We start from the raw sequence: 72,089 nt of genomic DNA, 5'->3' as shown, positions 1-72,089 counted from the left end.
ATAGGCCAATGTAGCCCAATATATATTTTTCAAAGTTAATTTTCGTAAAAACCACTGGAGCATATATCTTGAGACATAGCAAAGGCACATCGGGCTACCAGTCTCTACAATTTTGCCAAGTTTCGTGGAAATCCATTCAGCCGTTCGAGCTAAAAGTGAGTCCAACCGCCCTATGGAAATGAAGGAAATGAATGGGTAATTTGTAATTAGCAAATAGCTAATCGCAAACTAGGAATGGTAAAGAATCGCTATTTATTCCTTAAAGTTCGCTATTTAGGAAATGCAAAAAACTTTGATGATACATATGGCGGTTCATCTCTAACAAGATAAGAAGCATAGGGATACATTTATGATGACTGGCGCATCACCAGGGATGTGTTAGTCATTCTGTGCCGCTGTTCCGTCACCTATGGTGTGCTGCATTTACAATGCGGCGCATCATGGGGCAAAAACAGCACAGATGCGTGATGTATCTGTGCCGTAAAGGTGGTGCATTGCTGGAGTTGTATCGCAAGTGTGATGAAGCTCCAGCAAGGGTCGGGGGTGCCCCTGTCGCAGGGTTTCTGTTCTCACACAGAACTGTGGACAGAGGATTGGAACCTCGGCGAATTAGGGTGTCCCAAAACTCACGTTAGTAATCAAAAACTCCTTAGCAAGCTAGGTACAGTGTCACATTGGATATAACAAACTCTCAATGTTTAGACAATCCAGAATATGAACTTATAGTACCTCAGGATACGTGGAACTCATGAACAGTCGGTCGTTATATATTTCTTAGAAACCAGAACATGGAGTTAAGAAGAACACATGTGTATTTGAAATGTTTATTTACTAATGCCATCTTCTCAGGCGTAGTATCTTAGATAATACAAGTACACATATTATCAGTAGCAAAATTACCAGCATAGTTACTAGTACATAAAAAGCGAATGGTGATAGTATGTTAACATGCTGTAAATGAATAAGAGTTAGCAACACTTATAAGCAGCCGCGGGCCGTGGAGGGAGTTACGGTGAGGCAGGGAGGCGGGGAGGGGGAGAAGCAGGGTGGAGAATACAAGTACACATATTATCAGTAGCAAAATTACCAGCATAGTTACTAGTACATAAAAAGCGAATGGTGACAGTATGTTAACATGCTGTAAATGAATAAGAGTTAGCAACACTTATAAGCAGCCGCGGGCCGTGGAGGGAGTTACGGTGGGGCAGGGAGGCGGGGAGGGGGAGGGGCAGGGTAGAGAGGGCTCCACCCTGCTTCTCCCCCTCACCGCCTCCCTGCCTCACCGTAACTCCCTCCACGGTCCGCGGCTGCTTATATCTCACCCTCCCTAATACACATATTATATTATTTGCTAAGAAGGTCTCTTTGTGTTGGTTTAGGGCGTGCCCATACTTTAGTGTCTTAGATTTGAAGGAATCACATCAGCATACACCAGCTCTCTCTTCATGTGAACCGCATCAACTGTTGTGTATGTGTGTTCGGCAAAGCAATATAAAACCCGCCTCATGCCCAGAATTGGCAGAAGTTGCACTTATGTTATGAGTATGAAGTCGTGGAGATCAGACCTCATAACAATTCTGTATCGTGTTGTTCTTGAAACTTTAGCACTCGCTGTACAGATATAGTTTAACAAGCAAAGCAGATAGTAGAGCAATAACATATTATTCTCATGTAAACCACGATGAACTACTAGGTGGAAAGCTAAAGCAACAACTAAGTGTTGTGTGCAGAAGTTGCAAAAAAGGAAAAATGGCGTTTAAACCGGTAATGAGCCCATGCTAACTTAACACGGTGTAAAGATATCCAGGACCTAGATGACACCTCCCCATGATCCGGAAACGAACTGAATAAGATAATAGAAGTGCCATCTCATGAGAGCAGATTGCAAGTTTATATGTATAATGCTAAAGAAAAATAAAACAGCCAAGTACTTTATCGAGTCTTAAGCCAATAGGCAAGGTAAATAATAAAAACTTGACAAATAAGTCAATGAATTGTCAATGAAATGCTAGTACTCAGCATATCAAACATGAAAAAGGTCTATGACATAACTGTGTATGCAAAATAAGCTGCAACAGCCTCCAATAGGAAGTCACCGTCTTCATCCGAAAACAGTTCAGCCATCCAATTTAAAAGCGGAAAAGAACATACGTGCTCTCCCAGCACCGGATCCTCTATCACCATCAGAGGACAGCTCGGTGGGTTTTCAAGAAAGCTCTGTTCCAAGAAAGACTGTGCTGCCGCCAGTAAATTCCAGGGACCAATTAGTCCATGCATCAATGCCACAGCCATAATCCTTTCGCCAGGACAAACCAACTCGTGAGTAATGATAGGAGTCATCAGCTGATTAAAGTCGACGTCAGGAGAAACCGGTCCGCAGAGACACAAATCAATGGCCCAATCGAAATCACAGGTCAGGCAGTAAAATACAGGCTGGACACAGGTGAAGTAGGAGAATCGAAAAGATAATCCATATGCCGTGCTTAATATCGCCAACGGCATTGTGCCATAATATTCTAGCATTCGATTGCGGAACAGTGTCAGCAGCTGCAGGGTGGGAGGTTGCATAGGAGGGACATCCATATTTAAAAATGTAAAAAAGCACAAGAGCGTCCGCTGGTAATGCAAGTAAAAATGCCAATCCACGAAGCAGAGTGGAGAAAATAGAATGAAAGAAAGCAGGGATGACTCCAAAGATTTTCTCAAATGAAGTCACGAGACCACTGGTAACAACTTTAAAAAAGTGCACCAGGGCCTTTGTGGAGGATGCGTTAAAGATAGTCCGAACCATCTTGCTGAAATTGAAAGGCAAATCTGAATTGAAAAGGGTCTGCACCTCTGTACGGGTGTTCGCTATGTGAAGCACGAAAGTTTCACGGGCCGAACTCAAGGCCACCTCTCTCTGAGACAAAAGAGCTCTTATTCTTGCCATGCCGTTGAAATCTCTCCCAAGGTTGGTATTTGTGGCCAGATTGAAAACTCCCTATGTTCATGTGTGGGAGGAAATAGAACATTTCTGCAGCAAATAACCCGTTCACTTACTGTTACGATAAAAGGAATACTTTTAATTAACTCAGAACAATCTTCATTATTGAGCATCAAATAACTACCATTTTCCAACAACTTGAACGTGGGATGATAGCAGGAACTGGCGTGCCTTGCAACACGCAAGCCATATTTGGTCGGTGTTTGTTGCATGAACCGTGTAACTGTATGTGCCTACACATTAGTGAATGATCTGGCGTCTCAGTGCATTCCTCTCCATTCAGATAAACTTCTTGATCATCTTTGAAACATCTGTATGTGTATGGAAGCGACCAGACCTCATGAAGAAAAGCACTACCTAAAGGTTCATAACGACCTATTGGTATATATTTCATACAATTTGAAAACTTATATAAAGCAAAAGGCAGCGTTATTAAACCGTGGATAAGGCACGTTGCCAAAAAACCCGCAATCCTCTGCTGATGATGTCACTGAGCATGTCATGAATGATGTAATATGTGACATCATCAGCAGTGGATTACGGGTAATAGTTACTCTAGTTTACTCCTCTATAGCTGTCTTTCTTTTAACATAAGTGTCTGTTTCCTTCCCTTATACTTACTGTTTTTGGTTCGCTTCCGGTTCGCGTACCGGCGAGCGAACTGGGAAGCGAACTAAGAGAAATAGAGGTTGGCACAGTTCCAAATATTGTACCAATTTTTTAATAACGGGGAGGTAGTTCTGAAAAGAACTTTTTTTTTATTGTTTTTGTTGTTTTATATTTTTTTATTATTTTTCAGAACATTTTTGTACTTTTTTTGAATTTTTCTGAACAGTTTTATATTTTTTGGGGTTTTTCTTGGAGGGGGCAATGAAAACGATTCATTGTAAAGGGCTCAACAGGAGCAACAAAACAAAAAAAAAGTATTTATTATTTTGGGCGTTTCGTACAAACTTGCATATGATAGTCAATAGCTCTGTTGATCAGAGTGATGCTTCTTTCTCCGTAGCAAATGAATCCATCGCAAAATACGCAGATGTGTTTTACTTCACCAAATCTCATTTGTATATTTGGCACCATCTCCCTGCCCTCTGGTCCCGTTACTTCCGGTACAACAGATCTTCTGGCCATAATAGGGAGATTATCTAGGTCGTTCCGAAACTGTGCAGCACTGTAGTTGTTAGGATGCCACCTAGTCATATGGCGATGCATTGTGTAGTTTCCGAAACTGTATTTTTTCTCGGTTCCTCTGGACAGTCTATCTTGACATATAAGGCAAGTTACGTATCTTGCATTTACTTTTTTCTGACCTTTGGGAATTTTAAAAAATTGCCAAATGAAGTTTTCTTTCCGGTGAGACGTCCTGGGTTCCTCAGGCAAAAACTGCCTCTCTTCCTGCTCTTCCTCGTCTTCCTGTTCTTCCTCTTCTTGCTGAATTATAACTTGAGCAGGTGGTCCACTCTTCCTTGGATGTGGTGGAGGTGGTGGGGAAGCAGCAGCTGAAGCTACTAAAGAAGCCATTGCTCAGTGATCACAAAGGGTCTTTCTCTCACAATGATGAAAGTCAGAGTGAGGAAAGAAGGAGGGATTTTCATCATTTGGGAAAAACAAGAGTTCTCAACCAATGAAAAGTGTTCATTTTAGATTATATGACCTAGCCTTACATCATTAGGAAACCAAAAGTGAAATGAACCAATGAAAAGTGTTATTACCAAGTCACATGACTTGCTGTGTTTACGTTAAGCGCTTTGCAGGGCCTCCCGGTTTGCTTCCAGAAACCTGCGCTTTGCGACTCGCTTCGCGTACCAGTTCGCTAACGTAGCACGTCATATGACGTATCACGCGACAACGTGAAACGTCATGCGGACGGGAGGCGTCACGATGTTGTTTTCTAACGCGGCACTTGCGGTAAAGAAACGTTTACCGGCTCGCGGTCTATTTCGCGGCATCAAGGTCAGCTAACGGGAAGCTTCCCGATTCGCGAAGCGGGAACGAAGAAAAAAAAATATTTAAAAAAAAAATTATTCATAAACATATAAAATATATTTTTGGATTTAAAGAAGAATACATTTTACAGCTACAGATATTAGCTGTTAAAAAACCAATGAAATTCACTGAAAAAACCATAGGTTATAGACCATATATAGTTAGGAATTAGCATTTACAAAACCTTGAAAATTCACTGAAAAAACCATAGGTTATAGACCATATATAGTTAGGAATTAGCATTTAGAAAACCTTATTTTACTCACACAAAACCATTGAAATTCCATATATAGTTAGTTGCACTAACTATATATCGCGCACCCGCAATCCACTGCTGATGATGTCACATATTACATCATTCATGACATGGTCAGTGACATCACTGATGACATCACTGATGACATCTCAAATGACATCACTGATGACATCACTGATGACATCTCAAATGACATCACTGATGACATCATGACACACCAATACCAGTTACTACATACGCACTCACTGATTCCTACGTCTACACACACATTCACTCATTCACCCATACAATGACTCATACATACAGTCACTTATTATTACAACACTATCATATGCACTCATACACCTATGCAGACAGTCACACACTGCCACTCATCCATGGAGTTACTCACACACCAAGTCAGTCCTGTAAAGAATCAATCACACTTCCATTTCTTCATCTATACAGTTAAACACAGAACACCATACTTCAGTGACATCACTGATGACATCACTAATGACATCTGAAATGACATCACTGATGACATCTCAAATGACATCACTGATGACATCATGACACACCAATACCAGTTACTACATACGCACTCACTGATTCGTACGTCTACACACACATTCACTCATTCACCCATACAATTACTCATACATACAGTCAGTTATTATTAGAACACTATCATATGCACTCATACACCTAGTCAGTCCTGTGAAGAATCAATCACACTTCGATTTCCTCATCTATAGTTAAACACAGAACACCATACTTTTCACACATATACTAACACATACTTACTCTCTTATACAATCACTGATACAAGTACACATTGATATGCACAGAGTCACACACCTCCCAGCCAGCCACACACACACTCAGTCTTCCATACATCCAGTCATTCTTCAATATGTAAAACGTATTTAAACTTTACAAAAACACACAGACACTAGATGATGTCATCAGTGATGTCATTTGAGATGTCATCAGTGATGTCATCAGTGATGTCACTGACCATGTCATGAATGAATTAATATGTGACATCATCAGCAGTGGATTGCGGGTGCGCGATATATAGTTAGTGCAACTAACTATATATGGAATTTCAATGGTTTTGTGTGAGTAAAATAAGGTTTTCTAAATGCTAATTCCTAACTATATATGGTCTATAACCTATGGTTTTTTCAGTGAATTTTCAAGGTTTTGTAAATGCTAATTCCTAACTATATATGGTCTATAACCTATGGTTTTTTCAGTGAATATATATATATATATATATACATATATATATATATATATATATGTAACCTACTGGCGGTCGCCAGTAGGTAGTTATACTTAGGACCTATTATCCATAGGAAACCTGCAACAACTTTGGCACCGATTGATGAATCTTCTCGAAATTTTCCAAACTTTTGTCCAGCTCAGTTCCGTTCCTTTCCTGAAAGTGATTGGTAAAGCGGGGGCTGAGAAAAAAGGGGGGTCCCAAAACGTGTTTTCCCCATGCAATTCCCCATAGGACCTTTAGCCACGGCTACAGCCCGAACGGCTGAACGGAATTACACCAAATCTGGCAGAGAGGTAGTCCTTAATTCCGACTTGTGCCTTTTGCTTATATGGTGTCAATCTGTTCAGTAGTTCCTGAGAAAAATATGGTTAAAGTAATGGATCCGCGGATTGTGCAAGGATTGGCATCATACCATAAGCGCACCGTCCCAATCAAGTGCTCAATGCTAATTGGCTGTCAAGCGGTTGTAAGCATTTGAAACCAGGAACTGTTGGCAGCCATTTTGTGCCTCGGTAGAAGCGAGGCTGAGAAAGTCAGTGGAATATGTGTTCAAAACGGAGAAAGGGGGCAGGGTAGATATAATTTTATCCTCTAGACCTGTTTAGGGGGTCCCAGAAGGACCCCCAGGGCTTACCTTTAAAAAAAAAACCGGTAGGTGCGTGTAGGGTGCATGGACTGTGTCGTAAAATGAATCAAATAAAACAGAGTTTTTTTTAATAATTAATCTCTGGGGGGTAAAATATAGGGGGCAAAATTATTAAATTTATTGTGGGGCCCAGAGGGACCTCCCAGCCTCGGGGATCGTGACCCCCCGGGGCTAAAAAGAAAAAAAAGGTGGGGGAGGGGTTGAAGGTCCTCAAAGCATCGGGGATCATCACCCCTCAGGGGTTTATGTTTTGTGGGAGGGGGGACTACGTGGCTCCCCTCCTGGGGCACTAGAGGGCCCGTTACCCCCATGGGCTACAAAAAAAATCATGACTTGGGTGGGGTGGGCTGTAAGGTCTCTAAAGCCCCGGGGACCACCACTCCCTGGGGCTTTATGTATTGTGGGAGGGCCAGCTATTGCAGTGTCCCGGGTGCCCATCCTGCCCTCTCATAGCAAGGAAATATGTTTTCTTTTTCAAAATCTAAATCAAATTGCTTTTCCACATGGGGAGCTGCATGTTAGTAGCTTGCGATGTGGAAAAGTAATGCCGGCTCCCAAATGCGTAGAGTCGTGCATCCAGGGCGTGGACACCAGGGGGCCGCACTGAGCGCTGCGCTGGGTGCTTAGCTTTTACTTTTTCAGTTAAAAACTAGCCCCTATCAGTACTTTCTAATATTCCCGGGGATCGTATCCCCCGGGTCTTATAAAAAATGTTGGGGACCGTGAGGGGAGCCACTATGTCCCCAGGGTCCCGCCGGCTTCCCGCGTTCTTCGGGAGCCGGCATTGCTTTTCCACCAGGGGATATGCTACCTTGCATGTGGAAAAGCAATCTGCTTTGGATTTTGAAAGTGAGAATAGATTTTACTGCTCTGTCTTTCAAAATGTAAACTAAGTTTGCTATGGGAGGGCGGGAGCCGTGAGAGTCCCGCCCTGTCAAAGCAAACAGCAGTGTCCCGGGGGTAGGCACCCCGGGACAATGCAAGATCTGGCCCTCGGGCGTGGCGGTCCCCAGGGCCCTCGATGGTACCAGGCGGAGGGGCACGCAGCCTGCCTCCCACAATACACAAATTCCCGGGGGTGGTGGTTCCCGGGCTTGAGGGGCGTTGTTGAGGCCCATACACTTCTAATTTTGTAGGGGGGGCCTTGGACGCGAAAGTAGTGCAAGGGGGTTGTAAATCTGGTACACAATGTTTCATTTTATTTTGCTTTCCTTTTCGTCTTGCAGAGGATCCAGGGTTAATATAACGTTTTTTGTACAGCCTGTACCTTTCAACTCTACCCCCAAACGGCTTTCTACCTGTTAGCATAGTAATAGTTCATGGAACACTTACGTGAGCACAGAGGTTAGAAGTTCACCACACTATGTTGCTAATGGAAAAAGTTACTGTGCTGGAGTTTTAAAGCATTTCCATAGGAACCGTTAGGCGTAGCTATAGACTCTGGTAAAGAGCTGGTAAAGAGTTAGCCTCAGATTTATACTTCAAATTATGAATATCATTTCTATTGGGAACCGCTACCCCCGCCACAAAAAAAGACGTATATACTTTTTTTTAATTAACTTTTATTAAAACAATAAATAACTGGAAACGTAACTTAAAGATAATAATTCAATAAATAACTAGAAACATAACTTTAACAAAACAATATAATAAACAAAATGTGATATGGACTCCAATAGAAGTACGGTAGGTAATCTGCAAAACAAAAAATAAAATTAGTGTTTAAAATTAGATCGATGTGACTAAATGTGGTCAAACATTACAAGTCAAAGTAACATTTGACGATATTTCCTTATTTTTACGTGTGCAGTGTGCCTGATACATTTTTCTTGTCTTATAGGCCTGCGGTCAAGCGGTGTCTGTATGGAAGTGCCTACTGCGTCAGATTTACACTATAGATTAACAGGTCTTTAAAATGATTTAGAGATGAGACAGAATTAGGTGAGAGATCAAGTCATTATGCAGGACAATATTCTTTAGGGCTCATTTACAAGGCTGTTGCGCCACTTTTGTGTTACTTTTCTCATGTTGAAAGTGACGCAAAAGTGGAGCAAGGGGCTTGTAAATAAGGTCTTTTAATTCTAATGCATTTAATCAGAGTGATTGTATATGTAGGCCGCTCTGCTTACCTTGTGTAAACCCTGTGACCAACAGAGTTCACAACTTGAACTTAGCTTTGGTTCTACACGTCAGAGTGGACAGCAGCGTCCATAACTTTAAGAGAGAGAGAAACGATGTGAGAGAAAGTGAGCGAGAGAAAGAGAGAAAAAACGACATTAAATGTGTGAGAGAGAGAAAGTTATAGATGGAGCAGTTAATACTGGATAAAATACTCGTAGCTCACCTTTTGCCTCCATTGTGTGTCCAAGGACGTGCTGCTTCATAGTGCACCCTCCAGTTTAGTGATCTGAAAGAAAGTGTATAGAGTTAGTAATAGCATAGTACATTCAAATGCACACGTACATTTTTGGTTTATTTTTTTGTACACTCAGGATACTATATCACAACAAGTTCCACTGTAAGGAGGTGTCTGTGAGCAGTTTTTTTCTAGTACTATATCCCATGCATTCCCACTGCATAGCGGTGAGTTCTCAATATTGGGTATCTAGACTGTTGCACCCCATTGACTCGCAGAGTCCGGAGGTGAGTGTTTTTCTTGGGAAGTCAGAGGCAGATTTAGAAGCTCCTTGCACCACTTTTCCCATGTTAAAAGTGATACAAAAGTGGTGCAAGGTGCTTGTAAATCTGTCCCTCAAACTGTTGTAACATATCTATTCTCACTGCTCGGAGGTAATTGTACATTCCTACGCAGTGAAGCTGCTGCACACTATCCACTTTCTCCTTTTACTGAGGACTTGTGGTTGTTTCGGAAACAAGCTTTTTTGCTCACCTTGTGCCATTGGCCTGATTCAAAGAGGGTGCAGTACGTGTTGAAGCAGCTTTCTCAGAAGTTGCTACGATGGCCACGCATCATCGCAGAATCCTCGTACGTTGAGTTTTAGAGGTGTTGGGGGGGGACGCCAATTTGTGTCGCTTTGTTGTATCCAGTCTACTGCACCCCATCGACTCCCTCCTAAGCGCACCCAGGCCTCACTGCTCACCTTTTTGTGGACAGGACACCTTCTACATCATGTAGTCCCGATCTGCCACTAAGAAGTCTCACATATGGTGCTGAGTATTGATATCGGTATGGCTAAAGACATACTTGTGCTCCATCATCATCATCGCAGGTTCTTTACCCGCTCAGTCCTTCTGGTACCACTAACTCAGTGACCAAAGAGGCCACGCACATAGTGGTGGGCTCACTGTTCGGTGGTTCGGGCCTACATGAGTCGTCTGAACCACCAGGATGGACCATCACAGCGCTTGCGATGGGAGCAACTCTAAAAGGGCGTAGAGCACGTGCGTGCCGTCTTTTTTATAGGTACGGTCACGTGTGTAATGACGCATGTGCTGGATGGGTGTGGTGTGGGTGTATACCAGCCAAGAGGGAGTGTGTGTGCCGTTCTGACAACTAGACCTAGAACTAAGAAATCACTACAATGGAAATCTGGGTCATGTAGCGTTGTTGTATTTTCCTGGAAGCGTAAATGCAGTGGGCTGGCCTGATGAATGCCAGTGCTGTGTGAGGGTCTGAACCATGACTCCGGAGCTATGGGCGTGGTCCCGTCATGAGCTATATGAGAAATTAAGTTATTCGGTTGTCCGTTTTGTAGTGCTGACGTCACCCGGGTCTTAAAAGCAAATGTGTCATTATATTTGTAAAGTTCCACAACTTTGCCAACATGGAAGGTACAGGGTATCACTGACTCTATATTCGTTCATAGTTGCATACATAAAAGATGGTGGACATGACGCATTTCTGCGATTATGAATGTTTATTGTACATTCAGTGGAGTGTTGTAGCTGTAGTGATACAGGGCTGTGAAAGGTTTAAGTTGTAGTTTTTGGCACATGAAGGGCAGCTAATTTATATACCTATGTGGTCATTCAGGTACACAGTACAACTTGATGCTGAAAATCAGTGCTCGAGTCTCGGAGTTGCATGCACATCCTGTTATTGTAGAGTAATGACGTAATGTACACGTGCCCGAAAATGTATTGTAAATATGATGCTCATATTAAATAGCTGGTATAGGTATGATTTTGCGCTATATAAATATACTTTAATAAAAAAAAAAAGAGGAATAGCCCACACTGACTGTCAAAGGTAAGTTGGTTGCATATGCTATTTATAGCACAATATAAAGTGGTAGGGCAGACGAGCAGCATTTTACAAACACAAAAAATAAACAGAGGCAGATAGATAGTTGAAGTGGGTACGGGCACGTGTGCTCGACTCCATTTTATTACGTTGTTGTTGGTAACCAGTAGAATACTAATCATGATGTCATATACAGCTATTTAATCATAACGGTTTATGACTTCTGTTGTACAAATGTAGGAGCATTGTATGTGAAATAATCTTCAGAACATTCTATCGTAAAGGGTTCATGAGTTGTGGCGCACTGAAGTAGGTGCGGTTTGTGTGTAGCCTGAGATGATGCGTGGTTCAGGTTCAGGCAAACCGCACTGTGAAAAATATGTTTTGACTATTGCATTTTGCCTTAAAAAGGGCACGTGGCGAATTTTTACGGTGTACTGAGTTAGTGGTATGTGTGGTGTTTATCGTCTGCTCACCCTGCGATGGTGCATGGTCTGAGCGGGCTACACTCAAACCATTCACTGTTACATACTGGACTATATGAACTTTGAGGGGGGAAACTAGCATCGATGGTTATCAATTGCTCTGTAAACCATTGTCTACTGATTGCCCCCCATAACAAATTAAACGATTGCATTTCACGTAGTGCATTCTAACTTTCTCAAAATGGGGACTTATGTCTGGTGGCGATGTTGAAGGTGATGTCCCAGAGGTACTTGGTATTGCCGGTGGTGGAGGTACTTTTTGCCGCAATTTTCTACATTCTTTGTTATCATAGTTGACAGAATGCAACAATTAAAGGAGCTTGCGCATACTAGCAGTGCAACAGCACTATTTTTTTCCCTGCTTTAAATTAATCGAGGCTGAATTTAATTCTGTCTGTAGTGTAGATGAAAAGGTAAATTCAAGTTGTGAACCCTACTGTGCAAGGTTTATATGGAAGCTAGTAGTCAAAAGTTATACACCAATGCTTTTTTTCACTTGTTTTAACAAAATCTGAATACATTCAGCATAATTGTCTCTGCATTAAATAAATCAAGGTTGAATTTCGTATGTCTATAGTGTAGATGAAAAGCTGAATTGAAGTTGTAAACCATGCTGTCCGCAGTGTACATCTTAGGGTGGAGTGCATCATCAGCAATCATAGTGGAAGTGGAAGATCGAACATGTATGCAGCGTGCATTTGGTTATTCAACAAAATCTATCAGTGATATAAAAAACAATTGAAGAAAGCATACTGAAGGAATATTGTCTCGGTTTTGATAGGTCTTATACTTATTTTGGTTTCCGCTGAGTTAGTGGTACTTGACACAACAAGGTTCTGTGGAGCCTGCAATGATGTATGGACTGGGCAGGACATACTGATAGTAATGTTTTTTGTCTTGTGAATTTTGGCTTAGTAAGGGCAAGTGGCGATTTTGTGTAGGTTTGAGGGAGGTTACTTTATTTGGTACTGCACTTTATACATAATGAATGAAGAATCAGTTAAATTCTGCCTGAATACGGCCATGTGGTGATGAATTATGGTGCACTGAGTTAGTAGTACCTTTGGGACTGAGCGTATACGTAACCTGCGATGATGCATGGTCTGGACAGGCCGCACTGGGGATATTTATTTTTACTACAGAATTTTGCGTTAATAAAGGCTTGTGGTGATTATTTATGGTGCACTGAGTTAGTGGTATGTCTGGTGTTTAGCGTGTGCTCATCCTGCGATTATGCGTGGTCTGAACGGGCTGCATTCAAAGAATTGAATGTTGCATACTGGATTGTATGTATTTTGAGGGGGAAAAAAGTGCTATCGATGGTTATGAATTCTTCAGCAACAAAATTATCAGAATCAGATGATTCTTCCAGTGGTGTAGCCATTTTTGTCTCCAAAAAAGAAATTCAGGTTTCCAATGAAAAAAAAGTGAGGTTCAAATTGTGACCTATGCTATCCACAGTGTATACTATCATTAAGTGTACCTTTGCACTTGCAGCGTGAAATTTATTATTCAAGAAAATCTATATGTGATATAAAAAAGTTGTTAAAGGAAGCATAATAAAGGGATATTGTATAGGTTTTGATAAATGTTATACTTAGTTTTGTATTGTAGTCTGCAAATAATAAATCAACAGTGTAATTAATTGTAAGCTCTAATGACCACAGTGTAGGCAGGAGGCAGCGGTTAGCAAGAGCCCACGACTGCGTGACATTGATTAGAGCTGCACAGTATTGGTAATTTAGCGATGATAAGTGGTGGAAAGAGTTTGTGGCACCTGAAGCAACAGAGTTCTGTGGAGTCTGGGATGATGCGTGGTCCAAGCAGGACGCACTGGTAGCAAAGTCTTTAAAATCAAGTTTTCTAATAAATATTGGTTGTCCATTCACAGAAGTAAGTTGAAGTATCTCCAAAAACTGATATATTTTCTTCTAAATAAGTCATCTCATTCAATACGGTCAAGTGGCGATGATTTCTGGTGCACTGAGTTAGTAGTACCTTTGGCGCTGAGCTTGTACGTACCCTGCGATGATGCGTGGTCGGGGGGAGGCACAGTGTTTGAAGTAATGTCTTTTGTCGATTGAATTCTGCATGAATTCCATTTAAAAGTGATAGTATGCCTCATTGCTGACATAAAACTGATCATTCTTCTTTGCGATGATTTAAGGTGCACTGAGTTAGTAGTATCTTTGGTGTTGAGCTTGTACGTACCCTGCGATAATGAGTGGTAAAGGGGGGGCCGCATTCTGACCAATGTCTTTTCTCTATTAAATTCTGCTTCAATACGGTCACGTGGCGATGAATTATGGTGCACTGAGTTAGTAGTACCTTTGGGCCTGTGCGTATACGTAACCTGCGATGATGCATAGTCCGGGCAGGCCACACTGGGAGCAATGTTTTTTGCCTAGTGAATTCTGATTTAACAAGGCCATGTGGAGATGACATGTGGTGCAGTAAGTTAGTGGTACCTGAAGAGCTCAGCGTCTGCTCATCCTGTGATGATTCGTGGTTCGGGCGGGTCGCACCGGTACAATGCCTTTTGGCTATTGGAATACGTCATGTGCAATCGCCATTCCACCCGAATCGTGAGCCCTCACAATGTAGATCGAAGGCAGTTGTCAGCACAGATATATACAAATGATTTTTGTGACTTATGTAAAAAAAATCTGAACACATACAGTAGAATTGTCTCTACATTACATAAATTAAGTCTGAATTCCCTACTGTTCGCAGTGTATATGGAAAGTTGAATTCAAGTTGTGAACCCTGCTGTCGGCAGAGTAAACTTTGGCAGTAGTCCACAGAAACATCGACTAATGCTTTTTTGACAAATACTTTAACAAAATCTGACGACACAGTAGAAATGTCTCTGTCTAAATCGAGAATTAATTCAATGTTGATTGTAGTGCTTCACCGCTTCTGGTATCAAGTGGTAAACTCTGTTGATTGCAGTGTACACTTGAAAGTAGTACTTAGTACAGACTTAGATGAACGTTTTTTGTGGCATCCATTAATAGAATTGACTCTTCCTTTCATAAATCAAGGCTAATTTGCATGCTGTCCGTAATTGTCTCTGCATTAAATAAATGAAGGCTGAATTTCCTACTGATCATACTTTAACAAAATCTGAGGACATACTGCAATTGTCTCTGTTTTAAATAAATCAAGACTGAATTCAATGTTTTCTGTAGTACTGGCGCTTCTGGTATCAAGTTGTCAACTCTACTGACCCCAGAATAGATTGAAGGCAGTTCTCAGCACAGATACTGAGGACAAATTTAGATCCAGAGCTGAATTCAAGTTGTGAACCCTGCTGTCCGCAGTGGAGATCGAAGGCACTAGTCGATACAGACATAAGTCTGCAGTGGTGTGGTGCTGAGTTCACAATCGACCTGTATTGAGGAAGCACGCGGTAATGGCGGCAGCCACGTGGCATGGTGCGAACCTTCACTGCGGCGCAGTCTCTTCTATTTGCAGGAGTGAACCACGCCCAAGGCGTAGACTAACTATTTATAGTCTTACGTTGACATTGTTTACGTTGGACTAGCCCACTCCCCTTCTGTTTCAGAGGAGGGGGGTAAACACAGGTACATGACCGTAATATTCCCTAGTGTCTGAGATAATATAGTTGCGTCCACTATGCAGTACACTACACATATCAATGGTATATGTACACACTGAAAAGTTTTTGATTTCTATAGTGAATTGTGTATAGTATTTCACTGGCTGTGTACATTATTGTTGATGTTCGAGTTCTTTCCCTTATACATACTTGGTTGCCACATCTCTGTAGATTGAGCTAGTGTACTGTTGAGGAGATATGTTATTTTGGAAAGGTCCATAGTACTTGTCAGAAGGCTCTAAACTCTTCGCGGAGGCAGTATTGAAGCTGGTCCCAATCGCCCGCCTCCCAGTGTCTCCGCAGTAAGCTGAGTACACCGGCAAGGGGGGAAAGGGGAAGTGGAAGAGAAAGAAGAGACACCTTGAAACAGCTGTCACCCTCTTGTTGCTTGGTCTAGCAAGATTCTTCTGCTGTCTGTCCAATGGTGAAGGTGTCTAATGCACAGAAGGGGAAAGAGTAAACACAACAGCCTACCTTATATTACTACACTCTCTCAATACAATAATTAGACTTCTCCTACCAGCTGTGTCCAAGGCCTTGCAACTCTTCTGTATTTAATGGTGAAATTCTGTCAGGTGCTTTTACTGAAAAAAAGGAGGGGCTCAATTACTATGTTTTCAAAGTGAATGACCTCTCATCTCCTAAACAGTATTATATCGAAATAACTACCTGAAAAGCCTCCTGAATTAACTGTACTTTTCTTCCTGACGAGTCATGAAGTATTGCTTCTGTTATGCAGTCTTTAGGTAGGACTCCTTCAAGCGCGCAAAAAGGTTCAAGGAAGGATACAAGGGGAAGGAAAGAAAAGGGGGAAGCGCAAGAAGGGGGGCAGGGAATGTCTTTCTTTTAAACGCTGCGTAGAAGCGTAAAGTCTTACTGTCCTTTCTTCTATCCTCGTGGAATGGTCAGTGGTACTCTGGACCCAACTGGAAGATGCTGCCGTTGTACAATTATCTGCCTCAGGATTGTAGAAGACGATATAGGTACTTCACACCTATCAGGCTACCAGCTGCTGTCTTGAAGAAACTCACTTACTGACTGGGAAACGGGAACTCTTTTCGTTCTGCAATTTCCTCTGAAACTACTTCTGAAACTATCTATTTTACTCTGGTAAATACACTCGGAACTCTAACCAAGAAATGCTCCCGTCATGAGGCATAGACGCGGAGCTCGGAATTCGTGCTGTAGACTCTTCACGAACGCCGTTGAAGTGCGCAGATTAGAACGCGCGCACTCCACAAGAGCTCTAGAATGTGCAGGCTGCTCAGGATATTCAATAGACCTTGGTGGCGGCCATCTTAGGGGGAGGGAAACCTAATACATGAACTAAGGAGACTACTTTACAAGGAGCTTAAAAATCTAACTGCTAAAGAGCTCTATAAGTGGCAAGGGTACCAAACGTTTGCCCGCTTAAGTTGTGACAATGTCGGACATGCAAAGCGCCGTTTGGAAGCACAGATTGTGGCGACTCGATGAATCCTGACAGTACCCCCTCTCAAAGACCGATTTATCGGTCCTGGCTTGGATGGGTAACGAGCATGAAATCTTTTGAGCAGAAGTGGGGCATGAAGATGAGCTACAGGTTCCCAAGATCTTTCTTCTGGGCCATACCCCTTCCAATCTACTAAGTACAGGAGTTTACCTTTCTTGTATTTAGAATCTAAGATGTCCTTGACTTCATATTCGGAATGACCTTGGATATGTAATGGTTCTGGAGGTTTATTCAATCTCATTTGAGGTTTAGTCTTTTTCAATAAGGACACATGAAAGACGGGATGAATACCTAACTTAGCTGGTAATTTCAATTTCACTATCATTGGTCCCAAAACCTTCTCTACCAGATAAGGACCCACATATCTAGGTTGAAACTTCCTGTTTCCTTTCAAATGAAGATTCTTGGTAGATAGCCAAACCTGATCTCCCACCTCATACTGTGGGGCTGACTGTCTATGTCTGTCTGCAAATCTCTTGTAAGAGGTTTTAGCTTTAATTAAATTGTGCTCTGCCGATTTATGCAGAGAGACTAAATCAGTAATCAAGTTCTTCACTGCCGGTACTTCTAAATTTTCCTGAGTGACAAAGAAATTTGGGTGACGACCGTAATGCAAATAAAACGGAGAGTAACCAGTAGAAGCACTCTTCGCATTATTACAGGCGAATTCAGCCATCCACAACCGATCAGACCATTCATGGCCCTGATCGATGAGGAACAGACGGAGATACTGTTCCAATTCTTGGTTAATCCTTTCCGTCTGACCGTCAGATTCAGGGTGATAGCTAGTGGACAATCTACTCTCTATTCCCAATCCCTTGAGGTAAGCCTGCCAAAAGTGGGAAATAAACTGAGGGCCTCGATCAGAAATCACCATCTTAGGATCTCCATGAATCTTGACAATATTCTCACTGAATGCTCGGGCCAACTGGGGAGCTGAGGGAGTTCCAGTCATGCGGATGAAATGACTCATTTTAGTGAAAATGTCCACAATAACTAGGATGGTATCAAACCCCTTACTAATTGGTAAATCTACAATGAGATCCAGGGATATGGTATGCCAAGGATGAGTAGGAGTGTGAAGTGGTTGCAAAAACCCCTGAGGAGCTTGTCTACTCGGTTTACTTCGAGCACATAACTCACAGGATTGCACATACTGTTTGACATGAGAGGACAACCCAGGCCACCAAAAATAACGCTGCACCAACTCCAAGGTCTTGGAAATTCCTTTATGTCCGGCCAATGGATGATCATGACAACCTTGTAACGCCTTCTGTTGAAGAGTTGAGGTAGGAAGATACAAAGCCTCCTTGTAGTAAGGCAATTGCTGATGAATATGTCTTCCTTCTCCAAGCTGGACCCACTGTTGAACCTCTTCCTGAGATAAACTCTTACGAACTTCATCCTGAAAATTATCTACAGAGAGAGTACAAATTATCTTCTCTTCAGGAATGATAGGTTTCAGTTCCACAGGATGTTCAGATTCTTCAGTATTCAAACGGGACAACGCATCCGCTTTTCCGTTCTTAGGGCCAGGACGGTAGGTGATCACAAAATCAAAGTCTGCGAAGTATAATGACCAACGTAACTGCCGTGGAGTTAGAGTCTTGGCTGTCTTTAAAAACTGAAGATTCTTGTGGTCAGAGAATACTGTAACTGTATGTTTGGCCCCCAGCAAGTAATGCCTCCAGTCTTCGAAGGCATCCTTTACTGCCAACAGCTCTTTTTCCGTGATGGTGTAATTCAACTCAGCCGGATTCAATTTTCGGGAACGGTACGCTACCGGATGAAGTTGTCCAGTCCTTGGATGCCTTTGGGAGAGCACTCCACCAATAGCCTGATCAGATGCATCAGCTTCCACGAAAAAAGGTTCTGCAGGGTCGGCATGCAACAAAATGGGAGCAGTAATGAATCTCTTCTTCAAATCCAGAAAGGCTTGTTCTGCTGCAGTTGACCACTCAAACTTGACCCCTTTCTTTAACAATCGAGTAATTGGAGCAATTAACTGAGAAAATCTTTGAATAAAACGCCTGTAAAAATTGGCGAAACCCAAAAATCTTTGAATTTCCTTGATGTTATGTGGCGCAGGCCAACTCTCAACAGCTTGTACCTTTCCAGGATCCATAGTGATTCCTTGAGAGGAGATGACAAAACCTAAAAACTCCACTTGTGAAACATGAAACACACATTTTTCCAATTTGACGTACAATTGATGAGCCAGTAATCGCTCCAAAACCATCCTGACATGTTTGGAATGCTCCTGTGGGTTCTTGGAGAAGATTAAAATGTCATCCAAATAAATTATGGCAATCTTGTCGATCAAATCCCCCATAATATCATTAATGAAATGCTGGAACACTGCAGGCGCATTACACAACCCAAAGGGCATCACACAATATTCAAAGAGACCGAACTTAGTTCTAAAGGCAGTCTTCCATTCATGTCCCTCTTTCATTCGAATAAGGTGGTAAGCACCCCGTAGGTCGAGCTTGGTAAAAATCTGTGCCTCTTTGATTTGATCCAAAAAACTGATATCAATGGTAGTGGGTATCTGTTCTTAATAGTTACTTGGTTCAGAGCGCGATAATCAATGCAGGTTCTCAAACTTCCCTCTTGCTTCTTCGGTATAAAGAATAGAGGAGAGGATACCGGCGACTGAGATGGCCTGATAAATCCATTGGCAAGATAGCGATCTAAGTATTCCTTTAGATGATCATTCTCAACTTCAGTCAGAGCATAAATCCGACTGCAGGGAAGGACAGCCCCAGGCTCTAAGTCTATGGTGCAGTCATATGTACGATGAGGTGGTAACAACTCAGCTTCTTGTTCACTGAAGACTGCTTCCAGATCCCGATACTCAGACGGAATTTCTCCAGTATTTATGACCCCGATGGACTGGCCTCCAAACGAGAGTAGAGATGCTTGTGACTGTTCTTTGAATTCTTCCTTTGCACCAAAACAATGTTCCAAACAAAATTTAGACTGCATGCTGACTGAGCGATTTTCCCAATCAATGGTCGGATTGTGCATTGTTAACCATGGTAATCCTAAAATCAACTGAAATTGCGGGGCGTCAATCAGGTTAAATTGCAAAATCTCCCAATGTCCATCAGCTTGAATCAATTCTAATTCTTCCGTATGACTGGTGATTGGGCCAGAAGTCAAGTTAGTACCATCCACTGCACGAACAGATTCTTGTCTTTCTTTCTTGATGGCTCGAATTCCCATTTGTTGTGCATATTTAATGTCACAAAAATTACCAGTGGCCCCGGAATCTAGCATAATAGCCACTCCACTTATCTGGTGATCTTGGAACTTCAATGTAATCTGAAGAATCACATGTGGGGTCATAGTCTGAAGAGTATTTAAAAGTAGATGAGATTCTGGAGTCGATTTTCCTTCCTTCACCACCAGAGCGACTCCGCCTACTGATGGTTCACCTCGTTTCCCTTAAATGGTACTTTTGGGCGCTTAGAGCATTCTTTCACAAAATGACCCGAACCTCCGCAATAGAGACACAACTTCTTCAACCGTCTCTGTTCCTTCTCTTCTTTACTCAACGGACCTCTTACTGCTCCAATTTGCATGGGTTCGGGGTCGTTATTATTCCCCTTCTCCGTTCTCATACGATCAAAACGAGGAATGTTAATCTTCCAATCCTTTCTTTTTTCTCCTTTTTGCTCAGAATTTTGAAAATCCAATTCCAACACCAAGTCTACCAAAGCAGCCAATTCAGTGGGCCGGTTGGGGATTTGAGCCAAAGTATTCTTAATCTCGTCTCTCAATCCTCGATAGAACAATGCCGCTCTTTTCTCTTCTGGCCAATTAGTTTCCAAAAGGAGCTTATTAAATTGAGTAAGGTAAGTAATTAAATCCTTTGAACCTTGACGCAACTCTAACAACTCGTTGTCAGTGGCCTGGGAGATCCTTCTCCTGTCAAAAATTCTAAGAAATTCACTCTTGAATTTGGCAAAATCAGAAAGTAGAGGATCATCTCCACTCACCAAAGGCATAGCCCAGTTAGCGGCATCCCCACCCAGATACGATAAAATGAAAGCTATTCGAGACTGAGCACCCGGAAAAAGCGTAGGACGACACATGAAGTGTAAAGAACACTGAGTCAAGAATAGCTGTGCCTTTTGTGGATCTCCTGTGAATCTTTCTGGGGCGGCTAATGGAATCAAAGGAGAGACAGAATGAATTACTTGTGCCACCGTCTTAGGGTCAGTACTGGGATTACTGGTACTAGGAGCAGGAGAACTCATTACTGGGTTTCCCATAGCTAATCCATCTAACTTCTGTGCTAAAGTTCTAGTCTCTTGACGAGAAGCTACTAATTCCAGTTTTAAGTTCTTATTCTCCTCCCGCACTGCTCCTATCTCTCTCTGGATTCCCTCTAGGATATTTCCCAAGGCCTTTAGATCTAACCCTTCAGCCATACTGCCCGGGCGAAGTAAAACCGTGGGCACTTCAATCTCTGTCAGAAGACTCCAAACTCTTCGCGGAGGCAGTATTGAAGCTGGTCCCAATCGCCCGCCTCCCAGTGTCTCCGCAGTAAGCTGAGTACACCAGCAAGGGGGAAAAGGGGAAGTGGAAGAGAAAGAAGAGACACCTTGAAAACAGCTGTCACCCTCTTGTTGCTTGGTCTAGCAAGATTCTTCTGCTGTCTGTCCAATGGTGAAGGTGTCTAATGCACAGAAGGGGAAAGAGTAAACACAACAGCCTACCTTATATTACTACACTCTCTCAATACAATAATTAGACTTCTCTTACCAGCTGTGTCCAAGGCCTTGCAACTCTTCTGTATTTAATGGTGAAATTCTGTCAGGTGCTTTTACTGAAAAAAAGGAGGGGCTCAATTACTATGTTTTCAAAGTGAATGACCTCTCATCTCCTAAACAGTATTATATCGAAATAACTACCTGAAAAGCCTCCTGAATTAACTGTACTTTTCTTCCTGATGAGTCATGACGTATTGCTTCTGTTATGCATTCTTTAGGTAGGACTCCTTCAAGCGCGCAAAAAGGTTCAAGGAAGGATACAAGGGGAAGGAAAGAAAAGGGGGAAGCGCAAGAAGGGGGGAAGGGAATGTCTTTCTTTTAAACGCTGCGTAGAAGCCGAAAGTCTTACTGTCCTTTCTTCTATCCTCGTGGAATGGTCAGTGGTACTCTGGACCCAACTGGAAGATGCTGCCGTTGTACAATTATCTGCCTCAGGATTGTAGAAGACTATATAGGTACTTCACACCTATCAGGCTACCAGCTGCTGTCTTGAAGAAACTCACTTACTGACTGGGAAACGGGAACTCTTTTCGTTCTGCAATTTCCTCTGAAACTACTTCTGAAACTATCTATTTTACTCTGGTAAATACACTCGGAACTCTAACCAAGAAATGCTCTGGTCATAGACGCGGAGCTCGGAATTCGTGCTGTAGACTCTTCACGAACGCCGTTGAAGCGCGCAGATTAGAACGCGCGCACTCCACAAGAGCTCTTGAACGTGCAGGCTGCTCAGGATATTCAATAGACCTTGGTGGCGGCCATCTTAGGGGGAGGGAAACCTAATACATGAACTAAGGAGACTACTTTACAAGGAGCTTAAAAATCTAACTGCTAAAGAGCTCTATAAGTGGCAAGGGTACCAAACATTTGCCCGCTTAAGTTGTGACAATGTGGGACATGCAAAGCGCCGTTTGGAAGCACAGATTGTGGCGACTCGATGAATCCTGACTGTACTGTTTTGTGCTGCCTCTGGGGTAGTAGGGGGGAGGGGGCTGTGGGGATGGTTGTGGTGATCGGGGCGCTGGGTATTTTGATTTTGTTGGATGTGGGAAGTGTATAATTAGAAACTCTATCACATATTGCTCTTTAACCCCTTCCATGCTGCCGTCGGCCATTGGCCGACGGCAACGCTACCTTGCTGGTGCTGTCGTCGGCCAATGGCCGACGGGCCCCGCCCGTTTTGGGAAGTGCCGCACTTCCGCAAAATCGGCGGCGCAGTGGAGGGATTGAACATGGGTGTGAGTTGAATGTAATTCACGCAGTACATATTCGGCGTTCTTACAGTACTTAGATGTTGATGTTAATTTGTTAGTGGTAAGTGGAACTATTGCCTGATTTTATAGGTAGTATTGCAGATTTGGTTACTTGTTGAAAATATGGGAAAGTGGTCAACATTATAACTAGGAATTGTCATTTAAAAACCTTCGAAATTCACTGAAAAAACCATAGGTTTTACAGACGTTATAGTTAGGAATTAGCATTTAAAAAATCAGGGACGTTTCGCCTATTATAGTTAGTTGAGCTAACTATAACTTGCGCGCCCGCAATGCACTGCTGATGATGTCACATATTACATCACACATGACATGGTCAGTGACATCACTAATGACATCACTGATGACATCTCAAATGACATCACTGATGACATCACTCATGACATCATCCACTGAATGTGTGTTACTGTAAAGGCTAAATATGTTTTATATATATATACACGACAAGGTGCATTTAAGAATGAATGCATTTACAAGTGCCTACAGGAATTATTTCATATGTGCGTGACTGACTGTATAAGTGAGTGATTGAACGTATCTTACTGAATGCATGGGTTAGTAACTAAACTGTGTAAAAGTCTGTATTAGTCTTTCCGTTGGTGTGTAAGGAACTACATTGGTTGCTGAATAGCTGCATGAGTGTCTATATATGTTATTGATTTGTTGTCTGAGTATCTGTATGGGTCCCCGGGTTTCTGAGTGGGTGGGCGCATGGGGGAGTGTATGAGTCTGTGCATAGATGTCTGAGTGGGTGATTCAGTGGTTGTATGGATTAAAAAGTGCATTTGGGAAGGACTGCATGGGTGAGTTAGTGTGTATAAACAACTCAGTTGGTGTGTATAACTGTATACATGAGTGAATGGGTATGTGATTGATTCTTAGCTTTACTGACTAGGTGTGTGAGTAACTCCATGGATGAGTGCATATTACAGTCTTGTATTGAAGAGTAAATGGAAGTATAAGTGACTGGATGTGTGTGTAGACCTAGAAAATAGTGAGTGTCATGTATATATGGCATTCTTGTGTGTATGGTATTCTGCATTTTAGAATGGGTGTATCGAAGTTTTTATTAGAGCATCAGTATGTGCATCAGATTATCACGTGGATGATGTCATGAGTGATGTCATCAGTGATGTAATTTGAGATGTCATCAGTGATGTCACTGACCATGTCATCAGTGATGTAATATGTGACATCATCAGCAGTGCATTGCGGGCGCACAAGTTATAGTTAGCTCAACTAACTATAATAGGCGAAACGTCCCTGAATTTTTTTAATGCTAGTTCCTAACTATAACGTCTGTAAAACCTATGGTTTTTTCAGTGAATTTCAAAGGTTTTATAAATGTTAATTTCATATTGTAATGTTTATAAAACCTATATTTTTTCTTATACTTTTTTTTACTTTAAAAATTATGTACTGCTTTATATCTTCCCCCAAAAGAATGTATACATATATATTTTTTGTTGAGAAAACTGCACTCCCATACCTGTAGCGTACCAATCCCCATCAGCACGCGAATCCGATCCACCATACTGCTAAACTCGTAAATGATGCACATTTCGTATCCGACGAGTTCGTGGCACCACGTCCAGTGTAACATCATGTATGCATGAAGTCGCCCCAGCTGCTACTTTGGTATCCAACGGGTACGCAGTACCAAGCCACTCATTACGTCATGTACGTAAGGGGTCGCGGCCGCTGCGCTTTGCGTATGAGACGAGTACACACTGCCAGGCCCTGTGTTAAATCACACACGTATAGTGTCGAGCCTGGTATGCCATTCCCTCCTTTCTTTTTGTCTCAAAAGTTTTGCCGGTGGTGGAGGTACTTTTTGCCGCAATTTTCTACATTCTTTGTTATCATAGTTGACAGAATGCAACAATTAAAGGAGCTTGCGCATACTAGCAGTGCAACAGCACTATTTTTTTCTCTGCTTTAAATTAATCGAGGCTGAATTTAATTCTGTCTGTAGTGTAGATGAAAAGGTAAATTCAAGTTGTGAACCCTACTGTGCAAGGTTTATATGGAAGCTAGTAGTCAGAACAGTTATACAACAATGCTTTTTTTCACTTGTTTTAACAAAATCTGAATTCATTCAGCATAATTGTCTCTGCATTAAATAAAGCAAGGTTGAATTTCGTATGTCTATAATGTAGATGCAAAGGTGAATTGAAGTTGTAAACCATGCTGTCCGCAGTGTACATCGTAGGGTGGAGTGCATCATCAGCAATCATAGTGGAAGTGGAAGATCGAACATGTATGCAGCGTGCATTTGATTATTCAACTAAATCTATCAGTGATATAAAAAACAATTGAAGAAAGCATACTGAAGGGATATTGTCTCGGTTTTGATAGGTGTTATACTTATTTTGGTTTCCGCTGAGTTAGTGGTACTTGAAACAACAAGGTTCTGTGGAGCCTGCAATGATGTATGGACTGGGCAGGACATACTGATAGTAATGTTTTTTGTCTTGTGAATTTTGGCTTAGTAAGGGCAAGTGGCGATTTTGTGTAGGTTTAAGGGAGGTTACTTTATTTGGTACTGCACTTTATACATAATGAATGAAGAATCAGTTAAATTCTGCCTGAATACGGCCATGTGATGATGAATTATGGTGCACTGAGTTAGTAGTACCTTTGGGACTGAGCGTATACGTAACCTGCGATGATGCATGGTCTGGACAGGCCGCCCTGGGGATAATTTATTTTTACTACAGAATTTTGCGTTAATAAAGGCTTGTGGTGATTATTTATGGTGCACTGAGTTAGTGGTATGTCTGGTGTTTAGCGTGTGCTCATCCTGCGATTATGCGTGGTCTGAACGGGCTGCATTCAAAGAATTGAATGTTGCATACTGGATTGTATGTATTTTGAGGGGGAAAAAAAGTGCTATCGATGGTTATGAATTCTTCAGCAACAAAATTATCAGAATCAGATGATTCTTCCAGTGGTGTAGCCATTTTTGTCTCCAAAAAAGAAATTCAGGTTTCCAATGAAAAAAAAGTGAGGCTCAAATTGTGACCTATGCTATCCACAGTGTATACTATCATTAAGTGTACCTTTGCACTTGCAGCGTGAAATTTATTATTCAAGAAAATCTATATGTGATATAAAAAAGTTGTTAAAGGAAGCATAATAAAGGGATATTGTATAGGTTTTGATAAATGTTATACTTAGTTTGGTATTGTAGTCTGCAAATAATAAATCAACAGTGTAATTAATTGTAAGCTCTAATGACCACAGTGTAGGCAGGAGACAGCGGTTAGCAAGAGCCCACGACTACGTGACATTGATTAGAGCTGCACAGTATTGGTAATTTAGTGTGTGTGCACGCAGCGATGATAAGTGGTGGAAAGAGTTTGTGGCACCTGAAGCAACAGAGTTCTGTGGAGTCTGCGATGATGCGTGGTCCAAGCAGGACGCACTGGTAGCAAAGTCTTTAAAATCAATTTTTCTCATAAATATTGGTTGTCCATTCACAGAAGTAAGTTGAAGTATCTCCAAAAACAGATATATTTTCTTCTAAATAAGTCATCTCATTCAATACGGTCAAGTGGCGATGATTTCTGGTGCACTGAGTTAGTAGTACCTTTGGCGCTGAGCTTGTACGTACCCTGCGATGATGCGTGGTCGGGGGGAGGCACAGTGTTTGAAGTAATGTCTTTTGTCGATTGAATTCTGCATGAATTCCATTTAAAAGTGATAGTATGCCTCATTGCTGACATAAAACTGTTCATTCTTCTTTGCGATGATTTAAGGTGCACTGAGTTAGTAGTATCTTTGGTGCTGAGCTGGTACGTACCCTGCGATAATGAGTGGTAAAGGGGGGGGCGCATTCTGACCAATGTCTTTTCTCTATTAAATTCTGCTTCAATGCGGTCACGTGGCGATGAATTATAGTGCACTGAGTTAGTAGTACCTTTTGGCCTGAGCGTATACGTAACTTGCGATGATGCGTAGTCCGGGCAGGCCACACTGGGAGCAATGTTTTTTGCCTAGTGAATTCTGATTTAACAAGGCCATGTGGAGATGACATGTGGTGCAGTAAGTTAGTGGTACCTGAAGAGCTCAGCGTCTGCTCATCCTGCGATGATTCGTGGTTCGGGCGGTTCGCACTGGTACAATGTCTTTTGGCTATTGGAATACGTCATGTGCAATCGCCATTCCACCTGAATCGTGAGCCCTCACAATGTAGATCGAAGGCAGTTGTCAGCACAGATATATGCGAATGATTTTTGTGACTTGTGTAAAAAAAATCTGAACACATACAGTAGAATTGTCTCTACATTACATAAATTAAGTCTGAATTCCCTACTGTTCGCAGTGTAGATGGAAAGTTGAATTCAAGTTGTGAACCCTGCTGTCGGCAGAGTAAACTTTGGCAGTAGTCCACAGAAACATCGACTAATGCTTTTTTGACAAATACTCTAACAAAATCTGACGACACAGTAGAAATGTCTCTGTCTAAATCGAGAATTAATTCAATGTTGATTGTAGTGCTTCACCGCTTCTGGTATCAAGTGGTAAACTCTGTTGATTGCAGTGTACACTTGAAGGTAGTACTTAGTACAGACTTAGATGAACGTTTTTTGTGGCATCCATTAATAGAATTGACTCTTCCTTTCATAAATCAAGGCTAATTTGCATGCTGTCCGTAATTGTCTCTGCATTAAATAAATGAAGGCTGAATTTCCTACTGTTCATACTTTAACAAAATCTGAGGACATACTGCAATTGTCTCTGTTTTAAATAAATCAAGACTGAATTCAATGTTTTCTGTAGTACTGGCGCTTCTGGTATCAAGTTGTCAACTCTACTGACCGCAGAATAGATTGAAGGCAGTTCTCAGCACAGATACTGAAGACAAATTTAGATCCAAAGCTGAATTCAAGTTGTGAACCCTGCTGTCCGCAGTGGAGATCGAAGGCACTAGTCGATACAGATATAAGTCTGCAGTGGTGTGGTGCTGAGTTCACAATCGGCCTGTATCGAGGAAGCACGCGGTAATGGCGGCAGCCAAGTGGCATGGTGCGAACCTTCACTGCCGCGCAGTCTCTTCTATTTACAGAAGTAAACCACGCCCAAGGCGTAGACTAACTATTTATAGTCTTATGTTGACATTGTTTACGTTGGACTAGCCCACTCCCCTTCTGTTTCAGAGGAGGGGGGTAAACACAGGTACATGACCGCAATATTCCCTAGTGTCTGAGATAATATAGTTGTGTCCACTATGCAGTACACTACACGTATCAATGGTATATGTACACACTGAAAAGTTTTTGATTTCTATAGTGAATTGTGTATAGTATTTCACTGGCTGTGTACATTATTGTTGATGTTCGAGTTCTTTCCCTTATACATACTTGGTTGCCACATCTCTGTAGATGGAGCTAGTGTACTGTTGAGGAGATATGTTATTTTGGAAAGGTCCATAGTACTGTTTTGTGCTGCCTCTGGGGTAGTAGGGGGGAGGGGGCTGTGGGGATGGTTGTGGTGATCGTGGCACTGGGTATTTTGATTTTGTTGGATGTGGGAAGTGTATAATTAGAAACTCTATCACATATTGCTCTTTAACCCCTTCCATGCTGCCGTCGGCCATTGGCCGATGGCAATGCTACCTCGCTGGTGCTGTCGTCGGCCAATGGCCGACGGGCCCCGCCGTTTTGGGAAGTGCCGCACTTCCGCAAAATCGGCGGCGCAGTGGAGGGATTGAACATGGGTGTGAGTTGAATGTAATTCACGCAGTACATATTCGGCGTTCTTACAGTACTTAGATGTTGATGTTAATTTGTTTATGGTAAGTGGAACTATTGCCTGATTTTATAGGTAGTATTGCAGATTTGGTTACTTGTTGAAAATATGGGAAAGTGGTCAACATTATAACTAGGAATTGTCATTTAAAAAACCTTCAAAATTCACTGAAAAAACCATAGGTTTTACAGACGTTATAGTTAGGAATTAGCATTTAAAAAATCAGGGACGTTTCGCCTATTATAGTTAGTTGAGCTAACTATAACTTGCGCGCCCGCAATGCACTGCTGATGATGTCACATATTACATCACTCATGACATGGTCAGTGACATCACTAATGACATCACTGATGACATCACTCATGACATCATCCACTGAATGTGTGTTACTGTAAAGGCTAAATATGTTTTATATATATATACACGACAAGGTGTATTTAAGAATGAATGCATTTACAAGTGCCTACAGGAATTATTTCATATGTGCGTGACTGACTGTATAAGTGAGTGATTGAACATGTCTTACTGAATGTATGGGTTAGTAACTAAACTGTGTAAAAGTCTGTATTAGTCTTTCCATTGGTGTGTAAGGAACTACATTGGTTGCTGAATAGCTACATGAGTGTCTATATATGTTATTGATTTGTTGTCTGAGTATCTGTATGCGTTCCCGGGTTTCTGAGTGGGTGGGCGCAAAGGGAGAGTGTATGAGTCTGTGCATAGATGTCTGAGTGGGTGATTCAGTGGTTGTATGGATTAAAAAGTGCATCTGGGAAGGACTGCATGGGTGAGTTAGTGTGTGTAAACAACTCAGTTGGTGTGTATAACTGTATACATGAGTGAATGGGTATGTGATTGATTCTTTGCTTTACTGACTAGGTGTGAGAGTAACTCCATGGATGAGTGCATATTACAGTCTTGTATTGAAGAGTAAATAGAAGTATAAGTGACTGGATGTGTGTGTAGACCTAGAAAATAGAGAGTGTCATGTAGTATATGACATTCTTGTGTGTATGGTATTCTGCATTTTAGAATGGGTGTATCGAAGTTTTTATTAGAGCATCAGTATGTGCATCAGATTATCACGTGAATGATGTCATGAGTGATGTCATCAGTGATGTAATTTGAGATGTCATCAGTGATGTCACTGACCATGTCATCAGTGATGTAATATGTGACATCATCAGCAGTGCATTGCGGGCGCACAAGTTATAGTTAGCTCAACTAACTATAATAGGCGAAACGTCCCTGATTTTTTAAATGCTAATTCCTAACTATACCGTCTGTAAAACCTATGGTTTTTTCAGTGAATTTCGAAGGTTTTATAAATGTTAATTTCATATTTTAATGTTTATAAAACCTATATTTTTTCTTATACTTTTTTTTTACTTTAAAAATTATGTACTGCTTTATATCTTCCCCCAAAAGAATGTATACATATATATTTTTTGTTGAGAAAACTCCTCTCCCATACCTGTAGCGTACCAATCGCCATCAGCACGCGAATCCGATCCACCATACTGCTAAACTCGTAAATGATGCACATTTCGTATCCGACGAGTTCGTGGCACCACGTCCAGTGTAACATCATGTACGCATGAAGTCGCCCCAGCTGCTACTTTGGTATCCAACGGGTACGCAGTACCAAGCCACTCATTACGTCATGTACGTAAGGGGTCGCGGCCGCTGCGCTTTGCGTATGAGACGAGTACACACTGCCAGGCCCTGTGTTAAATCACACACGTATAGTGTCGAGCCTGGTATGCCATTCCCTCCTTTCTTTTTGTCTCAAAAGTATATCTAAATAACTTTAAAGTGTATATAAGAGCAAGCGATAATCTAAAATATTGTAAACATTTATATATTTCTACTGTAATAAACTTATATTATGATAAATATATTTTGTCAAAATCGCGTCGAGTACGGCCTCCTTGCGCGTTCGGTACGCGATTGCCATGTGACCTTAAAACAAATCATTTGATTTGTTTATAACATTCCCCATTGTAACAGTTAGAAGACCGCACCCATTTTAGTCATTCTCTCTATAGGATTTGATGAGAGATACCTCTTCTGCTTAGAGAGCTTTTTTGAAAACTTTTTGCTGCATACACATATCTTATACCACACACAACATGCATTCATGGTCTGTACATTAGCCTGCCATGTGTGATGGCCATGCATCTCAAATATTACATCAAAAAAAATATGTGTTACACGATGCCCCTGGTTTGTGTGTGTGCACATTATTGTGCTCCCTTTCGGCCTTGGTGTTGGTGGCTCTAGGAAGTATCAGAAACCACGGGCAGAGTGCAAATCCTAGATCCCATGTGACAAACAGTAAACAGCAATGTGTAGATTTATTTTGCTGTACGCTCTGTTGTCAGGCTTTACCAGTATAGTAGTGTGTGATATGTGAGACTTTCAGATTCACGTTTGACATGCATTGCTTGACTGTAATGAGTGTTATCACTGTGTATGATGTAGCCTCACTGCTGATCCTCCCTCCATCCGACCATATTCACATGTGTACGCTTCGCGATACCAACACGTTCAATAATACCGCACACCATTGACGTGCGTGTATCCACATATCTACAACCTTGACAAAGACATGTGATGTACGCCATTCAATCTGTTTGAACAGTATCTCATTAGCGATACTTGCCACCCTCCCGACACATGCTACATTAATGTAGATTGCGCATTCTGCATCTTTAAACTACAAAAGAAACACACATAAGTACACTTCCTGGCCAGGCAGGAACTGAACAACACCCAGATCCCTGGAATAATTATTCACACCCCTAGGCTGGCCTGGCGTACGCAAGCCCAGCCCACGTTGCGTACGTATAAATAGGATAACAACGACGCCACATGTCCCACTTCTTCCACACTGCCTCAGGTGATATGGCCGCATCCACCTCGCATATCACAATGTGCAATAGAAAAAAGGGATCCATGAGTTGTACACCATCCTGGCAATCAACACTGGCTCTAAATTGTGAGCCCTACTGCCCGTCATCTTCGAAATGGATCCATGAGGTGTACACCATCCTGCAATTAACACTTCATCTGAAATGTGAGCACTGCTGCCCATAGTGTTTGCTCACACAACAATGACAGCAGGTGAGCAGTGGGGCCTGGGTGCACAGGGGCTCCAATTGAGCGCGGTGCGGCAAGAGGGGTGGGGGCATCACCCTGGCTGCGCAGGTGCGAACAAGCGATGTTGCCCCTGCGTAATGATATGATCTCTGACCTGATTCAGTCTCATCTCTGTCTCATTTTAAAGACCTGCTGGACTGTACTGTAGGCCTGAGCCAGCGGGCAGCGCAGCTCTACAGACAAATGTAAGCGCGGTGCTGCAAAAGGGGTGGGATGCATCAGCCTGAGTGCCCACGTGCGAATAAGCGATGTTGCCGTGCGTAATGATGTGATCTCTGACCTCATTCAGTCACATCTCTGCCTCATTTTAAGGCCCTGCTGGACCGTACTGTAGGCCTGAGCAAGCGGGCAGCGCTGCCCTACAGACACATGGTGTTGGCTTTTAGGGCACTATAGTGAGCTCATTACTAAGTGTACATGCACACAGCCTTCCGCCACTGCATTACACGCGCACATTATGCTTCTACCATGCACTCTGTTCCTTTATATGTGAACCTTCGTATAACATATTATTATTTAACCTTGTCCATTCTCGTCCACTGCAACTCCTCTTTGAACCACGATTGCCACTAACAGTTGGTAGAACGTACTTCAAAAACGAAGGAGGCACTCAACTGCTGTTTTCTATTAAGCTTGAAATAGACCTTCAATTACCTCCAGACGTTTCCACCATTAAATTATTTCTCCCTTTTCAGACACTGAATGAATGGTCCCAAAATTAGCGGAGCGGGAGCTCACCCCGCGATGATGCCCTCGGCATTCTGACGCCTTCCATTGTGGTATCAAGACACTGTCCCTGACCGGAGATCTGTTGTACCAACCTTACAGAGGATCCCCGGACTTGGAGCTTGCACCGGGACGTAGTAGGACACACCGATGGTGGCAGGTAAGCAGTGAAGCCTCGGTGCGCAGGACATACAATTGAGCACAGTGCGGGAGAAGGGGCTGGGGTGTAGCACCCTGGGTGCACAGGTGCAGGCAAGCGATTTTCCCATAGCTAATAATGTAATCTCTGGCCTCATTCATATGTTTCATTTTAAGGACTTGCTGGACCACACTCTTTGTCGCGGACCCCAGCGTCTTAGACAAACGGGTGACAGAAGGGTATACACTGAGGGCTGGGTACGCTCTGTCTCCTTCTCCCTCTGTTTTTTTGACTCTCCCTCCCCTTGTCCCTTCCACCCACTCCCTCCCATTCTCAGTATCGTCCTTTCATTTGAACCTTTCTTTACTTCTTCCGCATGGGACACATGCTTATATTTCATTTTTGTCTTGCAGGTTTTGAACGCTACTTCCACAGGAGTCCAACCCACGTATTTAATTTTATACTGTTGTTTGTTCTAATAAACTTACATTTCCATTTATTTGTGTTTTAATAAAGGTTATTTTTGTTTCCAATAACTATCTGAGTGTATAGGTCTTCTTTTTCTGACAACATAGTTTACTATGAAAATTGTCTGTTTATAGGAGATTGTGAGGGCAAGCACTTGTAATTTAGTGGTGCACCTACCAAACATAACTGACTATTTCATGAATGAAGCCTGGGTAATTCTACAACTGCAAGGGTTCCATGAGTGTATCACTTTATAACACCATGAGTACTGCCCGTGTGATTACAGAACCAATAAGGCACTGCCTAGGACCACCGAGGCTTCAGGGACTGCCGAGGCCTACCCTGCATATTTAAGTAAAACCCCAGAGCTTGGTGATCCCCAGACCTTGGTGATCCCCAGACTTCCGTTGGCCTTGAACCCCCCGAATAACTACAAAACAATGCCCGGGAAGGTGACGGTCCCATAGGCTGCGAAACGTCTCTGTGCCCTCCCGCGCCTAATTTACAGGTGACATTAAGATCCCCAGTCCTACAGAGACCCCACAATATAATATTAGGATTGGCCACGAAACATTACCCACCAGGTGCCTCATTTAAATGAACGGGTCACACTCCTCTTTTTTTTTGTGCTTCTCTCCCATTTTTACCATCCGGATCCGCTCTATTAAAGCGATACAAGGTTTTCCTCCTCTCGCTTCAACTAGTCAAACAAGGATTTGCTATCACAGGGTGGATGCCATGCACCCGCCCTCTAATAGCAAACACACATGTCCCGCGGATGCACACCCCGGGACATTGTATGAACTGCGCCTGGGAGGTGGCGCTCCCTAGGACCATGATGCATTGGTTACTGCATAACTACAGAATTAGTATAAACGCATACTAACACTACTTGCACATGTGTAGTACAGCGACCAGAGTGTAGTGAAGAGGCAGAGGAAGCGCAAAATCTAAAAATATAAATCCTACCAGAGGTGGGATGACATAGTTCAATGAGTCGACGACCCTGGGATGAGTAGAAACAGCTACACGAAGAAAACGGGTCTTCAGCACAACACAAGCAACTTTGAAATATTGGTGAGTGCTGCTTTCCTTTTACCTTCTCCCACTTGTCGCCAAATGTATGTAGTGAAGAGGCAGACAGCAGTGGATCTGATAAGTAGATTTATTGCAGGAAAACAAGACACCTTAAACAGCCACCAACAGGAGCACACAGCAAGGCAACCGTCTTCTACAGCGCCGTGTACAAACTCCCCAAGGTTCCCCTCATGACAGCCCTACATTCTAACATTACATACTTACAATCTAGAAGAATTACATCCTTACATTCTAGTAGAATTACATACTAACATTCTACTATGACTTACATTGGAATACTACACAGAGCACATGAGCTCATGGTTTCATCCACCAGTCTTGAGAATGGTAGGGGTGAGCAGTTCACTTCCCACTCCCTTTATTGTATAAACGCAAATTAACACTACTTCCACAGGTATGCTACACCGCCAAGAGCACATCACTTTACAGCAATGAGTTCATGATTTAGGCTCACAGTTTAATCCTCGAGTCTTCAGAACAGTAGGGGTGACTACTTCGCTTCCCACTCTCTATATACTATAAACACATACTAACACTACTTACACAGTTATACCAAAGCAGCTAGTATCCTACAGTGCCCAGATCCCATTGCTTTACAACAATCAGCTCGGTTTCATCACCGACTCTTCACATCGGTAGGCGTGTGTACTTCACTTCCCGCTTCCGGTATACTATAAACGCATGGTAGCGGTCAGTAGTTTGCTTTCCACTCCCTGTATGGTATAAATGCCTACTAACACTACTTGCACACGTATACTAGAAAGACCAGACCACATCAATTTACTGCAATGAGCTCACGGTTTAGGCTCTCGGTTTCATACCCGAGTGAAGCATCATATCAGCACCATGTCACATTGAGCAACACTGCACTTTCAGGCTGATAAGAGTGACTACTTTGCTTCGCACTCCCCCAAAGACATTACAGTGCTCCTACCCTCCTTTCCAACTTTCTTTGCCCTTTTTTCCTCTTACTTGCTTCAACGGAATCACAAAATGGCGGCCAACCACTTCACTTCCCGCTCCAAGTAAAGTATAAACGCACAATAGCGGTCAGTAGTTCGCTTCCCACTCCCTATATGGTATAAACGCCTACTAACACTACTTGCATATGTATACTACAGCTCTCAGAGCCCATCCCATTACAGCAATCACCTTGGTTTCATCCCCAAGTCTTCACACCGGTAGGCGTGAGTACTTCGCTTCCCGCTTCCGGTGTAGTATAAATGCCCGAGTGTAGCACCATATCATATCAGCACCATGTCACTCTGAGCAACACTGCACTTTCAGACCGGTAAGAGTGACGCACTCCCCCACAGAGGTTACAGTGCTCCAACCCTCCTCTTTCCCACTTTTTCTGCCCTTGCCAGGCCCCCTCTAAAAGGCAACAGTCTTTCTGCTCCCCTAGGGGAGGATGGGGGCAGTAGCCCCTGATCTGCAGAAATCCCACTTGATACCAGGAATTTGTTTTTAATTATGTAGGGGTGGGAGCTGCCCAGAATGGACATGATAATGCCCCCACCCCAAAACACAATTACCACAGTCTTTCTACCCCCCTGGAGACATATTGGTTCAATAGCCCCTTATCTGCGGGGGGGGGGGGGAACAGAAAAACCACTAGGCCTCAGGATAAAAAAAAAAAATTAGGGGTGAGGTCAGCCCAGAGTTGGCATGTCAATGCCCACACCTCCACAAAAACATGACACAGAATTTCTGCCCCCCCCCCGGGTGGAGGATGGTGGCTGTGACCTTGATCTGCAGAAAGCCCACTAGGTGCCTGCGATGATGCTGGCTTTTTTCTGCGTGGGGGTAGGGCTGCCAAGAATGGGCACACCAATGCCCCCATCCCCCCCAAAATAACCACAGTCTTTCTGCCTCCTTGGGGCATATCAGGGCAGCCCCCCCGCCATTCACCCCAGGACGGTAGAAAGCCCACAAGGCGCAGACTTGTTTTTGGCAATGTGCCTACCTGTGGAGTTTGGGCCATAGCGCAGCCTGAACATAGGGAAACCTACCAAACCTGTACATTTTTTAAAACTAGACACCAAGGGAAATACATGATGGGATGACTTGTGTGCCTCCCAACAGGTTTTGTTACCCAGAATCCCTTGCAAACCTCAAACTTAGTTTAAAAAAGCACATTTTCCTCACATTTCTGTGATGGAAAGTTCTGGGATGTGTGTGGATCCACAAAATTCCACACACCCAGCATTTCCCAAAGTATTCAGAGAAAAATGGTACCTCACTTGTGTGGGTAGGCCTTCTGCCCGCGACAGGAAACGGCCCAAAACGCAACGTGGACACACCACATTTTAACAGTGAAAACTAACTCTTTTTTTTGCTAAGTGCCTAGCTGTAGATTTTGAACCTTGGCTTGCCAGCACCTAGGGAAACCTAGCAAACCTATACATGTTTGAAAACAAGACTCCCAGGGGAATCCAGGATGGGGTGACTTGTCTGGTTCTCACCAGGTTCTGTTACCCAGAATTCCTTGTAAACCTCAAACGTTGTAAAAAACACACATTTTCCTCACATTTCTGTGGTGGAAAGTTCTAGAATCTGCGTGGATCCACAAAATTCTACTGACCCCGCATTCCCTAAAGTCTTGTGAGAACAATGATACCTCACTTGTGTGGGTAGGCATGGTGCCTGCGACAGGAAATGGCTCAAAACGCTAGGTGGACACACCACATATTCACAGTGAAAACTGACCCTTTTTTTGCAAAGTGCCTAGCTGTAGATTTTGAACCCTAGCTTGCCAGCACCTATGGAAACCTAGCAAACCTATACATGTTTGAAAACAAGACTCCCAGGGGAATCCAGGATGGGGTGACTTGTCTGGTTCTCAACAGGTTCTGTTACCTAGAGTCCCTTGCAAACCTCAAACGTTGTAAAAAACACACATTTTCGTCACATTTCTGTGGTGGAAAGTTCTGGGATCTGCGTGGATCCACAAAATTCTACTGACCCCGCATTCCCCAAAGTCTTGTGAGAACAATGGTACCTCACTTGTGTGGGTAGGCCTGTGCCTGCGACAGGAAATGGCTCAAAACGCTAGGTGGACACACCACATATTCACAGTGAAAACTGACCCTTTTTTTGCAAAGTGCCTAGCTGTAGATTTTGAACCCTAGCTCTGCCGGCACCTAGTGAAACCTAGCAAACCTATACATTTTTGAAAACCATACACCCAAGGGAATCCAGGATGGGGTAACTTGTCTGGCTCTCAGCCAGGTTCTGTTACCCAGAATCCCTTACAAACCTCAAACTTTGTAAATAAAAAACAAATTTTCCTCACATTTCTCTGGTGGAAAGTTCTGGAATCTGCGTGGATCCACAAATTTCCTATCACACATCATTTCCCCAGGTCTCACGATAAAAATGGTTCCTCACTTGCGTGTGTGGGCCAAGTACCCAGGACAGGCAAGGGCCAAAAACATATTGAGGAGACATTAAAATTAGCTATCACAAAACAACCTGGTGGTTTTGCAAGGGGGCCACCTGTGTTTTTAGCCCCGTGCTCAGCGGCCATCTTGGGAAACCTACCAAACCTACACATTTTTGAAAACTAGACACCCGGGGAAGTCTAGAAAGGTATGACTTGCGGCGATCACCCAACGTTTCCCTACCCAGAATCACCTGCAAACCTCAAATATTGCTGAAACAATCTAATTTTTCACACATTTCTGTGTGGGAAAGTTGTAGGATCACCGGAAACACACACATTTCTTACCACCCAGCGTTCCCCCAGGTCTACCAATAAAAATGGTACCTCACTTGTGTGGGTAGGCATAGTGGCTGCAACAGGAAATGGCCCAAATCATCAGGCAGGTCGTTCCCCTCACCGCCACGCAGCTCCCTGTGTGACCTGCATCGAGTACTGTTCTGCCTTGTTTTTGATGCCCATCCTTTGTTTTTAATCTTGTGTCCATTCTTTGTTTTTGTACCCCTGTGCCCGTATTGGTGTCCACCCTTGCACTCTGTACCCCTGTGCCCGTTTTGCCTCTGTGCCCCTTCTTTTCTCCCGCCTCCCCTGTACACCGCCGTTTTCCCGCCGCTGTGTCCCTGCGGCCCGCCCCCTGTCTCTCATTGGCCACACCGCTCCCACCTCCCAGCTGCTTCTCCCTCCCTCTGCCCCTCATATGGAGGCCGAGCAGCAGGCGCGCCACTGGTGCGCCGAAGGCACGCCAAAGGTAAGCCCGTCTGCGCCCGTCTGTGCCTGTCCGCGCCTGGACCGCGCCCAGCGCCAGAACCCCTCGACCCCGCAACCCCCGCAACGCCAGACTGCACTACGACTCCAACACCCTCCACGCACTCAACACCGGAGGAGACCACCCCTGCTACAGGGCCACCCCGGAGCACACCCAAGGGCCCTTCGCCTGCCGGAACTGCAGATTCACCAGCATCCAGCCCACCAGACCACCAACCAGAGAACCCAACCACCTCCCCTGCATGCTCCTCAGCACCCGCTCCGCTCGCAAGCACGCCATCGAACTCTGGGACCTCCTAGACTCTACTGCCCCCAACGTGGCCTTTCTGACGGAGACCTGGCTGAACGCGACCTCGACACCAGACATGGCCATAGCCATCCCACAGGGCTACAAGATCACCCGCAGAGACCGCACCACGGAGTTGGAGTGGGAATCGCCATCATCTACAAGGACACCCTCAGAGTCTCGACCAACACCGACGACACCCTCACCACTGCCGAACACATGCACTTCCAGATCCACACCGACCCCAACACGACCCTCCCAGGAACACTCGTCTACAGACCACTCGGACAAAGACCACAGTTCAGCGACACCATCGCCGACCTCGTCAGCACCCACGCCCTCGCTTCCACGTACAACATCCTCCTCGGGGACCTGAACTTCCACCTCGAGAACAACAACGACGCCAACTCCACCGCCCTGATTGACAATCTCGCCAACCTTGGACTCAAACAGCTCGTGACGACACCCACCCACGCCGCTGGACACAAGCTGGACCCCATCTTCTCCACAAGCCCCCACGTCTCCTTCAACCACACCACCGAACCCCACTGGACCGAACCCAGATGCGTCCACTTCACCTTCAGGAAATCCACCACACACCACCGCACCCAACAGCTGCCACGCCGCTGCTGGGGCAAGGTCACCACTGACTAACTGACTACCACCCTCGCCCTGAGACCACCCGCCGACCCCACCGACCCCGACACCGCCGCGACCAACCTCAAACAGTGTATCAACGACTGCGCCAACAGCCTCGCCCCTCTCAAGACCTCCACAACCAACAAGAAAGCCGCCTGGTTCACCGAAGACCTCCGGATCTCCAAGCGCACCTGTCGGAAGCTGGAGAAGAAATGGCTTCACGATCAAACACCAGACAGCCACACAGCACACAAGAGCGCCACCCACAGACACCACCAACTCATCAGGACCGTCAAGAGGACCGCCTTCAAGGACCGCCTAGACAACAACGCACACAACACCAAAGAGCTCTTCAGCATCGTGAAAGAACTCTCCAACCCCAGCTCCAACACCAACGACATCCCACCATCACAAGACCTGTGCGACTCCCTGGCCTCCTTCTCTCACTGCAAGATCACCGACATCCACGACAGCTTCAACTCTGAGACCCCCGCACCCACCACCGAGTCCACCACCTCCGCGAGCACTACCCGCACCAGCCGCCTGACCGCTTGGTCCAACGTCAGCGACAAAGACACACTCAAAACCATGAACTCCATCCACTCCGGATCCCCATCCCACCCCTGCCCTCACCACGTCTTCAACAAATCCAGCACAACCATCGCGCCCCACCTCTGGAAAACAATCAACAGTTCCTTTGAGACAGCAACCTTCACGGAAAGCTGGAAGCACGCCGAGATCAACGCCCTTCTGAAGAAGCCCAAGGCGGACCCCAAGGACCTCAAGAACTTCCGGCCCATCTCCCTGCTCCCGTTCCCGGCAAAAGTGACAGAGAAGATTGTCAACAAACAGCTAACCCGCTACCTCGAAGACAACAACATCCTGGACCATTCCCAATCCGGTTTCCGCAGCAACCACAGCACCGAGACTGCCCTCATCGCCGCCACTGACGACATCAGGATCCTGATGGACAAAGGAGAAACAGCCGCCCTCATCCTCCTGGACCTATCAGCTGCCTTTGACACAGTCTGCCACCGCACCCTATCAGCACGCCTTCATGACGCCGGAATCCAAGAGAAGGCCCTAGCCTGGACCACTTCCTTCCTCACCGGCAGAACCCAGAGCGTCCGCCTACCACCCTTCCGCTCGAAAACCACCGAGATCATCTGCGGCGTCCCACAGGTATCCTCCCTCAGCCCGACGCTGTTCAATATCTACATGGCACCGCTCGCCCACGTCACACGACAACATAACCTCAACATCATCTCCTACGCCGACGACACCCAGTTGATCATATACCTCACCAAAGACCCCCACACCGCCAAAGGCCATAGCCGACTGGATGAAGGACAGCAGACTGAAGCTGAATTCAGACAAGACAGAGGTCCTCATTCTCGGACTCACCCCATCAGCCTGGGATGACTCTTGGTGGCTCACATCGCTAGGCACAGCCCCGGAACCCACAGACCATGCACGCAACCTGGGGGTCATCCTCGACTGGTTTTAACCCCGGACCGCATTGCCACACGATAACTGTGCCCTCACCGCTATTTTGGTGGGCCGGTCCATCGCTTTTCAGAATTAGGTGGGCGCCATCTTGGGTGGGTGTTGGGGAAGCGCTGCACTGATCCGCGCTCTAGCAGTCAGGTGGACTCGCTAGAGCCCTACTTAAACCGGCTATTATGGCGCGCAGCGTGTGCGCGCAGCATGTGCGCCGCAGTGACGCCGGAGTCACGCCAGAGTCCAGCCTGTCTGTGCCCGTCCGCGCTGAGGACGGGCCGGACAGCTGGACGTATGGCTTAGATACCCCTGACCCCCTGTATCTTAGATATTCCATTCAGACCTTGCTCGAGTTTAAACCCCCTAGGCTCACATGTTTTCATACATGTTCGCCTGACGATTTTCTACGCCCTCTATCGTGTGGATGCCGGATGTCAGATACGGTAAGTTTCACTCCCCCTTCATTCAGTCATATGCCTAAACAACCCACTTCCCCCAGAGTTAGGACATTGAAGGCAGATTGTATTCTCCTAAATGCCCGCTCGCTTATTAAAAATAACATCATGTTTAGGGAATTCGTATCAGACAGGAAGCCTTCCCTGGTATTTGTTACGGAAACCTGGGCTAAGGACTCTTCCGGTCCAGATCTTATTGAAGCAGTCCCAGAAGGATATTGCTTGACTCGTCAAGATAGATTGGTCCGGGTGGGAGGAGGGCTAGCTATTCTTTACAGGGATCACTTTCATTGCCACACTGCCTCTATCTCTGACCCCACGGACAGCTTTCAAGCCCTTTTCTTTTCCATAAAAAGTGGCCATAGAGCCCTCTTTAATGGAATCTTGGCATATCGCCCTCCTGGTCCACGTACTGATTACGGACAACGGCTGCTTCATGTCCTAGAACCCTATTTTGGTCGGAAAGATTTCACGGTTCTGGGAGACTTTAATTTCCATTTAGAGAGACACGACATCAAGGATACCAACTCCTTGCTTGATGCCATGTCAGCATGTGGATTTGCCCAATTGGTTAAAGGGGCTACTCATCGAGCAGGCCACATGCTCGACGGAATCTTTTCCAATGACGAGAGGCTGACGATTAAGGACTCTATCTCTCTGTCATGGTCTGATCACCTGGCCGTTCCATTTGAGCTAGCTTGCCCGCTCATACACACGTCTAAAAATATTCCGAGCAAAAAGGAACGTCGCAGGAATCTCAAGAACATCTCAAATAGCTCTTTTAGCCCGTGGGCACTCAATCTGTCCTCATCTCAAGGGGAAAGTGTCTCTACAGCAGTCCTACAGTTTGAAAGGACCGTGACTGAGGCACTGGATGAACTAGCCCCGGTCCAATTATGCCACGAGCCAGAAAAAGGCCCTCAGCTCCTTGGTTCTCGGAACATCTTAGACTCCTCAGACAAGAAGTAAGGAGGCGGGAGCGACTATGGCACTCTGGATGGGATCTAAAGGATAAGGAAGCTCACAAGACTCTGTTGAGGAAATATAAGGCTGAAATCATAAAGGCCAAACAAGAGCATTTTATGGACTTGACAACTTCACTGTCCTCTCCTAAAGAGTTCTTCAGGGTAGTGGACTCCCTTATAACCCTCCAAACCCCAGATCTCGTAGTAGCATCCCAAGAGCTCTGCAATAATATTGCCTCTTTCTTCCAGGCAAAAATATTAGATATCTACTCTGCCTTGGAGCTGCAAAGATCTCTTATCAGTGGGCCTCCTGCCCTGGGGGCTATGGACCATGCCCCTGCAGAAAAACTCCCTTTGGGGATTCTAGATTCTTTTCCCCCTCTTTCTTTAGAGGATCTGGATAGCCTCCTCAATAAAACCAAATCTGGCTCCCCTCTGGATGTGTGCCCTCTCAGGATTCTTAAACAGTGCAGGGAAACTCTCCTGCCCCCTCTGGTTGATATTATGAATAGAGCCATGAGGGATGGCCTCTGGCCCACCCAATGGAAAAACGCGGTGGTAAAACCTTTACTTAAAAAGGCCTCTCTGGATCCTGCGGTTCTAAAAAATTCCCGGCCCATAGCACTGCTCCCAGCTCCAGCAAAGATGTTAGAAGCACATCTTAACAAGCATCTTGCCGCTTTTGTAGAGAGCTCGGGCTGTCTTGACTCTTCCTAACATGGCTTCAGGAGGGAACATAGTACCGAGTCGGCGCTCACTATAGTGCTGGACAATATCCGCACGCGTGTTGATGGGGGCCAGACCACCCTTCTGATCCTCCTGGATCTGACGGCGGCCTTCGATACCCTTTCTCCCTCAGTGTTAACAGCTCGGCTGAGGGAGGTTGGGGTTCAGGGGGCAGCTCTAGATCTACTCACTTCTTTCCTCAATCATCGAGTGCAAAGAGTGAAGTTGGGGGAGTACCTATCTCCATCCCTACCTGTGCAATGTGGGGTCCCCCAGGGGTCGGCTCTTAGTCCGACCCTATTTAACATCTATGTGATCCCACTTGCCAGGCTCATTAGATCTTATGGGATGGAGATAGTATCCTATGCGGATGACACCCAGATCCTTGTCTCTCTCTCCCAGTCAGGTGCCCCGACTGCCTCCAATTTTAGATCTTGTATGCAGGCAGTCGGTCAATGGATGATCCATAATTCATTGAAACTGAATGGAGAGAAGACGGAGGTGATGGTGTTTGGAGGGAAAGATGATGTATGGTCATCCTGTTGGTGGCCAGACTCATTAGGAGTTTGCCCTACCCCTACCTCCTCTGCAAAAAATCTTGGGGTCATGATTGATCCTGCCCTCAATCTGGGTAAACAGGTCAGTAGAACTATCCCTACCTGTTGGGGCATTATCCATATCCTGAGGAGGATCAGGCACTACTTATCACTGCAGGCAAGGAAACAGCTTGCAGTTGCCCTCATTGGCTCCCGGCTGGACTACTGCAATGCGCTGTATGCGGGAATGAATAAAAGTCTACTGCAGCGCTTGCAGGTAGTCCAGAATGCTGCTGCCAGGTTTGTCCTGGATCTCCCCAAACGTGCCTCAGCTACAGCGGCCAGAAAGTTGTTACATTGGCTTCCTGTTGAGGACCGTATCCACTTTAAGACCCTATGTATGACCTATAGGGCCCTAGCTAAAAATAGTCCCACTGGTGTAGGATCCATCCTGTCCTGCTATATTCCCTCTAGGGATCTGCGTTCCTCTAGTAGACTTCTTTTGTCATCCCCTCGATTCAGGAGAGCTAAATGGAGTGGCAGGGCTTTTTCCACCTTGGCGCCCAAGTGGTGGAATGCCCTTCTACTGGAACTAAGATCCCTACCCACTCTTCAGGCATTCAGAAGTGCTCTGAAGACGCATCTCTTTGTGCAGACTTATATGTAATGGTGTCGTGCTGATGTCTATGATATGCTTTGTTAGGCGCCTTGATGCCTTCGGGTTATTGTTTGCGCGATATAAATTTTATTCAAATCAAATTCAAATCAAACCCTCTCCATGACCAGGCAAGTCAACGCCGTCTCTGCATCCTGCTTCAACACCCTCCGAATGCTCCACAGGATCTTCAAGTGGATCCCTCCCGTCACAAGAAAAAACGTCACTCAGGCCCTCATCACCAGCAGACTCGACTACGGGAACACCCTCTACTCAGAAACAACAACCAAGCTCCTGAGACGGCTACAACGAATCCAGAAACCCTCGGCACGTCTGATCTTTGACGTCCCCCGACACAGCCACATCACACCCCACCTGAGAGGCCTGCACTGGCTCCCCGTCAACAAGAGGATCACCTTCAAGCTCCTAATCCAGGCACACAAAGCACTACACAACACCGGACCTGCATACCTCAACAACCGACTCAGCTTACACATCCCCACCCGAAGCCTCTGCTCAGCCACCCTTGCCCTCGCCACAGTTCCTCGTATCCGAAAAACCACCGCCGGCGCAGATCTTTCTCCTACCTCGCTGCCAAGACCTGGAACGCTCTCCCTAACAGCCTGCGACAGACTCAGGACCTGCTGGCCTTCGGAAGACTTCTCAAACCTAGCTCTTCGATAAGTAGCGCCCCCCCCCCAGCGCCTTGAGACCCTCACGGGTATGTAGCACGCTTTAGAAATGCAGTGATTGATTGATTGATTGACTGTGAAGACTTCAAAATTACGTATAACAAAGCTACCTGGTTTTGGGGGGGCACCTGTTATTTGGCCCCGGGTTCGCCGCCATCTAGGGAAACCGACCCAACCCACACATTTCCAAAAGCTAGACACCCAGGGGAGTCTAATGAGGATTGGCTTGGGCGGATCCCTCAACGTTTCCCCACCGATATTCCCCTGCAAACCTCAAATTTAAACTTTTGGGTGGGATCACCGTGCCAGCACAAATGTCTTACCCCACAGTGTTCCCCTTGTTCTCCCGAGTAGAATGATACCTCACTTGTGTGCATGCATGCCACAACATGCAGGAACGGTGGTGCAATTCCAGGGGGGCACAGCATTTGCACCTCTGCAGGCACCCCCAGACCCAGATCCAGACGGGGCCCTGTTAGGGCCCCCTTTTCTGCATGTCTGCCACCCTTTTCATGGTGGGTTCACTTCCATGAAAAGGGCAGTGGATATGTAGGTCGTAATATGCTTGATCCTTGATCCCGGCGGAGCCGGCGGTCTCATCGCGGTCCGACCGCCACACTCAGAATATTGCGGGGGCGACTCGCAGTGGTGGCGATAGTCGTATCGTCACCGTGAGCCGTATTCGTAATAAGGCCCTTCAAATTTTTTACTTAATTTTTTATGGTAATTTATAGTGTTGTAGCAGGTTGTTGGTTTTATAGAGAGATAGGGCAGGACGTTATTTAGTTTAAAATAATTATCAATTACGTAACACATTTTATTTATTATATGATTGATATTTACTATGTAAATTATGTCAAATTTAGTTATTTTCATGACATGTTATTTGTGGGCTGTGATGTTTGTAGGGGTCTCGGGTGGGAAGTAAATTATGTAATAATTAAGTAAAAAGTAATTAAGTAATTGATTTTAATTATGTAATTTAGGGAATCATTATTTATTTTATGTATATTTTAGTTGCAGACTGCTCGATGTGTAGGGGTCTATGGTGGGAAGATAAGTAATAATTAATTAATAATTTAAGAATTTGTTATTCAATATTTAGTATAGGGAGTATAGGGTGGGAAGTTATTTAATTAATAATTAACGTAATAGCTATTATTTCAAAATTAATGATTGGATTTAATGTTGAATATTTAAACTATGGAATATTTCATTATTTTTATTATATTTTAGATGCAGGCTGCTAGGTTCGTAGTGGCCTAGGCTGGGAATCTAATTAAGTAATGATTAATTAAAAATTATTGGTAAATGTTAATTACATATCTATTTGATATTAAATATGTTAATTATGGAATACATATTTTTTAAGTTATATTTTACGTGCAGGCTGCAAGGTTTGTAGGGTGGAAAGTTAATTGACTGAATAACACTTATTTATTAATTGATAATTATTTTAATGAATAGTAATTATGGAAATAGATTATTATTATTTTTTATTATACGCTCACATATGTATCACTTTATGTTAATCATTTTTATATTAAGAGTTTTCTATATTTATGGTGTCACTTATATATGTAATGTGTTTGAAGTGAAGTACTTTCCCTACTCCTTGTTAGACTGCAGTATGCATAGTAAAAGTAACCTCTTTTCAGTTTGGCACATTCCCTCCTGTTGCACTGTTTGAAGTTGGAATAGTAAATCTCACCCCCCCCCCCCAATCCAATGCTTCCTCAATGTTTCACAGATTGGAGTGGGAAGAGTAAATTTGACCCCTCCAAAGTTCAACACTTTTTCTACTGTTGCGCTGTTTGCAGTGAGAGTAATACATTTCTCCCCTCTGAAATCTTCCGCTTTCCCTACTTTTTGTACAGCCTGGAGTGAGAATAGTAAATTACTCCACTTCGAGATCCAACTTTTCAACTGAAACCTTGATCACGGCTGTGATCAAGGTTTCAGTTGAAACCGAAACGTTGGTGGTTTGTTTGTTTGATGAAATAAAGGACCTGCATGACAGAATTTGTAAAGAAACGGAGTGCGACCTACTTTAATCCCTATCTGGGGATGTGTGCTTTGATAGATATATATATATATATATATATATATATATATATATATATATATATATATATATATATATATATATATATATATATATATATAGTCTAACATAATTAAGAAACATATTTTCAACAATATATTAGTTTTAATAATATTTAAACTGTATCGGTGCAAATATGTATATATAGATAGATATTTTCATAATAATAAAATGTAAAAAACAAATAATATAATGTCAAGTAAATACATTTTAATTTGTTTACACTATTTGTATCGCTCTCTCTCTCTCTATTTATATATATATATATATATATATATATATATATTCACTGAAAAAAACATAGGTTTTAGGGAAAGTTATATTTAGTTGGACATTTCACTCATACAAAACCAGAGAAATTTCCCCGTTATAGTTAGTTCACCTATAACTTGCGCCCCCGAATGCGCTGCAGATGACGTCACATATTACATCACTCATGACATGGTCAGTGACTTCACTGATGATATCACTGATGACATCTCAAATGACATCACTGATGACATCACTGATGACATCATCCAGTGACTGTGTGTTTCTGTAAAGTTTAAATATGTTTAATATATATAGGTAAAGGCATATTGAAGAATGAGTGGGTGTATAAGTGTCTGAATGGATGATTTAGTAGGTGCGTGACTGACTCTATAAGAGAGTGATTAAACATATTTTACTGAATGCATGGGTTAGTGACTAAACTGTGTGAATGTCTGTATCCGTCTGTCTGTTGGTGTGTAAGCGGCAGCATGGGTTTTTGAATAGCTACATGAGTGTCTATATGGGTTATTGATTGGTTGTCTGAGTATCTGTATGGGTGCCTGAGTGTTTGCGTGGGTGGGGAGTGTGTGACTCTGTGCATAGATATGTGAGTGGGCGATTCACTGGGTGCATGGTTTCAAGAGTGCATCTGTGATGGACTGTATGGGTGGGTGAGTGTGTGTATGGGTGTGTTAGTGAGTGAATGTATATCTCAGTGGTACATGTGTGAGTAACTACATATGTGAAAGGCAGTAGTTATGTGTGTTAGAGTATATAAATGGCTATAAGTCAGAGTGTGTGATTGTGAGAGTGGCTGTATGGATGAGTGTGTGCTTGTATCAGTGATTGTATAAGAGCATAAGAATCTGCTAGTGTTTGTATGAGTAGTTGAGCTGGTGTGTGTATAACTGTATAGGTGAGTAAATGGCAGTGTGATTAATCATTTGCATGACGGACTAGCTGTGTGAGTACCTCTATGGATGAGTGGCGGTGTGTGAGTGTCTATATAGGTGTATGAGTGCATATGATAGTCCTGTACTGAGTGACCATAAGTATGAGTGACTGTACGGGTGAGTGAGTGGATGTGTGTGTAAACCTAAGGATCAGTGAGTGGGTATGTAGTTATTGGTGTTGGAGTGTCTATGGTTTTGAGAATGTCAGTCTGTAATTTAGAGTGGGTGTATGAAAGGTTATATTAGGGTGTGAGAAATGCATCAAATTATCAGATGGATGATGTCATCAGTGATGTCATTTGAGACGTCATCAGTGATGTCATCAGTGATGTCACTGACCATGTCATGACTGATGTAATATGTGACATCACTCGCAGTGCATTGCGGGGGGGGCGAGTTATAGTTAGCTGAACTAACTATAACGGGAATTTCTCAGGTTTTGTACGAGTGAAATGTCCAACTAACTATAACTTTCCCTAAAACCTATGGTTTTTTTCAGGGAATTTCTAAGGTTTTTTAAATGCTAATTTCGAACTATAACGTGCCTGAAACCTATGTTTTGTTTAGTGAATTTCAAAGGTGTTTTAAATGCTAATTTCTAACTCTAACATGCCTGAAACCTATGGTTTTTAAAAGCGAATTTCAAAGGTTTTTTAAATGCTAGTTTCTAACTATGCCTACAGAGGTAGGACATGTGAAGAAAGAAGAAAAAACACACAGAAAGAAGCAAAAGAAATGTAGAGAGTCCACAAAGATGAAGAAAAGTGCAGGAAGAAGCAATACATGTGCAGAAAGAACCAACAGATGAGCAGAAAGAGGCCTTGTTGCAAAATCATCCTGTGCCCACAACTTTTTCAGACTGCTACTGGTGGTAACTGACTCTGACTAACCAGGCCTGGAGCCAGTGCTATGCTAAAAGACACTTAGAATATAGTAAAAACACGTATATACACTAGGGAACACTATGCGTTGGGGTACCCCTGTGATTAACATAACCTCCTCTGTAAGGCTCTAGTACATAATAGGGCAGGGCGATTAAAACTACCTCTAAGTCAGAGGTGCAGAAATTTGCTACTTTAACTAGTAGTCGCGTTTGCAGAGTGGTGGAGAAAGGGTGCTGGGCTTCCAATCAATGCTCAGGAATTCCGCTGGGTAGTACTTACAGGAGATACCAGGAGGGATTCTTGGCCCCCAAATTCCCTCAGGGCTAAATTGGACTTCATCCCCCATCCAGTAGTCTAGCACGAGGGACGTTTGTAGAGTGGGAGAGAACGGGGGCCATGTCCTCCGAAGATGTCTTAGCAATCCAACTGTCTGGTACTTACTCGAAGAAACAAGAGGGGTAGTTGGCCCTCAAGGACATCCTTGCGGGCCAACTTCCCAAACTATTACCTCCAGTCAGTCCCACAGAGCAGCACTGGTAAGTACTCGTACCAGGCCACGCCCACTTTGCCCACCACTCTACAAACGCGCTCGGTGGCACGCTCTTGGATGGGGATTGAAGTCCCCTTCATTGCTGGCGGTCCTTTAGAGGCCAACTAGCTTACCTTTTAGCTTCAGTAAGCCCCACGCAGTGGGATTGGTGAGAGGTAGACAAAGGCCCTGCCCCTTTTCTCCACTACTCTGCAAACACGCCCCCTGGCGAGTTGTAAGTTGGGGGATTAAGACCCCTTGAATCCTGAGGGTCCCTTGGGTCCAACTAGCCCACCAGTTACCTCCAGTAAGCGCCACAGATCTGCATTGCAGAGAGGTGTAAAAAGGGGCGTGGCCTGGAGCACCTCTCTGCAACGCAGTGGCGCTTACTGGAGGTACCTGGTGGGCTAGTTGGCCCCCAGGGACCCTCAGGATTGAAGAGGAATTAATTCCTCAACTTAAAACGCACCACAGGGCGTGTTTGCACACATGTCACCTCAGGCCCTGCCCCCTCCCTTCACCACTGTGCAAACGCACCCCGTGGCACGTTTAAGTTGGGGGATTAAGTTCCCTTGAATCCTGAGGATCCCTGGGGTCCAACTAGCCCACCAGGTACCCCCAGTAAGCGCCACAAAGCTGCGTTGCAGAGAGGTGTAGAAAGGGGTGTGGTCTGCACCATCTCTCTGCAAAACAGCGCAGTGGCGCTTACTGGAAGCCCCTGATGGGCTAGTTGGCCCCCAGGGGCCCTCAGGATTGAAAGGGAATTAAATCCCCAACTTTAAATCTGCCACAGGGCATGTTTGCACACGTTAGCTCAGGCCCCGCCCCCTTCCTTCACCACTGTGCAAACGCGCCCCATAGCACATTTTAAGTTGGGAGATTAAGTCCCCTTGAATACTGAGGATCCCTGGGGTCCAACTAACCCACTAGGTACATCCAGTAAGCGCCACAGAGCTGCTTTGCAAAGAGGTGTAAAAAGGGGCATGCCGTGGACCACCTCTCTGCAATGCAGGCCTGGGGCGCTTAATGGAAGGACCCGGTGGACTAGGTGGCCCCCAGGGTCCCTTAGGATTGAAGGGAAATTATTTGCCCAACTTAAAACACCCCACAGGGCGTGTTTGCACACATGTCACCTCAGGCTCCGCCCCTCCCTTCGCCACTGTGCAAACGCGCCCCTTGGCGCATTTTAAGTTTGGGGATGAAGTCCCCTTGAATCCTGAGGGTTCCTGGGGTCCAACTAGCCCACAAGGTAACTCCAGTAAGCGCCACAGAGCTGCATTGTAGAGAGGTGTAAAAAAGGGTGTGGCCTGGCCCACCTCTCTGCAATGCTGGCCTGTGGCACTTACTGGAGGTACCAAGTGGGATAGTTGGCCCCAGGGGCCCTCAGGATTGAAGGGGAATTAATTCCCCAACTTACAAGCGCTCCACAGGGCGTGTTTGCACACATGTCACCTCAGGCCCCGCCCCCTCCCTTCACCACTGTGCAAATGCGCCCCGTGGTGCATTTTAAGTTGGGGGAGAAAGTTGAATCCTGAAGATCCTTGGGGTCCAACTAGCCCACCAGTTACCTCCAGCAAGTGCCACGGAGCTGCTTTGCAGAGAGGTGTAAAGAGGGGCATGGCCTGGATCACCCCTCTGCAACGCAGCCCTATTTTGCTTATTCGAGGTACCTGGTGGGTTAGTTGTCCCCCAGGGACCCCCAGTATTGAAGAGGAATTCATTCCCCAACTTACAACGCGCCACAGGGTGCGTTAGAGAGTGTTGCTGGGAGGGGGCAGGGCCTCGGTGATGCCGGCCTTTTTATTTTATTTTTATTTTTAAGAAGGGGAGCTGTGTGGCCCCCCTTCCTTTCCTATTTTATTGGCCCTGGAGACCCCATGCCCAAAGGTATGACCCCTATTTTTTCATTTTTTTCAAACGTGGAAGGGGGCCGCGTGGACCCCCTCCCGAGGCCATATTCTGCCCCGGGGACCCCATCCCCCGGTGCATGGCCGGTGTTTATTTAAAAATATATATATTTGGAGGTGGCTGCGTGGCCCCCCTCCACGGGCCATTTGTGGCCCCAGGGACCCCATCCCCTTTTGCAGGGATTCCGCTCAGACACAGAAATGTGCACAGAGACTCAGGACCTCAGTGAATTAGGGTGTGCCAAAAACTCACGTCAGTACCCCAAATCCCCAAACAGATTAGCATCAGTGTCTCATCAGCTCTTCATCCTATAGCAAAGTTACCAATGATTAGACAACCCAGAACATGCGACTAAGGTTACCTCAGGTGCAGCATCTCAGCTAATACAAGCAGACATATGATAAGAAATATGATTGTCAGCATAATTACAATTCCATAAAATACAAAGGGAGAAAGCATGTTATAGTGCTAAATGGAAACAGGTTAAATATATACCTATATTTCACCCTCCCTTGCTAGTAGGTTATTTTATAACTAAAGAAGGTCTCTTATGCTTGCATAGGCGACCCCATAACTCAAAGATTAGCAGGAGTGAATCACATCGAGTTCTGCATGAGCTCTCAGCATACGAATGTTCTCCAAGTGTGTTCAATCATGCCTACACAGTGCATTGTTAAAGGAGCCAGTATCTGATTTGGCCACAGCTGCATATATGTTATGGCTAGAACGTGCGCTGATTAGTTCGAACAACAGCTACAGTGTTAATATAACCTTGAAGGCCTCGGCACTCACTGTTCAGACTAAGCTTACGAAGGAAGTCTAGCAATGTAGAAAAACAAGTTATTCTCATGTGAAGCAAAACACTCAGCCTAACTCTAAACAATAGTTAACGTGTGTGCCGTGTGCAAAAGACAGCAAACGGTAAAATGGCATTTAAACTTCTAATAAGCTCATGCTAACTTAACACTGTATCAATGCAAGGCCCAGGGCCGACCTTTGGGTGTTTTTAAAAAAAAATTTATTATGGGGGAGAGGGGCCACTCCTTGCCCCGGGCCTGGCCTCTCGTTGGGGACCGTGGGGGGAGCCTCAATGCCCCCACGGTCCCTCCGGCTCCCCGGCTCCTGCAAACTGCATAATGGAACGCAATTCATTTTGGCCATGGTACAAAACAGAGACATCTTCTTGCACAATATTGACAACAGAAGAAACAATATTATCTAATGTGTAAATGCGGGAAGAAAGGATGTTAATGCTGTTATCTACAACTGCGAGCACTTTTTCTAAATTTGCTTGATCTATAGCTCTTAAGCAGGAAGCAGCCTCAATCTGGGACAGTTTCCAAATTTCGTTGTAAATAGCATATATCCACCTTTTGGATCTGCCGGAAGCAGGGCCCTTGACAAAGTCATTCAGATCAACATCGTCAGCCAATTTAGACAAATGAAGCTTAACTGACGCTAAAGTGGAGTGTTTGAGCCAATTCTGACACAGCTTGCCTACGGAATAGGTAGTTGCAGAATGGTCACTCTCAAAACGGGGATCCACCCTAACCTGTGTGTAGCCGGGGGCTATACCCAGAAAACGATGCTGCCAAGAATCTGCACTTCTGTGCCACAATAACCAACCCTTAGGATCCAAACTGGATATGTTAAAAGTAGAATTCAGCAACAGGGTCTGTAAATCCCTGATCGAAATACTGGTATTATTATCCCATCCGGGGTTCTCTTCCAACTCTGGAAAAGGAGCATTTAATTTTTTAGTAGTAGCCAATCCAAAGTAGGTGGTTTGTGAAATAGTCGAATTCAAACACAACATATGGTTCGGGATGAGACATGCACGATGCAAAGCCTCTGTGCCTTGCACTTGCCAACTTTTAGAACCCCAAACAGATTTAAGATCAATAGTATCTTTCCACAGTTCATAGCCCCCAATAGCCAATTGGTCAAGAAAGGACTTAGAATATAACAATTTTGTGTGGGTAAGTCTAACCTTTGAAGAGGAAGTTTCGGACATCTTAAAAAAAATGCATTAGGATTTGACTGATTAAAATCAGTAAATTAAGTGAACCTCTGTAAAAGAGAACTTGAGCTGCCTTCAACAGGAGCGGGGCAATGTTCTCATTGCGTATAATTAACTATATTCCTCCTTGTGTTTGCCTTATGCAGGTTGTGATTTCCATAGTGTTGAAGAGAACAAATCACCATAATTAGCTAAATCTAAATATAAATCCTCAGCATCAAAAGCAGCATAATATTTCATATCTGAAAACAAAGCCTCTACAGCTTGAACGTCCCAATCATCAGAGCGTATATTTTGTTTAATCACATCCCTCATAGAAACTCTTAGTACATTTGGGACATTTATAACCTCTGTGGGACCGTGAATCTGAAATTTACCAGTATGCCACACAATGCCATCTAAGACGGGCCGAGCAGTAATGTTTACAAAAGTCAGGTCCCTCTTCAATCTGTGTGATGAGGAATGGGGTGCCAATGTTCCATTAATTAGTTGAATAGCAGTCCTCTCTTCAACATAGTGTCAATTCACAAGACGGAAAAAATACACCACAAAGCCAATTGACATAAACAAAAAAATTGAAAAAAGCACCAACCAGATGTAAGTCCAAGGGGGTATCAAAAAATGTTTTTTAAACCATGCTGCAAAAACAGAAATTTTCGAAGGGGACTTCAATGTGGTAGAGTTAGTGTCAAATGCAAATCTGGACTCAGTTGCCAAACAGGTTTGTAAATCGGGCATTGATAAGTCTGTGGGGTAAGTATACTCAGTATCATCAAGATGAGCATCAGGTGGGGTATTCAATGAAGGACTTGAAACAGCAGGCATCTCGGTGGCAACGCCAGGCCTGTTGTTAGGAGCCGGAGCCAAAACAGATTTTCTCAGTATCGATGGACAGGAGACCGCAGGTGTCACACTAAGAAGAATCAGCCACTCTGTGTAATTTTACATTGTCAATGGAGATGTGGAGGGCTTGTGTTCATTTGCAAAACTGTCTCTCGTCTCTTGTAGAGTCTGTAAAACATTACAATAGTCATCTACGTCAAAGGGGGCAGCTGCCGCCGCCTGGTCTAGACCTTCAAGGTCCAGGACAAATATTTTGATAACAAAATACATCTCGTATGGGGTCCGCCCACCCAGAGACCTTCTAGGGAGATTACTAAGTGCACGCTGTACGCCATTGAGATGGACTAGCCAATTCCGGCCGGTACCTATAACTCTAGCTGTCAAGGATTGCTTTAAGTCACAGTTCATCCGCTCCATAACACTATTACCCTTAGGCCGGTATGAAGACGAAAATTTGACCCGGACCCCCAATGAACTCATGGCATCCTTGTACGCTTTAGAGGCGAACGCTGGACCCTGGTCCGAATGAAAAGTGCCACACGCAAAAATTCCCACAAAGACACGCAAATGCCTTATGACAGTTTGTGAATCAGCACTTCGGTGGGCCACACCCATACAAAGCGCGTGCAATAATCAACTGCAACTAAGATGTACTTATACGCAGTATTTGAAGAAAAAGGACCGCAGTGATCCAAATAAACACAACCAAGTGGTTTATTGGAAATGTACAACTGTGTTTGGGGCGGACGCGTAGCAGTTGAAGGTTTGATCTGCTGACAAATGTCACATTGAAGGACATAATTACGCGTCTGTTTATACAGTCCCCGCCACCAAAAACGCTGTTGTAGCTGAGATAGAGTAGCCGAAACGCCGCATGCGTAGACGCAACACCTTCGTGGGCAGCTGTAATCAGCACTGACCTGTGGTCCGCGTTGGGAATTAATCTGTCACCAACGTCTGGTATTTTCACATAAGGAACTTTATCAGGACTTAAATGATAAGAATACTTTGAAGGAAACCCTGTAGGATATTTACTTCCCTTCTCAGTAGCGGCAATTGCTGCCAAGATGTCATCATCAATCTTTCTTTTGGAACGTGTAACTGCTGCAACCAAATATGTCGAAACTGCTGTCTTTGGGGCCTCATAGGCCAGACTATTGCCAACAGCATGAACTCCCACACGCTGATGACCAAGAGTATGAATCACATACACGAGTGGCAGTTGCTCCTTAAGTTCAGCCCCTCAAACCCAGATAATTTTATGTTTTGTTGTGTTACCTTTGGAGTCACGATAGTCGTTCTGAATCCAAAAGAACAAATTGTCATTGTAAGACTGGACACAGTAGTAAGAGTCACTCACGATAAGAGTAGTCACACCAGCATCTGCGTACTCCAATGCAAGCATCAGAGCACGGAGCTCTGCTAATTGGGCGGTACAGTCCCCTAATGTCTGTGTATGTACGACATCGGACTTGAATTCTCTATTCACCATGGTACCAACCACAATTGTGCAAGCTGAGACATATGTGTGCTTAGACCCATGCGCGACTTGCGCTGAGCCATCAGTGTAAATGATACAATGGAAATCCTCCAAAGGGCGCATAGTCAAAGGCGCAGGATGAACAAATTCATACTGCAAAAACTCCTGCGACTGTAAGGAGGCGTCAAAAATGAACGTGTCATCCGGAGACGTCACTGATGTTGCCCATTGTATCCACCGTGGGTGCAAAGCTTTAGAATTAGGTACACTGGTTTTCATCACTGCCTCCAAGGCAGGATACGGGTAACAACCAACATGCGTTTTCCCTGCGACAGTGCGCATTCTTTCAGAATAGCCATTTGCACTGCTGTCAAAACTTTTTTCACAGTGGAAAACAGCATTTCAGCCGAAGTGTACAAGTGTGACTTGTAAGCGATAGGTGCTGTGTCTCCTTCGCTAAAAGTAAGGTATGTGAAACCCACCGCCCAAGGGACGATTTTTATCACAGCTTGGTGTGGTTATCACAAGTCAGTAAGAATTTAGATTCTAGAAGATCAGCTGCAAAGATTGCAAAATGGCTGAATGTTCAGGCAATAATGTCCACAGGTGGGAGGCGCACAGCTGGGTTGTAGCAAAGCGTTTCAAATTCGTGGTGATCACCAGTGTTTCAGTCAATTGGGTGCTGCCAACAGGTAACGTGTCCGTCCTAGGCACGTCTAAACAGACAATAAATCAAGTGGCACCATGGGACCATGGTGTCATCCCTGAATGTCGGGCACTCCTAAGGTTCTCATGAAAGTGAGACTCCAGATGTATTTCAAAAAGAATTTTAATCATTCCTTTTCGTTTTCATACGTTTTAGATTTAAATCAGTTCAAATATATCCAAATAAATTTTATCCACATGCTCCAATGCATTTCGGGCAAGCAACGCCCTTCATCGGGGAGCTTTCGTGGTGGTGTAGTCATTCATTCCGAGCGTCGCGCTTGGAATGAATGACTACACCACCACGAAAGCTCCCCGATGAAGGGCGTTGCTTGCCCGAAATGCATTGGAGCATGTGGATAAAATTTATTTGGATATATTTGAACTGATTTAAATCTAAAACGTATGAAAACGAAAAGGAATGATTAAAATTCTTTTTGAAATACATCTGGAGTCTCACTTTCATGAGAACCTTAGGAGTGCCCGACATTCAGGGATGACACCATGGTCACATGGTGCCACTTGATTTATTGAATGTTCAGGCAGCCAGCACGAATTGGTAAAAGTTGGTTGTATCAAAGCATATAATGGCTAGATGTGCTGGGCATATTCGGAAATGTACGTACGCCCGAAATTCAAAAATCCCAGCAAGGATTGCATTTTTTTTTCAGTGTTGTAGGGGCGCGCAGTTGTGCTCATTTCTCCAAGAAGTGAGGAGCCAATCATCGACCTTCATTGTTGAGCAACAACACTGTGTACTCTGCAATGTGAGATTTTGCTCTCTATTCCAAAATCCCAACCAGAGTTTGCTATGACAGGGCGGGAGCGGCGCGGCTCCCGCCCTGCCATAGCAAACAGCAGTGTCCCAGGGGTGGGCACCCTGGGACACTGCAGGAGCCGGCCCTGGTGGGTGGCGGTTCCCAGGGCTATCAAGGACTCCAGGAGGGGGGCCGTGCGGCCCCTGTGCCATCACATGCACAGCCCCGGGGAGGTGGTGGTGCTCGGGCTGCGGGGGGGGCACTGTGCCCATGCAAATAATTCATGAAAGCCCCGGGGTGTGTTGATCCCCGGGGCTTGGGTGGCCTTAGAGGCCCACAAACTTTAAAAAAACAAGCCCGGAGGGGTGGTGGTCCCCAGGGCTGCGGGGGGGCCGTGTGCCCCCGCAGATGTTTAAGAAAAGCCCCGGGGGGTGGAGGTCCCTGGGGCTGCGGAGGTCCCCCTGGGCCCCCGCAATTACATTTGAGCATACCCCGGGACTTGGCCCACCCGGGCGCTAAATAATAACGAAGCACAGGAGCCTGCGCTTCTTTTTTTTATTTTCTTGGCCGGATTCGCACACCCAGCGTGAATTCGCCCGATTTTTATTTTTGTTAAGAATTTTTTTTTGGACCCTAGGGGTCCTTGTGGGCAGGCCTAGGGAGTCAGGGTGTTTCTTCCCTGATGCCTTTTCTTTTTTTTTGCGTTTCTTTTTCTCTTTTCTTGTGACTCGGTTCTACTGAGTCACAAGAAGGCTGCCAACACTTCCTAGTTTGAAGTGTTGACAGACAATTAGAATGAAGCTCGTGGTTGGGAGGGTGCGCGGATCCATCGCGCCTCTAAATATTGAAACTTTTATTTTCTGATTTTCTCAGCAACTACTGAACGGATTCACACAATTTAACAAAATGGTCTCTTTCTGAACCAAGGGCTACCATTTTGCCAAATTTGATGTAATTCCGTTCAGCAGTTCGGGCTGCAGCCGTGTCTAAAGTTTCCTATGGGAATTAACATGGAGAAAACACGTTTTGGGACCCCCCTTTTTTCTCAGCCCCCGCTTGCCGAATCACCCCAAAACTTTCAAGATAGGAGCTGACAGGAGCTCCCCACGAGTTTTGAAAATTCCGCGATGATTCGTCAACCGGCGCCAAAGTTATTGGGGAAACAAAAACGCTTTTCCTATGGAAATTAGGTCCTAACTATAACTACCTAGGTAATATATATATATGTTTATATTCTGACGTGTACTTGTGGGCTCAGGTACGTGGGTAGTACAAAGCAGCAAGTGCACGTCAGAATCCTGCAACACCTACGTGCCATCGTCAATAACGATGGCACGTATCCTGTCGCAAGACACTTTAAAGCAATCCACCAAAATAATCTAGCGGATTTAAACTATTTTGTTATTGGAGCCGTAAAGGAGAATCCGCGAGGTGGAAACAGAGAAAAGTGCTTGCGGCAGCTGGAATCCAAATTCATCATTGAATTGGACAGCAGACAGCCAAATGGATTAAATAACACAGAGGACTTACATCACTTCCTCTGATGCTCTGTCCATTAGCTTTATGTTCCCTACATGTTTCCAAAGTAATGTATTCAAAATTTACCTTGATAATATCACTGTTGCCCCCGTTCCATTCTATTTTTGTCTCAATATTGTTTTTAGTCTTTCACATTATAAGCATAACCTATTTTTTGCTTATAAGTTTTAAAACACTTGTCTTGAAAATCTCAAGACTTTGTTTAGTAAGAAGCACAAATCTAGTGAAGTTTAGTAATTATCACATCACTACTATGCACTTTACTTAAGGAAATACTCTTATGCTGCTACAAAAGAATGCAAAGTTTGCACTTAGTTTGTATTTTTGCACATTGCGTAGTGTTGCACGTCTTTTTGACATTTGACCAACTTTGGTCAACAAGGTGAGCCAAAACGTGGATTTCGGAATTTATTCCATGATTTCCATGTGTAAATTTGTAGAGTGTCAGTATTTTAAATAGCATATTACTATTTTTATATTGTATTCTGTATATATGAAATATGTATTTATTTGTTGTCGTTTTATCATAAGAAGAATGATAGATATATATTTTGAATAATATATTTTTGCATAGCATATTTTACCAATGTATATATTTATTTATTTACTTATAATCATTGAGAAAATATATAATGAAATTGGCTACCTATTCAAAAACAAATTGTTATTTTGAAACATTGTCATGACAATTGTGCTTCACGCAATTATTTACAAAACTGCATTCATGCGGTAATGTTATACAAACTTAAAATGCTAGCAATTCAGTATGGCTTTTTCAACAACTACAAGTCCCAGCATGCATACTTGTTTAGTATTTCCTCTATTTCTACACATCACAGAGGGGAGGTGAAAGCATCACACAAAAAAACAATATAAAAAGTGAAAGTGGACTGTTTGTTTGTGAATTGAGAAAGAATACAAGAGTATTCGAAACGCGTCTGACAAACTGAAAATAAAGACCTGCATTTTTCCACATTACTTGGAGTCTGTATTTCGTCCTTTGGTTGTGTCCGGCTGGGCGCCACAGAGAGGTTCGGAGATATCCAGATATATATATATATATGTATATATATATATATTACCTACTGGCGGTCGCCAGTAGGTATATATAGTTAGGATTTTTTCTCTATGGGTTTTTTGAAAATTCTATGTCTAATAACTTTGCCGTTTGTGGACGGAATTGGCTGAAATTTTCAGGAAAATGGCACATTTTGTTTCTGAGCAGCCTTTGAAAATTTGGGGGGGGTTCGTCAAGGGGGGGCCGAGAAAAAAGGGGGGTCCCAAAACGCGTTTTTCCCATGTTAATTTCCATAGGGCGGTTGGCCTCACTTTTAGCCCGAACGGCTGAATGGATTTGCACGAAACTTGGCAAAATTGTAGGGACTGGTAGCCCGATGTGCCTTTTGTAGGTCTCAATATATGTGCTCCAGTGGATTTTGAGAAATTAACGTTTAAAAAAAGATATATATCTGTAAGCGCGGACCAGGCAGCGGTCTGGTTCGCGGACTTTTCGCGCAACGGAGCTTTGTGAAGCGAAGCTGATTGGTTCTCCGGCGTCTGTCAACATTCCAAACAGTCCGTAGCGGCCGCCATCTTGTCTCTCGGTAGGATCGAGAGACAAGAGGAGGCGAAAGCGAAGGGGCAAATGACCATAAGGGGGAATAGTAGATCCTCGCTGACCCCCTAGGTTTGATGTGGAGGTTTTATAAGGGCCCCGCGGGGCAAAAAAAAAAATAATAATAATAATCGAACGGCTGAATGGATTTGCACGAAACGTGGCAAAATTGTAGGGACTGGTAGCCCGATGTGCCTTTGCTAGGTCTCAATATATGTGCTCCAGTGGATTTTGAGAAATTAACGTTCAAAAAAAGATATATATCTGTAACAGCGCTCCGCTTCGCGTACTTTTCGCGTTACGGAGGTTTGCGAAGCTGATTGGTTTTTCGGCGTCTGTAAACATTCCAAACAGTCCGTAGCGGCCGCCATCTTGTCTCTCGGTAGGATCGAGAGACAAGAGGAGGCCAAAGCGAAGGGGCAAATGACCATAAGGGGGCATAGTAGATCGTCCCTGACCCCCTAGGTTTGATGTGGAGGCTTTGAAAGGTTCTCGCAGGGCAAAAAAATATATACCGTTTTTTTAGTTTTTTTGCGTGGAGTGCGCTCGGTTCGCGAACCGGGAAGCGTTCTGGGGAGCGTACTTTCTTGAAAATTAGTGAAAAAAGTTAGAGTACAATAATAATTGTGAGTGATCAGATGTAGGGTAGCTCTGAGAAGAGCTTTTGGGTTTATGGTACATTTAGGTACTTATAAGTAGGTACCAATGCACATTCTTAAATTCAGAGTGAAAACTCTGTTGCCCTCATCTGAGAAGTGAACTCCATCTCCTCTGTAGATATCTTGCATGTAGTAACGCAAGTTATTGTTGTACAGGGAGCCCATTCCATGGTCTCTCATGTAAGCTGAAACAGATTTGTTTACATGCTTCCTCGATTTCTCAATTTGTGGACAAAATTGGTTCGACCACCTCCATTTCTGTCTTTGGCATATATTTGAATATACCAAGGCAGTCTGAGGAAAAAGTGCCATCAATTGCTCAAAGGTGTCCTTTAAAAGCATTTCCAGACCTACCCCAGTCAAAGTGGCCAAATCATTACCTCCACAGTGCACAATTAACAGGTCAGGTTTTGGCAAATGCATAAAGGTTTTCACCAATGGTATCAATTGGTGACATTTTAATCCTCTGTGGCCAAACCACTTAATTTCCACATCTTGTAAATTGAGGTTAGGTAAATTCCTGTTTTCAGCGTACCTTTGAGCCCAATAGATGTAGCTATGTCCAACAATCCAGACAGAAAACATGGCGAGAGAAGGTTCTCCTGCAGTCAGATGAAGTGTGGCAATGAAATGGCAGTTGAAAAAATGAGAGTGTAAAATGAAAAAAACTGAGGAGTTTCTGTGTTAATGAAGCAGTAAGAGTGATTGGTGGATTTTGATTGCTGAAAACAGAAAGTTAGTGTGCATGGATGAGTTCGTTGAAAGATGTATTTTGAGTGGCGAAGAAAAAAATCATTAAATGAAAGAATGCTTTGGATATGCAGGTGCACTGAGAGTTCAGAGTTCAATTGCAACATTGTTGTGTGAGAGGTCTTGCAAGAGGTGGTTGCTATGCAGAAAAAGCAGAGAGGGGGCAGAGGGGGGAAGGGTTTTGCTTTGAAAAAAAGTGAGGGAAGAGTTTTGATTGGGTGACATGAGAGATCTGTGTGAGGAATTACAGCATTTCTGTGCTTTTGATAGCTGCAGACTCTGGAGTGCATACCTTTTGCTCTGCTGAAGACAAATTGGTGTGTTTCTGAGACTGTTTTGAAACTGAAAGTACTTGCTAAGGTGAGAAAAAATTTCTTTAATTTAGATAGAAAATAGTGTGCTTTAAGGAGAAAATTATGAAGAAAGTTGTGTTTTTCAAATGTTGCTTTGTCTCAAGTGTTTCACAAATAGATTTTGTTTGTTTGAGAAATTGTAATTGGAGAAAATGTGAAGTATTAGTACTGACAGGGCTTTTATGTGCATAGGAGCTGTGGAGTGTTTTCAAATTATGACTTGTAAATCGTTTTTGAGAAAAAGCAATGGTTTTAATATTGATGAGAAGGATATAATGGTGTCTGCTTCTTTATAAGGTAATTGAGAGTCTTTCCCATTTCAATGTAAGAAGTTTGTCTGTGGAGCAAATTGCTTGTAAATATGCTCCCACCTGTGCATGGCAAATTTAGATTTTGAATGTTTCCGTTACATAGGCATGTTAAAGGTGACTGAAACATGCTGCAAAGGCAATCAAAAAATGCTTTTATGTGTCTTAAGGACATTTTAAGTCATTTCCCCATGTGCAGTGTTTTCAAATTATGAGTTGAAAATCGTTTTTGAGGTAAAGGAATGTTTTCAAAATTTATGTGCGCCATATGACCCCAAATTTTTTTTTCAGGGGTGCAGCAGGGTGTTCTTGAGATACCCCTGCACCGTCGGAAAAATTCGTAATTTGCGATGAGGTAATTGCTAATCGCAAATTGCACCTTCATTCCTATGGGCCTCCTGCTGCATGGAAATGAATGGGTAATCTTGCTGAAATGCAAAGTCGAATCTGTATTTAAAAGGGTCTGCACCTCTGTACGGGTGTTCGCTATGTGAAGCACGAAAGTTTCACGGGCCGAACTCAAGGCCACCTCTCTCTGAGACAAAAGAGCTCTTATTCTTGCCATGCTGTTGAAATGTGCTCCCAAGGTTGGTATTTGTGGCCAGATTGAAAACTCCCTATGTTCATGTGTGGGAGGAAATAGAACATTTCTGCAGCAAATAACCCGTTCATTTACTGTTACGATAAAATGAATACTTTTAATTAACCCAGAACAATCTTCATTATTGAGCATCAAATAACTACCATTTTCCAAGAACTTGAACGTGGGGATGATAGCAGGAACTGGCGTGCCTTGCAACACGCAAGCCATATTTGGTCGGTGTTTGTTGCATGAACCGTGTAACTGTCTGTGCCTACACATTAGTGAATGATCTGGCGTCTCAGTGCATTCCTCTCCATTCAGATAAAGTTCTTGATCATCTTTGAAAATCTGTATGTGTATGGAAGCGACCAGACTTGATGAAGAAAACCACTACCTAAAGGTTAATAACGACCTATTGGTATATATTTCATACAATTTGAAAACTTATATAAAGCAAAAGGCAGCGTTATTAAACCGTGGATAAGGCACGTTGCCAAAGCAGTCAACCTTTTGGATTTATACTGGAAATGTTAAAGGAAGAATTACGGAGTAGGGCCTGTAAATCTTTAATAGACAACGAGTAAAATTACTCCAACCATCGTATTCCTCTAACTCCGGGATAGTAGGGGTGTTTAATTTTTTAGAAGTAGCCAATCCAAAGCATTTGGTCTGGGAAATTGTTTCATTCACAAACAACATATGTTTTGGGATGAGACATGCACGGTGGAAAGCCTCAGTGCCTTGTACCTGCCAGGTTCGTGAACCCCAAACTGATGTAGATCCTGGATATTTTTACTCTGTATTACGTTAGCATGGTCTCATTACTGGTTTAAACGCCATTTTTCCTTTTTTGTAACTTCTGCACACGACACTTAGTTGTTGCTTTAGCTTTCAGCCTACCTGCGTCAAGATCTATGCCTGCTTCAAGCAGGCGCAGGGTTTTGATGTAGCTTTGTCCTATCTGATTGTAAATGCGGCACACCGTGGGTGGCAGAGCAGCGGTGCACGTTAACTGGTGCATCCCTGGGGATGTGCTAGTTAATATAAATCTGTCCCTTTACATTTAATTATGTGCAGGGGACACAGAGTAGGTGAGGTTTATCCAAGGTTAAGAAGAGATGAGTCCTGTTCAGTGAAAAATTGGAGATAGGCTTCAGTATATTATATACTTAAGTAGTGTGTTAAGTTTTTGATGACTGTTATTAATTTACTGTTGGGTAATAGTGGTTAATAACATTTTTTATTATATTTTACCACAGATTCAACTGCACATTATTTCAAGATTTTAGGATGCCTAGCAAAGAAAGAGTAAGAAAGGCTGGAAAACGTCAAAGACAGCAGGAGCATGGAATATTGCAGCAGTCCTCTAACAAAAAGATTTGTCAAGTCACCAAGAAAGCACCGGGTAAGAGTCGAAAAACAGTCATAAGAAATATGTGTAGTAAAAAAAATATTACTACAGAAAATGTTTCACTCCAGAAAAGGAGACCGAATTCAAATGGTAAGGAAAGGCCAATGAGAAATGTTACTGCTAGAGTAAGAGATAACTCTATGCATGAAAGTAGAAGGAAACAACAGTTTAGGGATATTCGTAAACGAATGTTCCGCAACAGGATAATTGGGAATTTGTTAAAAAATATTAAGAAAGGTCAGCAGAAAGTGGTTTTTTATAAGAGAAAAAAAATAGTTGAGAAAGTTATTGATCAGGCATTTGAATTTAAACGTAAGTTATTTATTTTGACAATCAATAGAATTAGGAAGCTAAACAAGGTAATTTATGATTTCAAAAGAAATAGTAGATGGAAGAGAATAGTTAATCGTAGTAATTTTTGTGAAGTTTTTTCTGGAGAATGGATGCATAGTTCAAGCTCTGAGGCATTTTTTAATGAGGAGAGTTATTTCCAGGATAATGATTTGGTGCATGCAGTTGACACCAGTGGTCGAGCTTATGAAGTGAAAGATGGTTGTCCAGTTGAAAAAGAAAAACTTGTGAGAACAGAGATAGAAGAGGTGTTAGGTAATGAGGTTTTAGGGAGACGTCCTAAGGGTCCTGTGTACACCTGGAAGTGTAGTAGTATTTGCAGTGTACGACAGGATTCCATCAATTTGCTTTGTGATTTTATACGGTCATTTAGTAAGAAAAGTTTGAAGCAGAAAATGAAGTTGTTGCAAGAATTAGATCCTTGCAGAGTGAGAGAAGTGATAGGTTTGCATGGTCATTCACTGGCTTGTCTTTCCAGGAGAGTATGCCAGAGTGTTTTTCATCATTTCAGGATGCTAGCAGTGCATCATAATAAAGTGAGGAAATTAGTTAGAATGTTGTATTATGCTAAGAGTCCAGCAATTATGCTAAAACAATTATGCGCTGCTCTTTTGCATGGTTCTGAAATAGATGTGAAGAATATATGTGAAGAAATTGAGTTTTGTTACTTTGGAAGTAAAGAGGAGAATGTTGAAATTGACCAAGAAGAAGAGAGTAATGTGGAAGATAGTGTACAGGTTTCCAGTACAGATAATTTCCAGAGGGAAATTGCGACGTTTGAGGTGAAATCAAGTGAGAGGCCAAATTTCACTTGTGTGTGTTGTCGACGCACTTATTATAAGAATCAGACTAAGTTAGTGGATTTATATGGAAAAAGTGAAAGGGAAAATAATAGTGAATGGAAGGATTTTACAACATACTTGATGGTAGAAAATTGTTTTGATTTGGGATTGGATCAACGTGTGTGTACTTATTGTTGTAACACATTAAATCAAAACCAGATGCCTGCTAGAGCAGTTCATAATAATCTGGAATTGGTTGAAATTCCTTCTGAATTGAAGGATTTAAATACTTATGAATCTATTTTGATTCAAAGTATCCATCCCTTTCAGGCTATTGTAAGAATGGAGCCAAAGACAGGGAAATTGCCTCCATCAGATTTACAGAGAGGATTAAAGGGAAGAGTTGTTTATTTGCCTCTAGATTTGAAGAAAAACATTAACACAATTGGAGTAGAAAAAGTGGAAGAGGAACCTCTGGTTATCTTAGTTAATGGGGTTCCGACAAAGAATAAGAAAATATGGCAAGATTTAGTAGATGTTAGGAAAGTCAAAAGGGCAACATTGTATTTGAAAAAATATAATAAATACTATAAAAATGTATATGTTGCAGAAGAGGAAGTAAGTGAGGAAGAGGATAGCGATTTGTGTGCTGGTCAAATTGAGAAAGTAGAACCCTGTACTAGTGAAGAAATATATGAACATTATAGTGTTCATCCTTTGCATTCCAAGGAAGTCATGGGGAATGCTATTGAGTTGTTTCAAATGAAACAAGCGAAAGGGAGTCCCATTAGTGTTTGGGAGGAAAGTTTGGAAGCTCGGTGTTTCCCACAGCTTTTTCCAACAGGTCAGGGAGGAAGATATGATGAGCGACCTCATCAAATTCCTGCTTCTTAATACCGGACTTTGCGATTGTATGCAGGAGATCCTAGGTTTCGACAATGCATTCCTTATTTGTTTCATCTCCTGTTTGAAAGCGATCTGTCTGGACTGTCATATGCAGTGAACCACATCTTGAAAAGTGGTATACACATGCAAAACATCTCGGCAAGTGACTTTATGGATAAAGTCAATGTCCAAGACAGTATTTTGGATTCTCACCTGATTAATCTCATGGCGTGTCAGCGTGGTACTAATGAGTACTGGTACCGTCGTCATGGTGATTTAAAATGTATGCTGAGGAACTTAGGAACTCCCACATGGTTCCTCACTTTGAGCTGTGCTGAGTATGGCTGGGAAGACTTACTTGAATTTCTACGAGAGGCAAATGCTAACGTAGAAAACATTGAATTCAAGACACCCGGAGAACTGTGCTCTTTGGATCCAGTCAATGTATGTAGGTACTTCAATCATAGATTTGAAGGTATGATGTCTTTCATCATGAATAAGAAGAATCCACCTCTTGGAGAGGTGTTGGATTTCTTCTGGAGGAAGGAGTACCAAGCAAGAGGTGCTCCTCATATACATATGTTGCTGTGGATCAAGGATGCACCTAAATTTGGAACGGATGCAGACGACTCAGTGATGAGTTTCATAGAACAGTATTCTACGTGTGCTGTTCCAAACGCAAAGGAGAAAAAAAGCCTAAGAGAAAAAGTTCTACGTTTCCAAAGCCATCGATGTGGAAAGTACTGTCGTCGTAAATTCCGGAACAAAGACAAGTTCTACACCAAATGTCGTTTCGGCTTTCCACGATCGGTGATTTCTAAAGGAAGAGTGAACAGTTTGATGTCTTCGCTGCGACATAATGTGATGAAGAAATCACCTAAAAACACATACAATTTGAAGAGGAACGAAGAGTCTAAGTACATCAACGACTACAACCCGGTGATTTTGTCCATGTGGAATGCTAACATGGATATACAGTTTGTGGCTGATAACTGTATGGCTGTGGCTAGGTATGTGACATCTTACATCACCAAAAAAGAGAAGACAGAATTGAAGGATATGTGGGAGGACATTTCCCATGAAAAGAGCCTCAGCAAGAAGTTGTACAGTTTCAGTCTGAAGATGTTGTCGCATCGAGAAATCGGAGCTTACGAATGTTCTGACCGGTTGTCTTCAGCAAGTCTCTATGCCAAGTCCAGGAGTATCGTTTGGGCGAGTGTTGGTCTTGCTGCAACTCGTAATCGAGTTCTGAAACCTGTGCGGGAAATTGAGTATTTGGCGGAAAAGGAGCCAAACAGTACCGACATTTTGAAGAGCAACATGTTGGATACATATTATCCAAATCGAAGCAGTCACCTCGAGAATGTTTGTCTGTATGAGGTTCTGCAAAATTACATATTCAAGAGGAACATCAAAGAAGATACTGAGAAAGGAGTGTATGCTGTAATAGGAAGTGAGGGATGTCTGGTCAAGCAAAGAAAATGCCACTTGATAAACCATCGAAAATTGAGTGGCGAATCTCGTGAAAAAAAGGAGTTTTTCTATTTAGCACTTTTGCAACTTTTTAAGCCTTGGCGTGCAGAAGAGGAACTGCTTGGAGATTTCCTCTGTTACGAAGACTCTTTCAATGCTGCCAAGGAGACCATAGAATGTCCTGCTTTTCCCAAATATGTAGAAATGTTGAATGTGGAAATTGAGCAGGAAGCAACGATTGCAGCCGAGATTGCCAGAGACAGTTCTCAGGACAGTCAGAGTTCTGCTTCATTGAGTCAGGATCCACTAGGAGGACCTCTTATCGAAAATGAAGCTGCCACTGCTATGAATGAAGTGGAAAGAGCCATGGCACATGCTCAGGAGGATGCGGTTAACTTAGAAGAGTTGGAAAGACAACTCAACGTTGAGCAGAGGAAAATATATGACGAACTTACCATGCAAATTGATCATGGATTAAGTCATGATAAGAAAGAGTGCTCATGTACGTCGTTGAAGCCTGTCCGACTGTACGTGAGTGGAGAAGCGGGAACTGGAAAAAGTTTCCTTATTAAAGCAATTTCATGTTATTTGCAGGAAAGGACAGAGTCATCGCTGTCTTGTGTTGTCACCGCTCCAACTGGACTGGCAGCACATAACATTAAAGGGATTACTTTACATCGTTTACTGATGCTGCCAGTGGAGCATGACAACAAATTAGAATATCACAAGCTATCTGGAGATGCTTGTTTTGAAGTTTCAAGAGTCTTGAGGAAAATGAAACTTCTTATCATTGACGAAGTAAGCATGGTTTCCAATGTTATGCTTGCCTTTGTGCATTTGAGAATGCAAGAAGTTCTCAAAACAGAGTATGATGTGTTATTTGGTGGCAAACACATCATTGTTTTTGGAGATCTTCTGCAGCTGACACCAGTGAAAGGGCAACCTGTGTTCAAAATGCTCACGCATGAAGATACCAGGAAGTGCTTAGGGAGTATTGGCAACGTCAATATATGGTTAAACTTCAATTATGCTGAACTGCATGAAAATATGCGTCAGGCAAAGGATGAAGTTTACAAGACTATTCTACAAGATGTTAGAATTGGAAAAGTGACCGAGCATGGGAAAGAAGCTTTACATGCACGATTACTGACAAATTTATATCCAGACGAAGATGTTGTGCCTGAGAATATTTTTCAGAAAGTTACTGAGAAAAAATCTGGAATATGTTTGATGCCAACTCTTGCAGAATGTGCCAAATTCAACAACAAAATGTTGCATTTAGAAAAGCAAGAGATTGTGAAATTGGAAGCTATTGACAGAGTAGAGCATATGGGATCAACAATTATTTTGTCTGAGAATCTGAAAACAAAATTGGATTCATTAGAGAAGAGTATATCTAAAACTGCGGGTTTTGAAAAGACTCTGAATGTGTGCTTGAACTGCCGTATAATTTTAAGAAGGAATTTACATGTTGAAAGAGGTCTGGTAAATGGATCAATGGGTAATGTTGTTGATTTTGTGAAATACAGAAATAGAGATGGAATTGAATTTTTAAAAATTAAATTTGATGGCATTGAGGAAGTACAGCTAATTGCTCGTTGTTCTGCTAGATTTTTGCTTGTAAAAGACTTATATGTTCGTCGTAAGCAGTTTCCTGTTTGCTTGGCATATGCGGTGACAATCCATAAATCGCAAGGTTTAAGTGTAGACTGTGCATTGGTGAATATTGGCAGTTCTGTGTTCAAGGAGGGTATGGCATATGTGGCATTGTCACGAGTTAGGACTTTATCGGGATTGTACTTGATTGAGTGTGATGTCACAAACATTTGTGCGGATCTAGATTGTGTTAAGGAATACAATAGGTTGAGAAGAGAGTATGCGCCACATTTGCCTCAGTATCCTTTGTTTGAGAAACGTGTGGTAGGCCGGAAACGAAGAAATGTGACCAATACTGGGGAGGTTGTAGCAAAAAGACGAAAAGTTGATGAACCTGAAATTATAAGCAGAAACAAAAAGGATTCTGTTGAAGATGTTGTTGGTTTTCAATTTGAAAACAGTTCTGGTGTCAACTGCTATGCTAATGTAGTGGTTAATGTTGTCTTTTCTCTAGAAACTTTAAAAGAACAGATTGTGGTCAATTCGGATCAAAGATTTTGCAGTTTGTTAAATTCTGTGTTAGAGAAATGTAGCACTGATAGAACAAACATAGAAAGTGTGTCTGAAATTCGAAATCTGTTAGACAGATGTTCAGGCCAAACACAATTCTCTCAAAATAGTCAGCAAGATTGTCAGGAGTTTTTAATGTATATGCTTGATGTATTGCATGATGAAGGTGTAGATGTAGATCACCTGTTTGGGCTTTCTTATCAATGGCAGCATGACTGCGAGAACTGTAGGGTATCAGCTACTACTAGTGTAGACTCAGAAAGATTTATATATTTAACTTTGCCAGACAGTAAATCAGTCTCTTTTAATAAGCTAGTAAAAGCCGCTGATCACAACATGGAGTGTAGCCAATGTAAATCTGAAATGATGTCCACTTTATTTATACGAACATATGGCCAGTATGTCATTTTAATGTTCCAACGATGTAGGCCTGATGGAACAAAATTGACAACTTTAATTAAAAATTTTGTGGCTTCACAGTTGTCAATATCAGGAAGGACTTTTGTAACTGTAGCAATTATATATCATGATGGTCCTTCAATAACATCAGGACATTATACAGCTTATTTAAAGTGTAGAAATGGCTGGTCATTCTGCAATGATTCTGTTTTAATTTTCAAAAAAAAATTGCCATATGACCTTAAAAACTCTTACCTGGTGTTTTTAAAACCAAAATTTTAGGGAAAGAATCTCGGGATGTGCTCTGAGGAATTTCAAGAAGTTCTCATGGCTCCTACACTATTTGGCCTTGAGGATAAGTGTAGTACAGAGACATAACTTTTTACCATAACACTGGACGTTATTGAGAAATACGTGCACTGTGAATGAGTTCAGAAAAACTATTTCTTTTTATAAGCTAATTGAAGCAGCGAATCAAAACATGGAGTAGAGGGAATGTAAGTCTGCAATGCTGTCTACTGTTTTACATTGCTTTGTGATTAAAAGTGATGTAGAGAATTAAATAATTGTACTAGTCATAAAGGTAGTGTAAGTCTGCTTCATAGTAAGCAGTATCAGTGTGATAGGAAATGTAGAACATGATTGAGCAAGAAGGGGAAGATATTACTAGTCCAGGATTGTGTAAATGATCTTCAACATTTTAATTCTGAAAGTTGCGGAAATGCGAAAAGACGGGATTGGCTTACAAGAAATCCAAGAGTTATACATGGCTCTGACACGATTTGGCCTTGTGGAATCGTGTGGTAGAGAGCGAGAAGTCATTTATTGTATGTAACATGTTTTTGAAAACGATGGAGGTTTTCTTTCAGAAAGTGGCGGGTTGAAAGTAATAACAGCACAACAGAGTGTAAGCTGTTCATAGGACATCCTTGGCAGTCATGGAAAGTAAGTTAACTTTAAGGAGTTCTGAATTCTGATTTGTAATGTATGGGTTTTTTAAACACAATCATTTTGATTGTGTTTTTTTTTCCCCGCTGTTATATGATGAATACCTTCAAGTCACTGTTTTAGTGAAATTTGATACATTCTGAGAACAGCAAAAATAAACCATTTAACATGTATAATTAATTCTGTTCTGTTTGCATTTATGATGTACATGTAGAACTGTGTAGGAGGCATGGAGAAGGTGAGGCTTCTGTCAGTGTCAAAGTTGTTGCATACAGTGCTCATATTCTACGTAGTCTTTTATATTTCATTACTTTCACTGTTTCTGACAGATCTAAAAATTTTTTTTTTAAAAGAACAGTAAGTATAAGGGAAGGAAACAGACAGTTATGTTAAAAGAAACACAGCTATAGGGAATAAA

This window comes from Lissotriton helveticus, chromosome 9, assembly GCF_964261635.1.
Source record: "Lissotriton helveticus chromosome 9, aLisHel1.1, whole genome shotgun sequence".
In the NCBI taxonomy this organism is placed as follows: domain Eukaryota; kingdom Metazoa; phylum Chordata; class Amphibia; order Caudata; family Salamandridae; genus Lissotriton; species Lissotriton helveticus.
Note: the sequence above shows the minus strand (reverse complement) of the source record.